At 45.4% G+C, this 68,706-nt stretch overlaps 9 protein-coding genes and 1 pseudogene across 10 annotated transcripts in view; 7 read left to right on the plus strand and 3 right to left on the minus strand.

Moving 5' to 3' along the window:
- Positions 1–4,752: 4,752 nt before the first annotated feature.
- LOC133897660 (uncharacterized protein At1g76070-like) lies at positions 4,753–5,744 on the minus strand. The gene has a single exon (XM_062338457.1). It carries the CDS (start codon positions 5,625–5,627, stop codon positions 4,878–4,880), a length of 750 nt encoding a protein of 249 aa, XP_062194441.1. The 5' UTR covers positions 5,628–5,744; the 3' UTR covers positions 4,753–4,877.
- Positions 5,745–6,316: 572 nt separating this feature from the next.
- On the plus strand, positions 6,317–8,177 carry LOC133896609 (pentatricopeptide repeat-containing protein At1g20300, mitochondrial-like). Its single transcript, XM_062337208.1, has one exon. It carries the CDS (start codon positions 6,379–6,381, stop codon positions 7,978–7,980), a length of 1,602 nt encoding a protein of 533 aa, XP_062193192.1. The 5' UTR covers positions 6,317–6,378; the 3' UTR covers positions 7,981–8,177.
- A 1,761-nt stretch (positions 8,178–9,938) lies between these two features.
- On the plus strand, positions 9,939–13,550 carry LOC133897369 (serine/threonine protein phosphatase 2A 57 kDa regulatory subunit B' alpha isoform-like). The gene is made up of 2 exons (XM_062338082.1): positions 9,939–11,624; positions 12,525–13,550. Exons 1-2 carry the CDS (start codon positions 10,251–10,253, stop codon positions 12,843–12,845), a joined length of 1,695 nt encoding a protein of 564 aa, XP_062194066.1. The 5' UTR covers positions 9,939–10,250; the 3' UTR covers positions 12,846–13,550.
- A 4,798-nt stretch (positions 13,551–18,348) lies between these two features.
- Positions 18,349–19,843, plus strand: LOC133897370 (NEP1-interacting protein-like 1). Of its 2 annotated transcripts, XM_062338085.1 has the most exons (5): positions 18,349–18,791; positions 18,880–19,058; positions 19,183–19,266; positions 19,356–19,529; positions 19,610–19,843. In XM_062338085.1, the coding sequence occupies exons 1-5, from the start codon at positions 18,644–18,646 to the stop codon at positions 19,730–19,732; spliced, it is 708 nt and encodes a 235-aa protein (XP_062194069.1). In that variant the 5' UTR covers positions 18,349–18,643; the 3' UTR covers positions 19,733–19,843. The 2 variants fall into 2 exon arrangements, with proteins under 2 accessions (XP_062194069.1, XP_062194068.1); XM_062338084.1 differs by having other exon boundaries at positions 18,349–19,058.
- A 77-nt stretch (positions 19,844–19,920) lies between these two features.
- LOC133897368 (protein ALTERED PHOSPHATE STARVATION RESPONSE 1-like) lies at positions 19,921–23,642 on the minus strand (annotated as a pseudogene).
- An 11,170-nt stretch (positions 23,643–34,812) lies between these two features.
- Positions 34,813–38,318, plus strand: LOC133897121 (aspartyl protease family protein 1-like). The gene is made up of 10 exons (XM_062337692.1): positions 34,813–35,164; positions 35,316–35,448; positions 35,860–36,095; positions 36,166–36,390; positions 36,467–36,602; positions 36,691–36,764; positions 36,855–36,957; positions 37,046–37,103; positions 37,620–37,691; positions 37,788–38,318. The coding sequence occupies exons 1-10, from the start codon at positions 34,896–34,898 to the stop codon at positions 37,985–37,987; spliced, it is 1,506 nt and encodes a 501-aa protein (XP_062193676.1). The 5' UTR covers positions 34,813–34,895; the 3' UTR covers positions 37,988–38,318.
- A 363-nt stretch (positions 38,319–38,681) lies between these two features.
- LOC133897122 (uncharacterized) lies at positions 38,682–43,424 on the plus strand. Its single transcript, XM_062337694.1, has 9 exons — positions 38,682–39,115; positions 39,277–39,421; positions 41,869–41,949; positions 42,029–42,117; positions 42,201–42,275; positions 42,461–42,522; positions 42,610–42,693; positions 42,779–42,973; positions 43,051–43,424. The coding sequence occupies exons 2-9, from the start codon at positions 39,299–39,301 to the stop codon at positions 43,149–43,151; spliced, it is 810 nt and encodes a 269-aa protein (XP_062193678.1). The 5' UTR covers positions 38,682–39,115; positions 39,277–39,298; the 3' UTR covers positions 43,152–43,424.
- Positions 43,425–49,548: 6,124 nt separating this feature from the next.
- LOC133897163 (probable 26S proteasome non-ATPase regulatory subunit 3) lies at positions 49,549–52,737 on the plus strand. The gene is made up of 8 exons (XM_062337777.1): positions 49,549–49,748; positions 49,865–50,055; positions 50,632–50,769; positions 50,835–50,971; positions 51,112–51,166; positions 51,257–51,367; positions 51,565–51,804; positions 51,889–52,737. Exons 1-8 carry the CDS (start codon positions 49,652–49,654, stop codon positions 52,399–52,401), a joined length of 1,482 nt encoding a protein of 493 aa, XP_062193761.1. The 5' UTR covers positions 49,549–49,651; the 3' UTR covers positions 52,402–52,737.
- A 401-nt stretch (positions 52,738–53,138) lies between these two features.
- On the minus strand, positions 53,139–55,474 carry LOC133897164 (uncharacterized). Its single transcript, XM_062337778.1, has 5 exons — positions 55,132–55,474; positions 54,239–54,357; positions 53,813–53,870; positions 53,625–53,702; positions 53,139–53,533 (listed from the first exon to the last, which is right to left on the minus strand). Exons 1-5 carry the CDS (start codon positions 55,268–55,270, stop codon positions 53,340–53,342), a joined length of 588 nt encoding a protein of 195 aa, XP_062193762.1. The 5' UTR covers positions 55,271–55,474; the 3' UTR covers positions 53,139–53,339.
- Positions 55,475–62,303: 6,829 nt separating this feature from the next.
- Positions 62,304–68,706, plus strand: part of LOC133897951 (uncharacterized) — a 6,827-nt gene continuing 424 nt past the window's right edge. Inside the window, exons 1-3 of the mRNA XM_062338787.1 lie at positions 62,304–62,515; position 64,168; positions 68,495–68,706. The exon at positions 68,495–68,706 is cut by the window's right edge and continues 424 nt beyond it. Coding sequence (XP_062194771.1) covers positions 62,456–62,515; position 64,168; positions 68,495–68,706 — 273 coding nt within the window. The 5' untranslated portion in view covers positions 62,304–62,455. The remainder of the gene's footprint in view (positions 62,516–64,167; positions 64,169–68,494) is intronic.

Here is a 68,706-nt window from a genome sequence, read left to right on the forward strand (position 1 = left end):
AAAGATCAAGCTAGGTGTTCTTACTCAAGTCAACGTGTGATTACAAACTTTCCGTGGCACTCCACAATCCTTGGGTGCTCTACGGACAACACATTGTAGTCTAGGAGCACGAAGCTCCAAAAGAAAAGGATCACAAATGAAAGCTTGACAATGAACTCAATGCTCAAAGATTGGATCTTGGTTCACCAACTCAAATTTCTCTTCCAAACCCTAACTCTCAAATCTTGCAACAATTTAAGCACTAGAGAGGTTTAGAGGGCCTCTTAAATGCTTTGGGAGGCTTTGTTAAGAAGTAGCTCAGCAACAACAACAAGCATTCAATGCAAAGAGGTGAGGGAGTATTTATAGCTATCCCTCAAAAACTAGCCGTTACTGTTCTGGTTGACTTAACCCAGAGTATCCGGTGTACACCGGAGACTCTGGGTGGCATTTCAAAACGGAGCACAGAACAGTGTCAGAACTAGTCGTTACAGTTCTGTTGAACTAACCCGGAGTATCTGGTGTACACTGTAGACTTCAGATGGCACTTAAACACCACACAGAACAGACCCGGAGACTTGCTGGAGTCTCTGACCTCTCTAGATACCGGGGTATCCGGTGAACCCTGGAGACTTCGACATTTTTAAAAATATTTCAAACCGAGACTCTCTGGCGGAGTCTCACTCGGAGACTCCGGCCAAAAACATCAGGTACTAGAGTATCCGGTGAATACCGAAGACTCCGGACAGTTTAAAAATAAATCGAAACTGAGACTCTCTGGCGGAGTCTCACTCGGAGACTCTGGTCAGAAACACTAGGTACCGGAGTATCCGGTGTATACCAGATACTCCGGACTCAGAACACTTTAGCCTATTTCCCGGTGTCCATGGGTGTGTTTCTCAACTTTTGGTTCTAAGAGGTCACTTTGAGCACTGAGACACCATCAAAACTATCAATTGCATCTCTCTTGATAGTGCGGCTTTCCGAAACTCAATTTCAAAAATAAAATAAAATAAAATTATATTGAGTACTACAAACCGCCTCTCTTTTCTTTTTAAGGGACGTCAACGTCATATAACTTCACCAATGGAACTAAAAGCTGTTCATAGCTTCAATAAACTCATTAGTTCCTTAATCGTTTTATTATCAATTAGCCAAAAACCACTTATGGGGCTTAGGTGCACTTTTATATATGCGTTTGAACGGTACATGGGCATTCTCAAGGGCTATGTACGGAATTATGCTCACTCAGAGGGTTACATGATCGAGGGCTACATTACCGAGGAAGTTGTTGAGTATTGCATCGATTACATAAAATATGCTAAACCAATTGATGTAAGAATATGCTTTAATTTAGGATAAGCTTTAATTTGTATCGAGGTCATGTTATGTAACTTAGTTTCTAATGTGATTTCCATGTTATGTAATTAATTGCAATTGTGATTATTGATTTTCAAAAGTGACAAAAAATGACAATGATTGATCTGTCAAAAACATTTTATTTAAAATAATTTTCACAGGCGGTTGTCTTAGCAAACCACGTGTATAAATGAAGTTCTATATAATGTGCGACCTTTTGAAACCCTAGCCCATTAGACATTCCAAGACCGCATCGTCAGGCTACCCAAAACCGCCGCTGAGCCTTGACGCCGCTATCCCCCCGATGTCGCCATTCTCATCCCCGAGGAGGAGGGGCCACCCGCGCCGCCGCCACCCCCGATGAGGAACTACTCGTGCTGCCACCACCCTCGAGGAGGAGCCACCTATGCCATCATCCCCGTCACGCCGCCCCGGAGTCCAAGGAGGAGGTTGTAGTGGTGCTCTAGGGCGTGTCCTCCACCGCGTTCTCTACATACTCATCTAGGTATGCCTCCTCCTCTTCTCCAATGGTGGTCATGCCACGGTGCTAGGATTTGGGTTTATGGCTATGTTCTTGACTTATTTGAAGCTTAAGGATGATGATTCTAACTTAAGAGCTTATGGCTTGGCTATGTGGCCGCTTAATTGGTCATGGTGGTTTCGTTGATGGCTGTGTGGTGATGAATTAGCCATGCTTATTTCTAAATCGTGGGATATGCAAAATGATCTATGTTGTGTGGTAGGAGTAGGCTACTTCCCTAAGCTTAGTTGGACATAGGTTGCTAGTAAAAAGTATTGTGCAATTGTTTAGTTAAAGCTCACTAAACTTGCGTGATGAAGTGTTTGTGCTTCTCTACTCAAAACCGGGAACAACTGGTGGTTTGTGGTGCGCTAGTGGATGGCTATGCAATTCAGCTGGTAGCATAAGTATGGTTAAGGCTTACGCTTCCAATTAACTAGTTAATTGGCATGCTAGGATTTGGGTTTATGGCTCTCATAAATTAAGTACACATTGTTTATAAAAATGGTTGTCTAGTTGTAGCAATCAATTGTCTTTAGTATAGAGAATGAGATCACACAATATCTAAAGTGTTAGTGTTGTGCTTGTGCTATCTTATCCTTAACGTGTCCAGAACAATTTTACACACACTAAAAAATATGTTATGCATATTTTGTGACGTTGATATGCGTAGAAGATATTCCTTTATTGAGTTTTATTAATCTGTTAAGAACAGATGTTGTTCTGCTCTGTTTGAGATTCTATTATATATTGAGTTTATGCTTATGATACTGATGAGAACAGATTTATATGCTTTGTCTTAGTTTGTTTTCTCTTACTGAATGGATATGAACAGAATACTCCACTTAAGCTATGCCTTTGCTAGAGATGGTATGAAACTAATACGAACAAAGTATACTTAATCTTGGATATTTGGGTTTCTCTATGATGTTTAGCTAAGATTTAGAGCAAGATTTTTTATTGCTTGTGTGTGTTTTACCCCATATTTTGATTTAAGAGAGTTGAATTTTGGCAGCACTTTCCCCTTTTCCCAGAGATGCAATGCTTATTGGCATTTGCTGTTCACTTTACCAAGTGGACTTGTGACTTAAGTAATAATTTTGATGGCTTAAAATCTTTTTAAGAAAAGGGTCATATAATATTAGAGTTTCTCAATATTATTCAAGAGAATAATTGAAAAGAGTAATTGACATGACATTGAGGCTAATACCAGATTGCTGTCGTCTGAGCTAATATCTTCAAACGGAAAGTTTAAAACACATACCTTAATTCCTTTTCTTTCCTCTAAAATAATATTGTTCATTTTAATTTGATCTTTATTGTATCTTGCTTCACAATGACATATTAGAACGAGAAATTTCATTGATAAATCATAAATCGTTTATGAATTGATAATTACTTATTAGCATTCGAATATGGTCTACAAGTGGTACGTAATGAAAGATAGGATACACTTTTCGATAATAACACACCTCTCATATTTGTATCTCACTGCATATGATGTAGATTCTTATTGAACTAACGGATGGGTTACGTTTTTTTAAAAGTGTTACAAGCAAAGTTTCGACACCGTTCTTTGTGGATACTATATTTGCCAGTTTCTTTGGGTAAACGGGAGGTACACAATGAACCTCGAGGACATAAGTTATTATTACGCTCGCACATTCTTATTTGGTTTTGTTTTCGTTGTCAATAGTGTTTTAGCTCTTTTAGTTATGTTTTTATTTTAGGCACGGATGATCAAATGTACCCACACCTCCCTCAAAGACGAAGATATTCAAAACGTCCAACGTGATATGTGCTGGTTTATCATGCATGAAGTCATTCACAAGAGTGATATGTTCTTTGACCTTGGAGGTGAATTGGCTAGCCGTATGAGGCTTTGTGAGTGGGAAATGAAAGAATACTTGTGTTGAATATTTGGTTTGTGATGTAAATTAACTTGGGATGTAAAAATATTATACTTGTAAATATTATTGTATTTATGTTATATTGGACTTTGTGTTGATTCAAATGCTGTTGAAATCTGAAGAGAATAAATTATATGTTCTTTATTATTTTTTGAATGAAATACATATCACATACGGGTTCTTATGTTGTTCGCCTATGGAGCTATTTTCACAGGTGATTCATATAAGGAACCGTCTGTAGAAATAGGTTTCCGTATACGGTTACTTAAGATAACCGCATATGGAAAGCTATTTTCACAGGCGGCACCTCCTTCGTCGCCTCCTCTCCCTCCGTCGCGGCGTCCCGCTCCTTGAGGCAGTCGCTTTCTTCCACCACCTCGTCCCCTCCCTTCCCGCCGACTCCCTCCCCGATCTCTATGCCACTATGATAGACATGCTCTCGAAGCACAACCATTTCCCGCTCGCACGCCATCTGCTCATCCTGTTCACTTAAGGAACCGTACGTGGAAATAGATTTTCAGAGACGGTCTATTTTGCGCATGTGAAAATTATTTATTTTTATAGTTATTTGATCACGGACGGTTACTCTAAACGCATGTGAAAACTAGCTCCGAACCATCTCCGAAAATAGTTTGTATAGTAGTGATAATGGGTGATCAACATCTATTGAAAGTTAAACTAGGTTAGCTTTTCTAAAAAATGTTAAATTACCAGACCCCTAATTAGGCCTCGATTCCAGCTAGAATTGAACGGTTTCATGTAAATTTGCACAAAATTCTTGTGAAATTTCTGCATACCGAACATACCGTCAATGTCAGGAATCCTCTCCCATGAATTTCGGAGAGCCGACCTCCAAGCGAGTTATGGATGCCATACATGAAAGATCAAAATTGGATCATATGTGAAATGGAAAGGAAATTGCCAACCCAAACAGATTGTTTTTTTCTTCTTCTCTACTTCATTCTGAAAGACGAGCACCGCATTTACAAAATCAACTGAACTTGTATGATCATCACAAAGGCGTGTACAAGGGGTGTACAAACTAAAGAATATAGGCATTGGCGCACAGAGATGAACATGCATGCAGGATCGCATGCAGCTTTGCTTATCTAGGGAAGTTGAAGCGGAGTGGGAGGAGCCATGGGGCGCCGCCTCCACAGGTTCGCCTCCTTCCTCGGCTCCGACGCCACTACGCCCCCGCCGAGCACCAGCGGTGCCCAGTGCGCCACGAACCCGTCCTCCTCCTCCTCCTCCTCATCGTCCTGATCACGACCACTCCTGATGTCCGCCTCCCGCCAGTCGAAGTCCTGAAACGCCGCGCGCCCGCTCGTGAACCGCTTCATCTGACCGAGCCCCGCCGGCGCCGGGGCGGCCGCCACGCCGTTACTCCCCTTCCCGTGACTGGAACGTACATCTCTCGACTTGGACCGCGACCTGCTGCGCTGGAAGAACACGCGCTTCACGAGCGAGCCCATCGGCCTGCATCGCCCCTCCGTCGTCGTCGTCGGCCTCGGAGGCAGCGGGCAGGCACCGCCGTTCTTGCCGCACGGGTTGACCTTCTTCTTGGTCTTCGAGTTGCTCCTCTTGATCTTCCCGATGCAGGACACCTTGGGCGACGACGGCTCGGGCGTACGGTAGCCCGACTGCTTCCTCTTACTGCCGGCGCCGCCGCGCGCCTCCGGCGGGACGATGGAGACGATGGGCCCCGAGAAGGCGTTGCGGTGGTTGAAGGAGGACCTGCCGTTGCCACGGGACGGGAAGGAGGAGGAGGACGCGACGGTGGAACTGAGGAAGGAGGCCAGCCCGCCGCCGGTGAAGCTCCTGGACCTCCCGTGCTTCTTCTGCTTCTGCTTCTCCATGGATCAACACGCACGTGCTCGTGCTCTAGCGAGCTTCCCGCCTGATGAACTTGGACTCGATCGCCTTTCGCGTGTCAATCAATCTCAGCTTGATCCAGGCAGGGGCGGCCCAGTCTGAAAATTGAGGGGGAGCATAATAGCAATTGGACTTTTACAACTTTATATCTTTTGTGTGCTATCGACACTGACATTTCCTCTTTCACACGAACCAATGTGTTCTCATGATACGATCATCCACATCAGCTTTCTCCGTACGTGTCACACCAAGCTGCAATTTCTATTTTTTAAATACCAATACAATCAGTAAATACACACGCACATACTCACACCACCACACTCACAGTGTCTATTTAGAGATACGAAGTTTGAAAATTGACAAAATCATCATAGATATCTCGCTATTGAGAGATAGCTCACCTACCATTAAAAGAAAATTTTATTATAAAAAAATTCCATCTTAAAAAGACAAAAAAAAAGCAAATCTGGTATTTGATCCTTAATGAGTAAAATTACCATCATTTTCACTGACCATCGAAGGCAAAGCTTGGTTTCGGCCCCGCCCCGATCCAACCCTGTGTGACTGAGCCCAATAGTTCACGGGCTGAGATTAGAAAGCCCGATACCTCTTCATGGCATTAATGGGCCTCAATAGCTCCAAGGCCTCAAAGCCACCAAACCAAGACCCAAACCCCAAAAACCCTACTCCCACCTCTCCGGCAACCGCAACCCAGCTCATCCCGCCTGCCACGCCATGGCTCTCCTCCTCAAGCCCAGGCACCACCACTCCGCCACCGGACGCTTCCTCTTCCTGCGCCGCCTGGGCGACGGCGCACCGACCCCACCGACCCCGACGGACACCTCGCATCCGCCCCTGACCCCTGCCGAGACCAAGCTCCTGGACGCCCTACACGCGGCGCTCCTCGACCACCGCCGCGCGCACCCGGCCGCCCAGCTCCCGGCCTCCCCGCCGTTCGACCCGCTCCCGTCCCTCTCCGCGGCTATCTCCGGCCTGCTCCCTTCCCCGCCTTCCCCCCACCTCCCGCTCCACCTCCTCCGCCGCCTACTCGCCCTCCGCCGCGGCGTCCCGCTCCTTGAGGCCGTCGCTTTTTTCCACCACCTCGTCCCCTCCCTTCCCGCCGACGCCCTCCCCAATCTCTACGCCACTATGATAGACCTGCTCGCCAAGCACAACCATTTCCCGCTCGCGCGCCACCTGCTCGACGAAATGCGGGAGCAAGCCGTCCCCATCTCATTGCAGCTCCTCCTCGCCCTGATCCGCCGGTACGTCCGGGCGGAGATGTCATCGGAGGCTGCCGAGCTGTTCCGCCGCATGGAGGAGTATGGCGCCGGGGCTCCGGAGCCCGCCACACTGACTTTCCTCCTCAGCGCTCTCTCCAAGAAGCGCCTTGCCAATGAGGCGCAGGCGCTGTTCGATAGCTACAAGTCTGTCTTTGCACCGGATGTTGTGCTCTACACAAACGTGGTTCACGCGTGGTGCCGTGCAGGGCAGCTCGATGAGGCCGAGCGTGTGTTCGCCGAGATGCAACAATCAGGGATCACGCCGAATGTGTATACCTACACAGCTGTGATTGATGCAATGTATCGTGCAGGGCAGGTTCCCCGTGCGCAGGAGCTCCTGTGCCAGATGATTGATTCTGGGAGCCCACCAAATACGGCAACGTTCAATGCCATCATGCGGGCGCATGTCAAGGCCGGCCGTTCTGAGCAGGTGCTGCAGGTGCACAACCAGATGCGGCAGCTTGGGTGCGAACCAGACATTATCACATACAATTTCTTGATTGAAACTCACTGTGGGAAGGGGCAGGGCAACCTTGATGCAGCATTGAAAGTGCTTGCAAAAATGACTGCAAAAGGGTGTGTTCCTGACTGTCACACGTTCAATCCCATCTTCAAGCTTGTACTTGTGCTCGGCAATGTAAATGCTGCACGGAAGTTGTATGAACAGATGAGGGAGCTGCAATGTAAGCCGAATGTCGTGACATATAATTTGCTTCTAAAGCTGTTCAATAAGGAGAAGTCAATGGACATGGTTCTGAGGATGAAGAAGGACATGGATGTGGAAGGAGTGGAGCCCAACATGCATACCTATGCAGCTCTGATTGAGGCATTCTGTGGGAGGGGGAACTGGAGGCGTGCCCACACAACACTGAAGGAAATGGTTGAGGAGAAGTCCTTCAAACCCTCAAAGCAGGTTTATGATATGGTATTGGCCCTTTTGAGGAAGGCTGGACAGCTCAAGAAGCATGAAGAGCTTGTTGAACTGATGGCTGACCGGGGTTTCATTAGCCGCCCAGCAAATGATGTGTTGTGGAACACACTATCTGCTTGCTGATCTTCATGTGCTAGATTTTTCTTGGAGTGTAATCTCATATAAAAGGTAACCTTTTTTATGTGTTGTACCCTAATAATGCTTCCTGAGTAAAATTGATTGGGTGAGAGGTAATTGGGGTCAAAATTTCAGAAGTAAATTTGAGTTTTTGGGCACTAACTTTGTTGTTCCGCTAATTGGTTACAGTCTTTATGAAACTATGGGTAGCTTGATAGGGTGTTCGCCTTTGTGATTGTCCATCAGTGGTACAAACTCGGGCAAGAAAATCTCATATAGTCAAATCTTAGATCCTTTCAGTTCCTATAATTACATTAGGTTTGCAGTTTTGATACTAGAAAAATTCCAAAAATGATCTTGGCTTCAATCACTCAATCCTGCCTATTTGGCTCTATTATTTTTTCTGCAATTAGGTTGTAAAGTTGTACTGCACTAATTTGGTGGAAGCAGTACAACGTACCACCCAAACTGTTTGAGCTTTATGGGACATTTTAGGTTAGGATGTTGCATTCTTGTAGTAGTTAGTATTTTGCGGATTCATTGTTGGCATTCATTTAAATTGTGGTGGTGATCGTCCTTGCTTCACATGATTTGGACTGCCCCAAAATGAATGCCTGATTTAATAGCATGGGAACGTCACATATATGCCCCTTATGACTGTGAGTAGTCGGGTGACTGCATTCCCTCTTCCATCAGTCTTCAGTTTTAAAAATTGGCATGTTTTCTGGATTCATGTGTCTTTACCGAACTACGAGCTGAGTGTGTTTGCCTGCATAACCAGTTGCTTATTACTATTGAATTCTTTATTATCTTGTCTACCTTGCAAAATTAACTAGGTGCAAGTATGCAACATGTTTTATGCCCTTTTTCCCAGTAGTCATTTGCATCTAGAATACATGCTGGTTGCTGGTCTACAAAACGTCGGGTGATAGAATCAAACATTGTTATGACACTGTCAGTCATGAGCTGATCAAGTAAATCTCTGTTTTCTGTCCGCTTGAAACAAGATTATCGTAGACATTTAAGTTTCTGTTGTTCTTGAACCTTTAACGTAGTGCCACTTCAATTTTCAAAGGATCAACTTTGAACGTCTGGTCTGCTGAGTTTTCATGATCTTTTAAATACTTTTTCTGAGATGTATTGTCGCTGCTCTAGTTTCCTGACATTAATAACTGAGCTTTGTACTCGCTTTTGCATATCCTAGTGTTCGAGTATCTTTAAATAGCAAATAATTCGCACATATATATCCTGTTTTGTTAAACTGTCCAGCAACAATGAACGAACACATAATCATGTGATCTAAACAAGGACAAACTCAGTAGGCACCGCACCGGCACTTTTTGCCGCTTAAGATGTGTTGTTAATGTTGCAACCTAACTTTCCGAAACTGCGCGCTTAGCTCCATCTAATATGTTCAGTCACCAGCTTTAATATTTCCAGTCTAAATAACGATGTGATTTTGTGTTGTCTGTTGCCTTACCTAATGGTCGATGTTGCCCTTTGTTCGGCCGGTGCATACATTGTACACCCTTCCATCTAATTCGCCTATCCATTGATTCCATTCCTAGCCTAAAGCTTTGCTAGGTTGCGAGCAGCACATGGCAGCAGGGCATCTTTTGCTTGTAAGCTTCCCCGGGCAACTGTGAGGCATGAGCCGCAACCGGACACCTGGAGATGTTTGCACGGAGTGTCCTGGAGAAACTTGACCGGAATCTTGTATCGGCTGCATGTGAACCTCTGTTTTTTTTCCAGCTTGTTCTCAGATCCCATTGCCTGATTGTGGAGTCATGCAACCATCATCTCTTATGTTTGCCACCATGCCTATCGCCTTTTGTTTGCTCACCACTTTGTTTGATTATGGCTTGCTATGCTAGGTGTCGTAATGACAGGATCAGCGACAGCATAGGCTCGTCCTTCTCTTTCTCATCGATTGCTTGCTTCTTGTTCAACTCATCTTCAAACGGGGTTTGCTGGATAGACCCTAGTAACACACGGTCAGCGCTGGATAACAATCAAATAGACCCTAGTTCACTTTACTACCTCTGAACCGAGAGGAGTAGAGAGGACCACAGCTAAATCCAATGCTCTGGACTGCATTACGAATTCTGAATCTCTGGTCACTCACCCTCACGTTGGTTGGGCCTGAGAAATCTCTGCGTCCCGACGACCCAAATCCGGACGAGTCCAAGCGCTAGGCTCCAGCCATAGCCATGCGCATTGTTTGTGTCTCCCGCCGAAGGTGACGAGACGACGAGCCAAGCTTAGCTGCGCAGCACATGCAAGAGCAACCCCCCTTGTGCGGCCGGCGACTGGGACCAAAGCCGAAGCCGCAAGCGCGGCGTCCCCTCCAACGCGCGGCGTTTACAAGCGCCTCGCTCGCCAGCCGCAGCGAAACCATCGCCCCGTTTGGCGTCTTCTCCATCCCTGCGTTTCTCTTAAGTTTCACCCGCCCGCGCGCCCGCTTGAGTGAGGTGCTCTCTCGTGACCTCTCTCTCTCTCTCTCTCTCTCTCTCTCTCTCTGCCAAGGCTGTGGGGGCGAGAGCAGCAAGGCCGCGTTGGGAGGAGAGGAGGAAGAAGAAGAGGCTATGGGCGCTGCTATGGCAGAGGTGGTGCCCAATGCGCCGTCGGCCAAACGGAGGTCAACCACGCTGAGGTTCCTGTTCGAGTCGGAGAAGCCGGATGGCTTGCTGCCCGGCACGGCAAAGCTGCCGCCTCCGTCCCCGGAGCCCGAGGCCGACAGCCTCATCGACAAGATCGCCTCGTGCAACCGCCTCTTCACGTTCGTCGACGCGGGCGAGTGCGAGGAGAAGCGGAACGCGAAGCGGGACCGACTGGGGGAGGTGCTCGCCGCCGTCCGGTCGAGCGGGAAGCAGCCGCTGGACCACCGGGTGTTGGTGGCGCTGGTGAAGATGGTCGGCGCCAACCTATTCCGGACAATGCCGCCGTCGGCCTACCCGCTGCTGCCCCCAGACGGCGTGGACGAGGAGGTGCCAGTGATGTTGCTGGCCCCGTCGTGGCCGCACCTCCAGGTGGTCTACGACATCATCCTCGCCGTGGTCACCGGCGCCGACGCCAAGACGCTCCGCAACCACATCGACCGCGCCTTCCTCTCCGGCCTCCTCGCGCTGTTCGGCTCCGAGGACCCCCGGGAGCGCGACCGGCTCAAGACTGTGTACCACCAGCTCTACTCCAAGCTCACCTGCGAGCGCGCCTTCATGCGGCGGTCCATGAGCGCCGCGTTCCTGCGGTTCGTCTACGAGACGTCCCCCTCGGAGCGCCACTACGGCGTCGACGAGCTGCTGGAGATCTGCGGTAGCATCATCAACGGCTTCGCCGTGCCGCTCAAGGAGGAGCACCGGGCGTTCCTGATGCGCGTGCTGCTGCCGTTGCACCGGACCAGGTGGGTGCACACCTACCATCGCCAGCTCGCCTACTGCGTGCTCCAGTTCGTGCAGAAGGAACCGGAGCTCGCCGACGCGGTGGTCAGGGGGATCCTGCGCCACTGGCCCGTGACCAACTGCCAGAAGGAGGTGTTGCTCATCGACGAGCTCCAGGAGATCCTCGAGGTCCTCGAGCCGAAGCAGTTCGAGAAGCTCGCCGTGCCCATCTGCTCGCGGATCGCGCGCTGCGTCAGTAGCTGCAGCTCTCAGGTTTGTGCTATCTTCACCACGACTTAATTAATTTTCTCTGTGCTTTCATAATTTGCCTTCAGTCCTACCACTTATATAGCTGTTTAAATAAAAAAACAAATCTTTAAGATTTATTTAATTCAGTTTTAGAACTCTGAATTTCTGCAGCAGATTAACAAGCCTTTTTATTCAAACGAGTTCAGTTCTAGAAATGTGGTTGCCGAACATAGCGTTAGGCGCGCCACTTTCCTTAATTTTGGTGGAGATTCATATTCAGTGATCCACCTCTGCCCCATCCCATGCATGGTTGGGTACATGTGGTAATGGGAGAGAAAGTGTCTTGCCACTGAAAGAATAGCGGCTGATCGATAAAGTAACTTTATAAAGTGACCTCACTTTACTTTGTCGACCTCACGTACGCCGTTCTGTAATTCGATTTCAAAGGACACATTTTTCACATTTCACTTCACCTCCCAGCTCCAGGGCATTCCTTTTTTTTAAATGTGGCTCCTACAGAAAAACACTGAATTGTCAATGTCAGTTATGTCCGTTCTGTGGATATTGGAGAGATTGTGCTGGCGTGTTTTTGTTCCTTCGCTTGTGTTGTGGAGAAGTGCTCTGCTCTGAACTGCATCTGAATATACCAAAGCATCCAAACTGATTTCAGTAAAGCAGCTTTAGAAAGTGGTGATGATATCACTCTATCCATCGCACGTTTCGTGTCGTGTAATCCAGTCTTAGAAAGTTCCTCTTTCTTTTTCGTTTAAAAAAAGAAGACGAAAGTTCATCTTTCTTTTTCTTTCGTAGTTGTCATCGTAATGATAGTCCTAGATGAATTAAAACCTCAGTAATTTTGCTACTACGTCATCTGCATTAGGTGAATTTTGCTTCAACTCACGCTGACAAGTCCGTCATTTTCAGGTGGCCGAGAGGGCGTTGTACGTGTGGGACAACGAGCGGTTCCTGCAGCTGGCGTCGGGGTCGCCGGGTGTGATGGAGAAGATCCTGCCGCCGTTCGTGGCAAGCGTGGAGAGCAACCTGGAGCTGCACTGGAGCAAGTGCGTGCAGCAGGTGACGGCCAGTGTCAAGTCCCTCCTCGAACAGGTAGCGCCGGACCTGTACGCGCGGTGCGTCGACGACCTCGCCGCGAGGCGGTCCGAGGCCGAGGTGGCGGCCGCCGTGCGGGACGCGCGGTGGCGGAAGCTCGAGCTGGCCGCCGCCGCCGCCGCCGCGAAGAAGTAGCTAGCCCGCCCGCACGGCGGCGGAAGCTCGAGCTGGCTGTCGCCGCCGCGAAGTATGTAGCTCGTACGTGTTGTGCAAGCGAAGTTTGTACTCCGTGAACGAGAAGAAAGTTGCATGGCTACCGTGGTGCCAGGAGTGAACTTTGCATGCTTCCGTAAGGCCATGCACAGCGCGGTGATCCATACGACTTACACTCACGATGTCTCCTCTTGCCAGCCCGGTGCGCGGCGCCATGGAAAGCGGCCGCCGGCTTGTGGCATGTGACGCCCGGCGAACCAGACAGCGGAGTTCCGTGAACCGTAGCGGCGGGGCAGGCGTTTTGGACGTGACCGTGTCACATGGCGCGGGTATCTACTACGCAGGCGGCAGTTTGGACCCCAGGTTTTGGCCCTTCGGCCGGCCGCGCGATCGATGTTTCTCGGCTCCTCTCTCCACGGCGATGCGAATCCGGCAGCCCAGCGGCTGTCAGGCGAGTCGCTTGTCGTCACCTACCTCTGACATGTTCAGGTGGATGGGTTTTTACCCACAAGACGTGGACTGTCACTGTATGTCATCTGAAATGGCACAGGCCGCCTCGCGCGGGCGCCTACTTACTGCCGGTAAAAAGAGATAAACGAGATGGAAAACTGAGCGTTTACTATGTACGTACAAGTATCTCAAGTGATTCACTGATTTCTGTTCCCAAATTGCCACACACACACAGAAGGAGACTGGCAAGATTTGGATCTGAATTCTGACGAGGTTTGGAATGCTGAAATTTGTACGTAAGTACTCAGTTAATTTTTTTTCACATTATACAAGTAATTTTTTTAGTATAAATTTTTGTGAGAGTTAGATGCATGGTAGCATCCTCCACACCATATTTTTTTAGAAATTTTTATGACTATTTATATAGTGTTTTGAATTTTGAGAACAATATAATATTGTATTTTTATTTTGAGTAAAATGTACTGGTGGTCCATGAACTTGTCTTGTGTGTCATATAGGTTCACGATCTATTTTTTTTGCAGTTATGGGTCATCAAACTGTATAAGTGATGCACTACAGGTCCATACCTCTTCGCAGGGCTCTGAAAGCTGACGCGGAAATGCCAACATGGCATCCACGTCATTTTACTCAATTTTAACATCAGAAAAAATTCAAAAAATCAGGAAAGTCAGGAAAAAAAATCAGAAAAATAATAATCAGAAAATAGGAAAAATCATAAAATAGAAAAAATCAGAAAAATAGGGGAAAATTTTAAAAAATATAAAATTAGAGGAAAATTAGATTTTTTAAAAAAAAGATCAAAAATACTAGAAAAAAAATGCAGACATCAGTATGTGGAATATTAAATATACAATATTAAATAATGTATATATACATGCCAGAAAGATAAAATATTTAAAGAGTATGTAAAACATGTTGCATGTGGTCTAGCGACATATTACGCTATACTGTCAGTTAGCAATCAGGACGTCCTATTCTATAACACATTTAACTTTTAGGAAGGAATTAGAATAGGAAAGAAGGAACGAGTGAGTCTAGACGTGTTCAAACATCGGGTCGGATTGGGCTTCTAGCCGAGCTTTGAAAAGCCTGATAGAAAAATCACAAGCCCAAGCTTGGCCCGAAAGGAACTACGGTCTTGTTTTTGAAGCCCGAGCCCAGCCTTGCACTAGTCGGGTCGGGTATGCAAGCCAAGGCTGCCCATGATCAGGTTTAAGTGAGTCTATTGCTAACTGATAGTATAGCGTAAAAATCTTATTGCTATTTTAATTCCTTCATAAAATTAAAATGTGTTATAGAATAGGATGTCATGATTGCTAACTGGCAGCATAGCGTAATATGTCTCTAGACCATATGTAACATGTCCCACATACTTTTTAAATTTTTATTCTTTCCGGTATGTATATCTGCATTATTTAATATTGCACATACTGATATCTGCATTATTTTTTTACTGATTTTTTGTATTTTTTAAAAACCTATTTTTCCTGATTTTTTTTAATTTTTCTCAGATTTTTTCTGATATTTTTCTATTTTTCTAGGTTTTCTGATCCCCCCCCCCCCCCCTATTTTTCTATTTTTTTTATGATTTTCCTTTTTTTGAAATTTGCTGATTATTTTCTATTTTAAAATTAGGTAAAATGATGTGGATGCCACATTGGCATGACCACGTCAGCTTCCAGAGCACTACTAAGGGGTATGGACCTGCAATGCAGCACTTATAAAGTTTGGCAACTTAAAATGTAAAAACGTTGATCGTGGACCTATATGACACAACGAGAGAAGTTCATAGACCGCCCGTGTATTTTACTCTTTGATTTTTTTTAACCTATCACCGTATTTATGCTATTTTTCGACAAACGTATGTTCATACTATTATTCAAACGAGCATCTAGAATTGCTAAATTTTGAAAATTTAAAATAAAAAAATCTCGTGGACAATGGGCGGAGCCATGGCCCGTGCCGAGGGCGCTGCAACATGAACCCAGCCCAGTTAATTCCACTAAAGTTTAGCCTAATGTCAAACTGGCCCAGCACCTGTCCATTGGCTGAGCACCTGCCCATGGGCCTTCCTAGCTCCGCCCCTGGTCATCTGGACGTGCCAGCCACCGGGCCGGACATGCGCCGGGCCACAAGGAGGCGCCACCGGTTCACCACCCGCCGGACGAAAATCTAGCAGGCGGCGCCGCCCGTTACCGGTAAGGATGTATCAATCGTACGAATTATTTTCTCTGTCTGTACGCTCTGCAGATCGCAAAGACAAAGCCGGCCGTTTCGTCAGCCGGCCACGGACGTCTTCTAAACGAGACGACGATTTCGTTTCGCTACCGCTCACCAGTAGACCAGGGAGATTGAACGTATGAGCGCACAAGTTTTTCGCGGTCGGCACCGGAATAATCAATCGAACATTAGTTCTCGGTAATATATCCGTAAATTGATTGGGTAATTTCGAATGCATGAATTAATCACGAAATGAGATATACACGATATATGTAAGTTTGGGTCAATTGCTGAGCATCTCCTCTGCTAGGATCATGATGCTTGCTTCTCGTCTTTCTCTTAGCCTTTCCGACTCATATAAGGGTGATATAACGATTCTTATATAATCGTAGTCGATAGTAAATTATCTTTCTTGACATCTAAATAGATAGATCTGTTTTGTATACTGATCGTTTCAAGTTGAGTAATCAATCTAGACATTTTTAATATGTACTTATTTAATTCTAGATGTGTTATATAATACTGATTCGGTTTCGTGATATTTAAAACTGTCTAATATATATTATACATACCCTATACATACACACACGATATACTCTAAAATATTCAACATAATCAACCCGGCACTTTGCAGAGAGGAGTTGCCGATTCCCTTTCAGGTGAAGTGAAGCTTGGTCGAAGGACGAGACGCAACAAGGACGAGCCGTCGTGTAGCCCAACTACCTGCCGGCCCTTTCCCATCAACAAGGACGAGCCATTCCATCGAGTACAGCACTGAATATTTGTAGAGTAGTACAACAGCCAACGTGCTCTAATTAGTAGTAACTCCTAACCAGACGCCAACTAACAACGCACCCAAACTAACTCCTGACGAGATGTTGCCGAGCGATCAGCGAGATCGTACGAGTATGGTGACCGGTCCTGAATTCTCGCTAGCAGGCGCATCTCTTCTCGTGGATGAACATGTTCTACTGCACACCAGGCCCCGTGATCTGCACGTGTGTAGTTGGTAGCTAGGATTTCATCCCCATTTCATGAACGCAAAGAAGTGTCATCCGAATATCGAACGAGTATTTACCTCAAAAAAAAGAAAGAAGAAGATCGAACAAGTACATGTTCTCTCCAAAGATTACCTTTAAAATTTGAATTTGAGTTGGAGTCAAATTTGAATTGAGCAAAATTTCCTGAAAAAGAAAAAAAAAAGAGGGAAGGAATTGTCTTGACCGAATGGGCCGCTTCTAGGCCCAAAAGCCGAGCAGCCGACCCGGCCGGCTGCCTGCCCTAAAGGGGTGCCCAGCTGTGGTGCTGGTGGCGGCCGCCACAGAGGCGTGTTGAGGGGCTCCGCCCTTCTCGGCTTCTCCGTTCGTCGCCCAGCGATTTCGACGCGCCGTTGAGGCGTGGTGGGGTGGCGGCCGTGCTTCTTCCTCTCTCTAAAAAGGCAGGTGGTCTCACCTGTTCTTCACCTGAGATTTTTTCTTCTGCGAGCTTTTTCCCTCTTGCTCTGATCTACAGCTCTCTCTCCGTTTTCTTCTTGCGCGAGGCTGTGCCGGCTTTCTCCGGTGGGGCGTAAACCGACACGGTTGAGCTCTCCTCTGGTGAGTTCCCGTCGGCTCTGAGTCGCCGGCCTCGTATGGGATTTTGGCGCCGCACCTTCTGCCTGTTTGGTGCTCGGCTGATTCGGTGACTGGCTGCGCGTGTGCGTGAGGAGATCAGTGGTGTGGTGGATTGATATTTTCTGGGCTGTGCCTTCGAGTACGCCATTGCTTGCAGTGTTCGGATTATCCACCTTGGCCCGGTGATTGGACTCCTGCTGTTGTGGTTTCTCTGCTTCTCGCGAGTTGGTTGTGGTGTGCCTCGCAGCCGACTTAGTGGCATTGTATCTCCGAAAGCAATTCCCAGTTGACCTCGGCATAGAGGGGGAATCTCAGTTTTCTGGGTCAGCACATTCGCGTGCCTTGCCATCTTCATCCTCCTGGACAGTAAGCTCGTTCCAATCCCATCTTTACATTCTAGCGTGCAATTTTGATTCTTATCTAAATACTCTGTATATGCATGCTAGAATTGGCAATATTCTGCTCTGTGATGAATGCGAGCTAAATGCGTTTAGTGTATCATTTGAGCTCTTAAGCTGGGCCGTAGTTGCCGGTTATTGATCTAGCTGAAATTCTGTTATTATTCTGTGTGTCCACTGTGGTGTGCATTTGTCACCCTTTGTTCAGTGGTTCTGTGTTGGAAAGAGAACTCTGGAAAGCTTTGGTGCTGTCTGGTTCTGTTGGCTTGGGCGCCCTTTGTATGTTACCCTTGATCTGGTGTCATTTTGTGGTATTCTGCTCTGATCAGTTGTAGTCGGCTGTATTTGATATTGTCTGATCTTGATGGTTTGGGCGCCCTGGTGTGTTCTGTGTTCGGCTGTCATTCTCTGTTAGCCGACTAGTACTGTGCTTTCCAGAGGAGTTCTCTTGATCATAGGCTTGTGTAGCTTGGCCTAGCTTTAGAGGAGATTTGATACACTAATCGGTAACATCTTAGTATGTGATGATGATGGCCGTTAAGTCGGCAACTCGCTCTGAGAGCCATGACGTTGTTTTAATATATGTTCATGAGTTATATTGCCTCACTGACAGTCTTGATTCATTTGTATTCATGAGTAGCTTATGTGCTTTCATATATGCTTTTGAAATGCTCATGTATACTTATATGAAATATATTGTCAGTTATGTTTTTATATATTCTTGTACATTCAGAATCAATTCATTCGGAAAGTTGCTAAAACGTAATTTGAAACAACAAGATATGTATGAGATTTTGCACCAGTCGTCAGGTCGGGGCTCCATGATCCTTCTCCACGAATTTTGTCAAGATTACGGCATGGTCGTGTCACCGGAAAATGGCGGTCTCCCCTCCCCTGATCGGAGTTTGTTTCTCCGGCCCCGGTCCCGGTGCAATTGTTGGTGTACGGCTGACCTGGCGGAAAGCGCCTGGTCGCCTACCCTACATCCCACCTCCGTTATAAAGCCCTCGTCGACGGATCCATTCCCTGACGAGCTCCTAACTCACAAAGCCCGGCCGAGCTCGCGCGCAGGGCAGGCATGGACACGACGCTGGCCGACTACTCCCGGCTCCGTCATACCCCAGCCGTCTCGGCGGAACACCACGCAGCCCGCGGCGTCTGCTCCTTCGCCACTCGGGCCACCGAAAGCCTCGTCCGCGGCCTCGTCGCATGCGTCTTCGCGACAGGTTAGCCAGTCGCCTCGCCAAAGTTTACGCAGGTTTCCGGCGTGGGCCGCCTTCGATTGGTTGATCATCGAGCGGTCGATCTTGGCAGTGGGCACGCTTCTCGGCGCGATCACCGGCGGCCTGATCGGGCTGGCGTCGGAGACCGGCGTGGTGCGAGGCACGTGGGTGGGCGGCATCACGGGCGTGCTGGTGTCCATGGAGGTGGTCGACTCCTCCCTCGCGATATGGCGCTCCGACGAGCCGGCCATCTGGAGCGTCGTCTACGTGGTCGGTGCTTGCACGTTCGGTGTCCAATTCAAAGACGAACTCGCCGGCGGCCAACCATGTTCGTTCGCGTGCCGTGTCTGACTGACCGACCCACGTTTGCCATGTTTGGTTTCTTGGTTTTCAGCTCGGCGTGATCTGGAGCCTGCTGACCGGCCGCCTCGTGCGCGAGAACGTGGACCCCGCCGTGCTCAGCGCCGTCGAGACCCAGGTACGTACGTCACGTGTGCTCGGTGCTCAATCTCAGTCGCATACCACGCGACTAGTAATGTGCTTCTGTGTCTCGGTCGGCTCATGCAGATGAGCGCAGTGGAATCACTGGCCCGGCAAGGTGACGGCGCCGACATCTTCGAGACGGGCGGCACCAGCGGCATGACGAGGGCGGCCATCGACGTGCTCCCAGCTGCGAAGTTCACCGAGCGCGGCAACGTGGACGCCAGCGGCGAGCTCATCGCGTGCTCGGTTTGCCTCCAGGTATCTACTACCACCAGCTGCCAGAATGCGGCCACTCCAGGTATCCGTGCAATGTTGTGCCATGACGATTTTTCCCGCAGGAGTTTGAAGCCGGCGAGAGCGCGAGGACCCTGCCGGTGTGCCGCCACACGTTCCACCTGCCGTGCATCGACGGCTGGCTGCTCCGGGATGCCTCCTGCCCCTTGTGCCGCCGCGCGGTCTAGACCATTTTTGTGAAACACAGCAACGTCACCCTTCACCCTTCTGCAGCTCGTCAGATGGTCAGATTGACATCTTGTGTAACCTTAATTTTTCGTCACCGGTTAATATATGCAGTACCTATCCAGTGTTCCCATTTCTCGTGCACATTTTGTACTGAATAATATATGTAGTAGCTGTCCAGTGCACCCAATTGTTCTGCACATTGTCATGGTCAGATACCTGATAGGGTAAACGGTACCACAAGGAAACGGCAACACTAGCAATACAGCGGATCCTCACTGATATCTAGCTAAACGAATAATTACAAGCAGGAGTTGCCCACAAGACTGACCTACCGGCAACAACCAACCAACATGGTACTCTCTACAAACTAAAATCAGACAGAGATTCTAGGGGCCCAAAAACTGGGGCATAGCTGGGTCCTAAAATGGTGCACACTGTCATTCATGTAGCATCCACCGCTATGTGCGAATATGGCCCCTCAACACATGGCCGTTTTTGGTAGCCTTCTCTGAATCCTTGGCACTGGCTTCTGTGAGAAAGTCTTCGTAGAGTTTGACTGAATCCTTCGAGAACTCGGTCAGTGATTCGAATTTACTGGCGAGGCCGATATTGAACCCGTTGAGAGTGACGTTGTGTGTATCCTGCATGCAAGTGTGATGCTTCGCCTTCTCTACCTCAACTCTCCTCCTCAGGGGATTGAGCAGCTCTTTCTTCTCCGACAAGTGCTCCATGCGCTGCTTGAAATCTAGCTCGGGTTTATGCTCAGGAAGCTTGGTCTCAATGACCTCGTTCTCTGCTCTCTTGTAAGCAGCTAGCTTTTTGTCCATCTCTTTTGCCAGGCTGTCCACCTTTCTTTTCTGTTGTTGCCCTTCGCCTTGCTTCAGCCATAGCACTCTCACTTCTGATAAAATTTCTCATGGCAAAAGACACCCGCTTGTTTGGAAACTTCAACAGTGTGGCGTACCAGTCATGGCAAATCACAACTAAAGTTGGTGCACCGGCCCTATCAGACGCAATCGATGAGATCCCTCGAGAGTACCGAATGGTATCCGTCAAAATAAACTTTAACAACCAGCCATCAAGAGCTTCAATATATGCTTTCTGAGCGTTGACATAGCTTACAATTCCTTAGTTCAACCTCCAACTTGAGAGTTGCATGACGCTGGGCATCGTTACAGAATTTACCATAGGCAGGACAGGTGAACGAGTTCACCTCAAACATTATCTGTCTCTGTGTTTCATGTGAGTCGACCATTATTTTCCAAGATTGTGTAAAGCTGCAAAGGAGCAGCCAATGCATCAGTATCAATTGAAACGAAACTACTGAACCAATCCTATACATGAATGAAAGGTCAGCTTACCCCTGCAATAGCTCAACAAGTTGCGGTTGCAGTTCGTCATCCCGTAATTTTTATATTCTGTCGGATATTGATTCTGCTGCTCGTAGAGAAACCCAGATTCTTGTATACAAGTCTCTAACAGTTGTCCTAGTTTTTTTCAGCAGAATGCAGCTCTGAACCTTTGGCATCTTGGTTCCTCAACTGAACACATTTCTTCTCATAGGTTTGTCGGATTTGATCTATAACCTGCACAGGATTGAACAAAATCATTTCAACATAGATGTACAAAAAAATAATACCTGACAACAGATTAGCTTGTTAGACCATGTAGGATGACTCTGCAGTGGCGAGACAAGAAATAAAGTAATTCACAGACATAAGAAACAATACAGATTGGCCAAGACATACTGGGAAATATAGCATGTCGCTTTCAATTCCAGAAATATTAGATTGCTATGGTTTTATATAAGGACACATCACACAACCATAGATGGTACTATGCCTAGACTCCAGAGCTAGCAAAGCAGGTTAACCTTAGATTTTTTTGCTAAAAACACTTGATGACAAGGTGGTACCAACCATACTAGAACATTCAGTAGCTGAACCTGTCAAAGGAGTTGTAGCTAGTTACTTCCAACAATATACACTCTTTTCTTTTGTTTCACTTTCATAGAATAGCACTATTCTAACATTTATGCAACAAAATCAAATATAGAATGACTCCAACATATGCAAGCATCAAAACCTCGTCCAGATTCAAGAACAATGAACAAAACCCACCTTAACTTCTTCATAAAGTTTCTTCTCCCAAGCATACAGTCTCCCTAAAGTCTGTGAGTGACTTCCTGACTTCATCCCACCATAGTCTCCAAATATTTCGCTCTTAGTTTCACTCTTGTCTGTCCATGACAAACTATTCGAGCTTGCTCCCAGCTCGCTCCTGTAGGATGAGGATACAGATGATGGAGACCGATGCCATGTGATGGCATGGATTATTTTTGATGAATTTTCTGCACCAGGATAGAAATTGTAGAGCTAATGTGATGAATCGAAGGCATACAAAGTATCCTAGCAACTGATAACTACTGCTAATCTGTGAATTGCTGGGTACCAAACAAAACCAAGAGTTTTTTATATTGTTCTAACTTGACTCAACAGTGAAGATTCATGATGCTCGTCATCAAGCTGGAGACTTTAGCCTTTTGCAGCCAAAAGGATCACTTTTGCAATTGAGCACAACGAATAGTAGCATCAAAAGAGCTATGCAAAATGGCCCATGAAATGACTGCAAAGTAAAAAAGATGATAACATATTGACAGTGGGCAGCTATTACATCAGCCAGGAATATTTAAAGGCACTTTTTAAAGACATATGCTCTGTCTAATCTCCAGAGGCACAGGCGGTTGTAAGATAAGAACAGTAATCTCCATTCCCTACCATCCCGACTCCTGAGTATAAAAGGGATCACTCCCAAACTTATCACAGAAGGGCTTTCTTGGATAAAAGATCTGTCCAAACCACTTAAAACTCGCAGCTTTACATCCAAATCTTGCGATTTCAAGAAACAGCAAAAGGGAGTTGACCACTGCGGCACTACATTTGTAGCTCAGATCAAGCAAGTTGCAACGAGAGAGAGATCGCGGGAAGAAAGCAATGGAGCGCTGTAAAGGCTGAACCTTTCAGATCGGGGATGCGCGTGGCAGCCTCCAGCATGCCGGACACCTCTTTGCTGGCCTCGGCGGCGCGCGCGAAGAGCTCCTCCACCTCCTTCAGCGCAGCGAGCAACTCGCGTCCAGGCTGCGACACGGCCACCTCCAGCCCGCCATTATTCCTCGTCATCTCGCCCGCATCTTTAGCTTCTTCTTGCTTGGCTACTCCAAGAGAAGCCTCGGTCTTTGGGACCTCGGCAGCCACCGCTTTTGCCCCCTCGTCCTCTTCGTCCCCGCCTCCTCCAGCTCGGGGATGCCCTCCCGCTCCCTCACCGCGCGCATCTCCTCGTCGCTGATGGCCGCGGCCACCTCCTCCTCCTCCGTTCCGTAGAACGGGTTAAAGTTGTCCCACCCGCCGACCGCCGACGCCGCAGGAGGCGGCGGCGGCGTCACCGGGGGCGCGTAGTAGTACGGGCACCGCATCTCCGGCGCCGCTGTCCCCATCTTCCGCGGCGGTAGCTGATCTCACCGGCGCCTCCTGCAGCGGCGGTGGCGTCGCGGGAGAGGGGAGCGCCTGCGCCGGCTTGGGGGAACCCGGGGGCGAGTTGCTCGGGATCGGGAGCGTTATGAGGATCGGCGCCGGCGCGGTGTGGCGCGCGACGAAGACGTCGAGCGCGTCTGCGACGGAGCCGAGCGCCGCCGTGTAGGCCGCGTGCGCGCCGGCCAGCGCGAACCGGCGTTCGGCCGCCGCCTTGATGAGGCGCTTCCGGTCGCGGCACACCGCCACGGGGTCCCCTCCGTCGGCGCCGCCGCCACCGCCGGCGAGGCGGGAGACGGCGCAGTTCCCCATCGGAGGCTACCCTACCCTTGGCAAGGTTTAGAGTGGAGTAGGGGAGTGAGGACAGGGAGAAGAAGAGCAGTCAAAGTCAAAGCAGCGGGGTGTGTGAGGGACCCGGATTCTCTGCATTAATACATCGTTAATGCAGAAAATCACTGTTTATACAGTAAAAATGAGTCTGGTGCTACAGTGGTATACACTAGCTAATTATGTATACTGTACCAACAGTAATCTGGCGGATGCATCAGATTCGTATGCTATAGTGTATCTACAGTACCTAGCTACAGTACCAGAAGGACTGTGCTGGGAACCAGATTACTGTTGATACAGTATACATGATTAACTAATGCATACCACTGTAGCACCAGTCTCATTTTACTGTATAAACAGTGATTCTCTAAATTAATGATGTATTAATGCAGAGAATCTGGTCCGTGCTAGTGGTGGTGGTGGAGAGCAGTGAAATTTCGTTTGTTGTGTGGGCTACTGGGATCACGGGGATGGAGGAAGGAGGAGGCCATAAATTCTGGTGACGGTGGCAGGGGAATCTTTGGATGATTTGTTTACGTGGGTCTGAAGATTTGGGTTTTGTGGGGTTGGGAGGAGTGATGAGTCATTTTAGTGGTAGGAAATTGCTAGGGTAACAAGGAGGAATGCTGTTCAGGAAATGTTACAGCTGTAGAACAATGGGTTTTCTCAGTTTGCTATGAACAACTCACTTCACGTACAAAAGAAGATGCAGTATCGAGCGCCATAGTGAGCGGACAACAGCCTGTTTATAAAGGATAACTATATATTTGAAAAGAAAAAAAAGAGTAATGTAAAGTAGAAAATAGGTAGTTACTGAAGATAAAAAATAAAAAAAATGTAATAGTAGTGTTATGAAATACTGTAATGATATTATAAAAATAAATTTTTAAAGTATCTACTAGAGATGACCTCTATTTGCTCCGAACAAATCACTTCACGTATAAAAAGATGCAGTACTGAAGTGTCGATTCTAAAGTCGGCTAATTTTGCTGAATTAGAGAAAAAATAGATCGAACGCTCCTTAAGCCCGACTCCAGTGAAGACGAGCTAATCTTTTTTATTTTCTAAATAGAGACATATTTAATTTGCCAGTGCTATAATCATCATTAGATGTCATAAATAAATCGACTCCAACTATAGATGGACCGAATAGAAAATCTCAAACTCAGGTATCGAACTGGACCGGGAGGATCCAACCCAGTGACCCTCCCACTGAGTTATCTCTCAGTTTCTAAGACCAGCTAATCTTATCTTAGACAATAAAATGGAAAACATTTGATGTGCCAAACTTTCTGTTCCTTGCTGTCGCGGTTTGTGAGGCACGATTTGATCACCATAAAAGTGTGGCAAGCCAAACGTTTAGCAGAAAACTTTGGCATGGCGGAGTGGGAGCTTGGCAAAACGTTTACCCTCTACCTCTGAAACTATTCTCCACGTGACACTGAAAAAACGACTTCACCTGTCTTTTCTTAATAGAAACACCTGAGTACATTCAGAACCGTGGCTTTTCTGATTCGTGCATGCAACGATGATGATGCGAAGCAGTCTAATTTTCTGCATGCAGGACTGCACAGCAGGTCAAATAGTAGCACCAAGCACATGCTATTGTTCCTGCACTTCCTCTTACCCCATCCGACAAGAAACAATTTCTGATATTTGGACGCCACGAACGAATTACCCGACCACCCGATCCCATTTTCGCACAGAGGCGAAGTACAGAACCGACGCCGATGGCCACTGCTCCGCCTTGAGTCCATCAGTCGATAGGCCACAAAAAGCATGCGATGTTTGATGGTTTGAGGGAGGCAGGTACCACGGCGCGCGGATCATTGCATCTCATCTGCATGGAGGCTGCCTGCCATCCCCATCATCGCGCTCGCGCCTGCCCATTTCATCCTCGCGATGCGCTGTGCGCGTCACGGGCCGGGGAGCAGTCGGGCAGAAGAAGCGAGCGAGGCAGCAATTTTCTCCCCAATTATTGTGTTCTTCGCGGGGCCTGGGCCTGGGCCTGCTGCCCTCCTCATGGGAGTTTCTTTTTTTGAGTAAAATATCGTAATCGCCTTGTTAATTGCAGCGCAGGAGGTACAAGTGGACATCACATGCTACTGGTGACGCCATTGTCTAATCCGGCGTGCCAAAGTTACTAGGCATATTCTTTATTTGCCATAAATTTTTTTATCTATCATCAGTTTTATTTTCATGGTACGATACTTGGGGGCTGAGACGTCAGGATTTTATTTTTCACTGACAAGTGGCACGGAGAACCGGTAGAACTGGTTGGTGTTTCGGAGTTGAGATCATACACCAGCCAGATCTGTCGCGTCGTGCACAGGTCGGTGTGCCGCTTCCGAATAGCCGATGCATACCGTCCGTGTCATTGTCGCCTTGGTCCAAGAAAGAAGCCCAATAAGCTGGCGACTTGCAGGATCGAGAGCAGCGAGCGAGACCATGGCGAGGCCTGCGCGCGCACCGCTGCTCCGGCGGCTGCTCCTCCTGGCCGCCCTCGCCGCCTCCTGCTCCTACTACCTCCTCGTCCTCCAGGCGCAGGCCTCCGTCCCGCCGCCGCCTGGAAGGACGCCGTCCTGGTAGAGGCCTTCCTCGACCCGCTATGCCCCGACAGCCGCGACGCCTGGCAGCCGCTCAAGCTCGCCGTCGAGCGATACGCCCCGCGGGTCTCCCTCATCGTCCACCCCTTCCCACTCCCGTAAGCAGAGGCGGACCCAACCTAAAATTATAGGTAGGGCGGAGTCGCCTGCTCCGCCATAAATCAACGCTGTTAGGGTGAAATGCACGGTGCAGAGAGATTAACGTGAAGGTCTTGCCGCCGGAAAGATAGGGCGGCCGCCCTACCTCGCCCTATTGGTCGGTCCGCCCCTGCCCGTAAGCACGAATGGAATGGTTACAGTAATCAGTCTTCCAGGGTCTATCCGGATAATTTTTTGTCATAAATGTGGAATTTTTAGTGTTGATTGAAGGAAAAATGCTACAGATTCATTATCATTATATCAAGGTAGGATGTCACTGAGAGTAGGTGTTGATCTCACGAAGTTGCCACTTTAGGGTAAAAAAAGATGTCAAGCCAATTCCTCCCTCATTGCCATCCAAATATTTAAGAAGTGGATCTTTTGATGAATGTGTTTTTGCTGACAAAGAAATCGCACACGCGTGTGGTTTGCTTGGATATGTTCCTGTTTGGTTGGGTGTGATTTGTTCTGTTCTACTGTATTTGAAGATGCACTGTTTCATTTGCAGGCAACAATGCATAACAGAGTATTTTAATAGGCACGACAAAGGAACTGTTAAAATTCTAGTTTACGTGAGGGCATTCCCAGCACCCACTAACAGTGAATTAAATAATACAGAAAAAAGATCATTAATCAAACTTGATGTTAGCTAAAACAAAACATTTCCATTGCAAAATTAAATGATTGCATCCACTGTATAACAAGATGAGAAAACAAGTTAAAATGTGTCTTGATTTACATGTTATGAATCATTGACAACAATAGATTTGAAATAATTTTGGTTGGCACGAGCTGGTGTGTGTGATCTTATTTATGACTAACCAAAATTTGAAATAGAGTTAACTGTTTCAGAGTCTAGGAAATTATACCTCACCGAAATATTCGGTGTGTAGTTTTTTACTACATCGGATAGTTCGGTGTTACGGTGAAGTGAGCATCAGAGCATTATCAGTGCTGAAGCAGAAATAGAAATAAACACCAGATGATCCGGTGATGGACTTTGAGAGCACTGGAGTAATTTCTACATAGACGATATTTTTGGCGCCAAATTTAATTATGTACACCGGATAGTTCGATGCTGAGATTATGAATATCGAAGAATGCACCAGACCTTTGTTGCAGAGAGGTTGCAGAAGGGTGGTTCGGTGGATTGGCACATATCGAATTATCTGGTAATAGACATGAGATTACCAGAAGCTTTCACCGGAACTTTTCTTACAGAAAGCAAAATTTTCCTAGAATAGATAGTGCTACACTCACCGGATGGTCCGGTGTTCAGGAGCAGAACACATCAGAACATCTGGTGTTCACATTTCCTGCAAGATGTGCTCTGAGTTAAAGTTTTTGATTTTGTGCTAACCTGAAGATGTTTTGGAGTGCGGAGAAATGTGTTTGCTTGTTTCAGGATGTGCATCTGACAGATGGAACTTAGTGGTCGACGACGAGTGCTCGGGGCTAAGCGGGTACTTGGTGCTAGACGATCAAGAAGGGTCGGACGGAGTTAAGAGTGATTCTAGCTATACACATGAAGTTTTAGCAAAGTATGAAACGAATGATGAAAACGGCGTGTTGACAAAGTCAAGCGAAGGGGATGCCGGTGCAAGTGACAAGGTGGTCTGAGGGATCGAGAGCGGGAGAGACTTGTCTCTTCTCTCTCTTTTCTCTCACTTTCACTCGGTGGGGAGAAATGAAACGGTGGGTGGATGGATATGTGCTGGTCAAGGGTTTAAGTGGCGGTTCAGTTCGACTGCCAGGGGGGTTCCCTCCCGACTTCTTTCTAAAAGGTTTGGGGCTTTTGGGATTTGGGTACGATTAGGGTTTTGAAAATGATTAGGGAGACCAACCATATGTGGTGGAAACGCGTATACGCTAAAAAACATACATGTTTGACATGTTTTAAATACTTAAAACATGATTTTAAAACACTATAATGCTTATGAATGCTCCGCGACCAAATTAATATTTTTGGGCCGTGACAGGTTGCCTCAAGCCACCGTACGAAGGCTGCTTTGCACCAAAGCGGTCACCACTATGCAGAACCGACCATCGTCACACTATGTAAGCCATTACGACATCGCACCTCTACTTGCCTCTGTGTCCCACAATGGCCGCCTTGCTTTTTTCGTGGTCGCATCTGGCAATAGCCTCGCCAAGTCGCCGCCTACCACTCTACAATACAGAGGCCATGCCCGCCATCCACCGTATGCACGCCCTCATCCCTATCACTTTCTGCCACCGTCGGTGCCTGCACCCTTGTCTTGGCCGCTGCCTCCGTGTGGATTCATCCTCCTGGTTGCTGCGCTGAATTGATCGCTGCCATGCAAAGGTCGACAATGGGGAACCCATTTCCATTAATTTGGATAACGGAATAAGTGTCTTACAAACCAGAATATAAAAAATACAGGATTAGAGAAGAAGCAAAAAAGGGAGTAGAAGTTCATAACAACCGACATATGAAAAAATGAACTTAAAAGTCTAGCCAACATCAGAGCATGACCAAGCTAAACCATAGTTTCAGGGAGAGGGGTCGCAAAGATCATCCAAAAGGTTATCAACAAAGAGTCTTTGTAAGGTCGAAAAGACGCAATCGTGAGTACGAAGACATCAGCTTTTGATAGCCAATACGACTGAATCAACCTTCGTGGTATTCTTCCGGATGCTGTTGGTCATCATCATCCTCTTAAGGTGGGTTGAGGAGCAACCACAGCTGACCATCAGTGTGGGGATGAGCCTGATGCCTGGCCAACATTTGATTCACTGTCTCCAGCAGCCCCTGTGTGCCACACAGAAGATCCTCCTTTCTCATTTCATTAAGCAAATATGTCTGTGTTTTTAGAAAAGAACAAGTATGGAAGATAATGTCAGTTGGGTCTTTTGAAAGTTTTTTTAATCAAAATAAGCCTTATTGAGGCCTTTCCAAATAAACCAACAAATAACAGCTAAGCCAAGAGTGGCAAAATGCTTCTTGTTGGGGGTAAAAATTCCTGACAGTGATTCCAGGGTGTATTGGATGACGGGTGTATGACCTTTGTTCGGGGAGTGTCTACCGAATTTGTTTGTGTATTTGCAACTCAAGAACACTGAGAATTATCCAGGTTCAGGCCCCCTTAGGGTAATAGCTCTACATCCTAAGTATTCTTTTCTTATGGTCTAAGTTGGTTACAGATGATATTCTTACTCAGCCTTCTTCTCCTTAGAGTCCCCTCTTACAAGCCTGGTACTCTTCCCTTTATATATCAGAGGGAGAGGGAATTTACACGTGAGTCAAGATATAGATCCAGGCCTAACTAGAGCTTCCCACATATGCCCATCATTACTAAGAGCAGGCGTATCCCATTTGCTCTGTGGCGCTACAGAGCCTGTTCCATCGCTCCACCACCTGCGTCATCTCTATCGCCTGGACTGCCCTGTCCCGTCCCACACGCCGCCTGCGCACCTGCAAAAAACCTCCTGACATGCCTGTCAGACCCTCCCATAACATTTAATGCTATGGGACGAGACATGGCAGCTCTGCGCCGACCACGCCTTGGTCGACCAGAAAGAGGACCTGGGTAGGGAAAATACTCGAGCGAAAAAATATTTATTGTGATTAGACTGTTTACACACATATGTGCCCCGTGACCAGAGGAGACTGGTCATGGGGTTTGCTCCTGTGACCTGGTGACTGGTCATGGAGCTTGGTCGGAGAGCCTGTTGCGTGGTTACTGGCTGGTCACGCGCGGTGGCCTTAGTTCCAAACAAACGTGGCATACAGCACATGCTGATATCTTACCGGCGTGGATCCACCTGCGAGGGGATCCCACTATTCTTTACACCGATACTTCCCAGATACAAAGCTCTTATCAATCCAATTGTAATATTGCTGTAGAGAATTGAGAATAGTATTGGCACCAATGAAAGTAGCAATGACCCCCAAGCAACCTTAGCAACAGGACAGAGGAAGAAAAGAAGTCGACATGTCTCATTCTGTGTGCAAATGTAGCAAGAGGGATCTCCACTCCATCTTCTCTTAATCAAGTTATCTTTTGTAAGAATAGAATTATGCTCCATTAACCACAAGAAGATTTTAATCTTCGAGAGAATTTTAGATTTCCAGATGTGTTTGTATGGCTTATAAGGAACATCTCTCACAAGCCAATTATACATAGACTTCACACTGAAAATATCTTTTCTGTCAAAAGACCAAGAAACCACATCATTAGGCCCCCTAACTGAACATCTACAAGCCAACTCTGGTTTAGGTGCCATTGCACTTGAAGATCACCATTAAGCCATCTCCTAAAAGATTCCAGTGCATGGTATAACACTCACAAAACAATAATATCTTTTTTTATTACACACTGAGTATAATGTGGGGAACATCATAGAAAGTGGGCTAGAAGAAATCCAAACATCTTCCCAGAATATGGCAATCTTTCCATTACAAGCAAAATATTTCTACCCTGTAGATAAAAGCATATGTTTTTAAGTAGGTCGGTCCAACAGGGGAATCATTGAACTTATGGTTGACAGTGGCAACTGAGGTATTATGTAAATATTTTTTTGCGCGCAATAGATTGCCACGTGCCCTCACCACCATTTACATATTAGAGCAATATTCAATTTACTTAGGTCCTTCATGCCCAAACCCTTTTTTTCTGCGGCAAGCATATCTTATCCCACTTGATTAGATGATATTTCTTTTTGGTACCACCACCTTGCCATAAAAATTTTCTTTTAGCAAGTTTAATTTTTTCAAGAACAATTTTAGGAAGCAAGAACATTGACATTTGATATATTAGGACATTGGAAAGGCTTACGTTAATAAGGATAAGCTTACCACTAGAAGAAATAAGATTTTCTTTCCAAATATCCATTTTTTAAAGTATTTTCTCCTCCATCTTAACCCAATCTATAAGATGCAGCCTATTAGGGCTCATAGTAACACCAAGATATTTAATAGGAAAAGATCCAATCTAATAGTGAAAAAATGTCTGCATATTTTACAGCAAGATCATGATTTCCTCCTAGATGATAATCTCACTCTTTTGAAAATTAATTTTGAGCATCTCATACATATATAAGAGTACTAGGAAGATATTTGATTTTTAAAAATCATATTGGAGGCACAAAATTGTATCATCAACATATTGTAAGACAACAACTCGTCCATAAAAAAAGATGTGATATCATACCAGTCACTTGGCCCTTCACTTTTTTGCAGATTTGATCATCATAGCAAAGCAATCAGCCACTAAGTTGAAAAAGAAATAGGAAAGATGATCTCACTATCTAACCCTTTATGACTAGCAAAATAAGCCCCCATGAGATTACTCAGCTTGACATTTAAGTGCCATCACATACAACTTTTTGAATCCACATCTGCCATCTAGGGCTAAAACCTATCATATCAAGACATTAGAAAAGGAATTTACAACAAACTTTATCATAAGTCTTTTCAAAGTTAAGCTTCAAAATCATACCAATTTGTTTTTTCCCCTCTTAGTTTCATGCATGATTTCATACAGGGATATAACCCCATCGATAATGTTTCTGTTCTTAATAAATGCATTTTACAAGAATTAATAAGCTTATCTATAAAAAGTTTCAGCCTATTATTCAAGGGGAGATGCTAGCGTCCGGACGTCCGATCCATCGGACGCTCCAATAGTCCGTTGCAATATCTAAAATAACATCTGCAACATCTGAAGTCAACATTTGCAACATTGAAAAAATGCACCAAAATAGCTTGTTGTATGCATCCAATTTCGAGAGAAAAATTTCCACTGCAACATCCCGTCATGTTGCACGCAACATTTCATGCAAAATCTATGTGGTGTAGAATTGGATGCAACATACGGAAATAACTATGGCAACAAATTTTCATAACGTCTGAAACATTAGATTTGCACATCTGAAACATCGGAGATACGAAAATATAGGAATTAACGCAAATGAATATTTTTTTCGGGTTCGGATCTATACGCAAGAGATTCCAGAATACAACATATGAAAATAACTATTTTAACAAATTTTTATAACGTCTGAAATATTAAATTTGAACATCTGAAACATTAGAGATGCGAGGACACATATGTTGATTGAGCAAGCCGTCCGATAGGTCGGATGCCTGAGTTACAACATTATCGTTATTCAAGACTTGAGTGATCCACTTGTAAGAACAATCCAGTAAGCAAATATGTCGAAATTGTTGTATTTTTTTAGCATCAGTCACTTGGGGAAGGAGAGTGATAACTCTATAGTTGAGCCTTTTTAACATCTAAAAATCTCAGTAGGAAAGCTATTAGGGTCAGCTCCCTTGTTAGGTTCCATTTGAAAGAGGGCTCTCTTTATTTCTTCCTCAGTGAAAGATTTTTCTAGTAGCTCATTATCATAACTATTAAGTTTTTCTGAATCAGACCATAAAACAGGGGTTCAAAGATAGCATATTGCCAACAGATACACCAAAAAGATATTTGTAGTAATTTGTGGCATGCTTCAACAAGGCTTCATCTCCATAGATCTCAGTGTTATCATGCACCAAATAGAAGACTGTATTTTTTTCTTCCTCCATTTGCAACTTTATGGGAAATTTTGGTAACACGTGTTGCAAGCCATCGTTGTTGATATGGTTTACGTGTCGTGTGGGCGTTGTGCACCTGCAGGCCTGCATGTATCGCCGGTGTGTGGTCACCAATTTGGTATGGTTCTCGGATCAAACCCCCTCATCTCCACTCTCTTATTTTATCCATGGTACCAATGATTATGTGACCCTATCAGGTTCATCTCGGGCAGCAGCTCACTACTATGGTTCATGCATGCACCATATCTGATTGAAGATAATATTTTTTGTCATGGAATCAGTCAGCAGATCTACCGTTTCATGTTAAGAGAGGAGCAGAAAAGTTTTTTTTTTTAGTTTATAATGTGGCCGTCCGGCTTGGATGGATGTATAGATGGCTCGAATAGGTATCGTTTGCTCCCAAACAACGCCTAAAAAAAGAAAAAACACGTAACTTTGAAAGAAAGATTGTACTTCTTCTCTTATTTACATCTCCCAAAACGATATCAGCCAGCTCGCTCGGTTGTCTTAACAAATTTTGAAATATGCGGCGATTGCGTGCGTTCCTTCCGGATGTTCCACGTGGTGTATATCAATATGCCATTTACTACCTCACGATGTCTTTTTTTTTTCATCGTAGTTGCCGCTTTTTTTGCCACCATTTTGCTAGGTTGGTGAAATCTTAAGGTGCCATATACTGTTATGGGTCGATGCCAAAAGCAGATAGCACTTTTGAGGCGAAAAGGGCAGGAGGATGACGGCCAGGCCTTGTGCTGCTTCCAGCAGAAACGTCGCCTTTGGCAGGGTTGCCGTCGTCTCGTAAACGACGGCAAAACACAAAGACAGCACCAATGTCTGTGCATGGTCCACCCTAACCTTTTGAAAATCTGTGAACAATCGCATAGACCTTGTTGGCTAAGCTAAAGCCCTTCCAGAATAAAATTGCCTGAGTTGCTACCGGTTCCAGTTCTGAAGAAATCAGTCACACGGTGTTTGATTTCTTTCCGAGAACGTACGGTGTCTGATTATAAAAGAAGTTGCGGTTCTTTGCCGGATCGAAGTCCGGCGAACTTGATTGGGCCAGCACGCGTGGTGACGAACCTTGATGGTGGTCGGCTTGGAACTGGAATGGAAGTCTTCAACTTTTGTTTGGAGAAAAGAAGAACCGGAGGAGAAGTCTGATTAAACTAGAGGGAAAGGCAGCCGCCTTCCTAGTCTAACTCAGGCTTGCAGCCGTGTTGGAAGTAACTCGAAGAAACGAGGAAATCGTCTGCACCCGCAGCTTCCAAGCGTTCCGTTCCTCACGTCAAACGCAGACGGCGGACGATTCTTTTGGAGGAACAGAAGCGTTGCCCAACTAAACAGAGCAGCAGATACTTTTTCTTCAGATGGAACAGCAACGATTTGGATATCGTAGCAACAGATCGACTCCTGTTCCGCTGTTTCTCTTCGCGGGATCATAGCTAGAATCGCTATTCCCAGCATTTCCTCGTTGGGCCCCTCGGATACTTAGAATTTTGAAAATAAACTCGTTTATTGTTTTTATCACAGGAAAAAAAAAAGCTGTGTGGACGTTTGTTTGGGACGATTCTCGGTGCTACGTAGGTAGCTATTGGAGCTGTATATTTGTTTTAGCTTGCAGTCTGAGTTTTGTTTTATCGGTGAAAACTGTTGAAATTTCGTTACTAGAAAAAAATCACAGGAAAAAAGCGAGCCGGACGGACCGAGGCGCCGCGACCACACCGCGGCAGGCAGTAGTCCAATGCGAAACTTTCAGCGCTCTGACGCGTGACGTCTGACGTCCCCCGTCGCGCTCTGCCTCTCTGCCCGCTGGCCCCGCAGCCCACGCCGCCACCACACCAGCCACTCGCAGACGGTAGGTACACACCCTGCTCCTTCCATTCCCCGGCTCCGAATCCCGGTTAAATAGCTGCCCGCAGCCGAAACCCAAGCCCAAGCCTTTCCTAGTTTCGAGCTGCAAAGTTGCAATCTTTTTTCGCTTTTAGTACTTTCCTTTGCCATGCTGTGCATGGCGGCGTTGGTGCGGGCGCTGCTTGTGGCCGCCGTGGCTGCGGCGGCGGCGGAGGCGCTGAGCCTGGACGTCCACCATCGGTACTCGGCGGCGGTGCAGGGATGGATGGGGCACCGCGCTCCGGCGACCGGGACGGCAGAGTACTACGCGGCGCTGGCCGGGCACGACCTCCGGCGGCGGTCACTCGCCACCGAGGCCGGCGGGGAGGTGGCCTTCGCCGACGGCAACGACACCTACTGGCTCAACGAATTCGGATTGTGAGTTTGGCTTGCTATTACCATCTTCTTCTTGATGACTTAAACTTCGATTCAGGGAGAGGAATGAAATCATCAGTATTGGGTTGCTGTTTGGCTGTTCTCTCTTTTGCTTTTGGGCTAAAGCCGGCGGTGGTTGGTGTTGGTTGTGCAGCTTGCATTACGCGGAGGTGGCGCTGGGGACGCCGAACGTGACGTTCCTGGTGGCGCTCGACACCGGCAGCACCCTCTTCTGGGTGCCCTGCGACTGCATCAAGTGCGCCCCCCTCGTCTCCCCCGACTACAGGGTACTGCTTCTCCTTCTCCTTCCTCTTGGCTTCTACTGTCTATTATGATTACACTTGAGTTGGCTAGTTGCTCTACAAAGATGAAGCGAAGTTGATGGTAGATTTTCTTCATAGATTACTGCTTGATCATGGAAGCATGGCATGTGCTATCTGATTATTAGAAACTTCCCAGAAGCATGACAGCCTGAGCTGGGACCTTGTCGGGCTTAAAAAACAGCAAAGTCTTTGGTCCTAGATATGTGTAGTCTTGTTTTCAAAGAAAAAAAAGTTATTCTTTTAATTTCAGAAAGTTGTAGCATCATGATGATTTTTTATTGTACCGTTACTAAATTATACACGTCCTATGTATGTGCCTTGTGTTCTTGCTATTCTGCAACTCATTGCGTTTGTGTGTATGATAAATTTAAACAGAATTTGAAGTTCAACGTGTACAGCCCTCAGAAGTCGAGTACTAGCCGAAAGGTCCCGTGCAGTAGCAATTTGTGTGATCTCCAGAATGCCTGCCCATCTGCAAGTAACAGCTGCCCCTACAGTATCGAATACTTATCTCATAACACGTCATCCTCCGGGGTACTTGTTGAGGATGTAGTGTACCTGATAACCGAATCTGGACAGCCGAAAATTGTTACAGCCCCCATAACATTCGGGTACGTACATTGTGATATACTGCATGCTTATGCCGATTTCTGTGTGCTGAATCTTGTGTGAATGGTTCAGTTGTGGGCAGATTCAGACAGGTTCATTTCTAGGCAATGGTGCGCCCAATGGTTTGCTTGGTCTTGGTATGGACAGTACATCACTTCCTAGTCTTCTAGCAAGTGAAGGAATCGCGGCCAATTCATTCTCCATGTGCTTTGGAGAAGATGGTCATGGTACACTCAACTTTGGGGACATGGGAAGCTCAGACCAGCAGGAAACTCCATTAAGTATCTATAAACAAAAGTATGTTCCTACTGCACATGTTTCAGAAACGAGAAACAGTTCATCAACCTCATGTTGCTGTACCTTCTTTCTGCAGCCCATATTACAACATAAGCATCACTGGTGTTACTGTGGGAAGTAAATCATTTAACACCATGTTTAGTGCTATTGTTGACTCCGGCACCTCTTTCACGACTTTGGCTGATCCAATGTACACTGAAATCACTAGCAGTGTAAGTATCATATCTATGTTAGCAGTGATTACTCAGTACTCCAACTTTCACGATGGTTCTGTTCTTACATACGTTCATTCTCAATCAGTTCAATTCACAAGTCCAAGATAAGCCAAGCCAACTGAACTCTTCCCTGCCATTCGAATATTGCTACTCCGTAAGGTAACTTCATCTAGTAACAGGCCCTGATGGTTACATGTTCAGATAATGATGTCCATCTATATCTGATGGATATGTTGCTGCATTTTCCAGTGCCAAGGGATCTGTCAATCCTCCAAACATAAGTCTGGCAGCAAAAGGTGGAAGCATATTTCCAGTTAATGATCCAATAATTACGTTAACGGACACTGCATCTGTAAGATAGAACTGATACTATGCTCTATTGGTTTTTCATCATTGTAAGTGAGTCTGTTAATTACACCTCCTGCTCCTTTTTGTTACAGAATCCAATTGGCTATTGCTTGGCTATTATGAAGAGCGAGGGTGTTAACTTAATAGGGGGTAAGCTCCTCTACATTTAAATTTGAAGATGTTTGATCCTATTAAGTAGTGCTATGAAAATTCTGCAAGCATGCTGCTTCCTTTTAAAAAACTCGACCACAGGGCGTAGACATCCCCAGGCTTTGTCTTATGATAGAGGAGTACCAAACCCTTTAGGGAGGTACTCACGTGATCTGCGAGCACCCAGGTTCGAGCCCGGGTGAGCGTACTCTGAGCTATTGCTTGGTTCCGGATTCTTTGTATTACTGTTAATGCTGGAATTGCTTCGCTTGATTACATATGAATTTGTTAGTTATTTATGCCAAAACCTCATATATTTCAACACTTTTAGATGCTGCCTTTTGTTTATACTGTTATTGCTTAAGAAACATGCCAGCTACATCCATGATGTTCTTTTTGCCCCTACCTCACATTATGAAGTAATATACTATTTGTCTCAATACACTTGTCCTTGGATGATTGTAATGATGATAACCTACCTCAACGTTCTTATCCTAGCTGTCCATTTTGGTGCAGAGAATTTTATGTCTGGGCTGAAGGTTGTATTTGATCGAGAGAGGATGGTCTTGGGTTGGAAAATTTTTGATTGTAAGCACCTTCACATCCATCTAGACCATTCTTCGGATCCAATTTACTAAAGCTCGAAACTTGAATGATGCCCTTACATATTGTGGTTGATACCAGGTTACAGCGCGGACAGTTCAAGCAACCTTCCAGTAAACCCAAATCCTTCTGCTGTTCCTCCAAAGCCTGCATTAGGACCGAACAGTTACAACCCTGAAGCTGTCAATGTATTGCAACCTTCTGCAAGTTTTTCACTGCAGCAGTATTTCAACAGAAACGTGGTCATGGCAGCTGCTCTGCTATTTCTCGCGATCCTTTGATCAGCTCAATTCTACACATGACAGTCTTTTTCTTAAAAAACCCACTTATGTGATAGATTTAGTTGAAGCTCCATTACCTTATATTGATTTACGTATAGCGGTATAGGACCACATTCTTTTTGGCTTGCGTCCATAGTTGCAGTAGGATTTACAGGGTAGAACACGGGATGAGCCATAGCCTCATAGGCCATTTTTGTTTGATTTTTACATGTTAGTATATCTTGAAATAATGCGCTCCACCCAGGGTTTGTGTCGAGGTGGATGCACATATATAGATAACTTCTGGATGTATTGATTTTATAGAATAAGTGAATGGTGATACTGGCGTATACTTCATGTAGGTTCTTTATGATATTCTTGTCCATTCATTCCTTTGCTGCAGATTTATGTGAGGCAAACACTGAATTCTTCAGCATTCTGTCATACGTTTTGAGATTTCTCCATTCCTTTTTTTTGAATTTCGTTTGGGTTTAAACTCGTTTACCGAAAACCTTATTACTCACTAGTAAACTGTATACATGTTACACACATGGAATCAATCGAAATTCGAAAAAATATGAAAGACAAATAATAGAATATTGAATGAATTTTAGAATGTATGAAAAACAAATACGGTATGAAATGCAAGTAATGGAAGACTAAATGTATTTTTGGAAGTAGAAAAAGCGTTCGATTTTGTACGGTAACCGTATAATCAACTTATGTGGATGGTGAAGATCTTTCAAATCTACTACAACTAGTACAATATATAGGAGTATAAATAAGTCGAAAAAAAATCTGAAGCAAAATTATTGGATCGAGTATTAACCAGTGACGCCCCATTGGGCTCAGACTGAAGGTGATCAATGAGGCCCACACAGCCCATATATCCTCATGCCAAACAAATCCCAGCCGTATATTCCGACACCATTCCGCTAAATCTGTCCGTCCAAACAGCATCCTCCGTGCCGCAACGTCCAGGGGGCAGTTCCGTAACTGCACCCGCCAAAACCCTAGGCGCGCGCGAGGCAGCCAACCCGGTCGCTCCCCTTCCCGGCCCGAACGGAGGCGGCCGTATAAAACCCTCCTCCTCCCACCCATCCCAGCTGTCACCGCACGGCCCCTCGCATCGACGCAACCGCCGCTCAGGTAAGCACCGGCAACCGCCCCGCTCCGCTTGTCGCAACCGCGCGCCCCGCTGCTGCCGCTCCATAGATATCCACCTCCCTCGCGCTCGCGCAGTAGCACCGCGCGCCGCTCTCGCGTCTCGGATCTGAGTGGGCTCGCATTGTGTTGTGTTGCGCGTGCAGCTCGAAGGGAAGCGGGAGAAGGATGGACCGGTACCAGAGGGTGGAGAAGCCGAGGGAGGATGCGCCCATCAAGGAGAACGAGATCCGCATCACCACGCAGGGGAGGATGCGCAACTACATCACCTACGCCACCGCCTTGCTCCAGGTGCCACCGCCATCCGCCCGTTCGCTCCTCCGTCGTGGAGTGGAGTGGAGTTGGGTTTCAATGCCGTTGCGCATTTTGAATTCTCGTTTAAGCGCCATAAAGTTTTGTACGAGTAGTAGCACGTTGTGCGTGGTCAGCGATGACTGGGCGTTTAGGGGAGTGATTAAAAAGCGAGCTGAATGATTGGCCCGTACGAGCTGTTGTGACATGCACTAAAGCATGCCATTTTTTTAAAAAAAATGGAAACTTGAGTTGTGAAAAGGGGAATGCAGCAATGTCTTAATGCTTTGTTTGGTAGGACATGGTACTGGAAGATCACCTGATTGCCAACTTTAGAGTTGTTGTGTAAGGATTTTAAGAAACACACGCTTTGTTGTTTCATGTCCTGGTTATGGCTTTCAAGCCCATTCATTATGCTGCAATGGCCGATTGGTTTGTCGGGTAGTTGTCTGATTTACCTCCGTGTTGTTGCTGTCCACTTTTGCAGCATTATTCGCAAGGGCTAGAGCATTTGATGTTTCTGCGAGAACCCAAAGCATGATAGGCTAAATATGATTGGATTTAGTCTAGATATTGGATGAAAAATAGGATGACAAAGAAAAGCATTACGATGTCTGTAATGTGATGCACTAAAGCTTCAAATATTTATAGTAGTCCAAGCCCCAAACTACTTGATGAAAAGTATTAAAATTTGAGCAACTGCCCAAGCAATTATTTGCCTAGGAGGCGGTACATTGTTTTAAAATACCCTGTACACAAATAAAGGAAACATACGATTATAGGGCAGTGGGGTCCTAAAGGAGATACGAGTGGCGCAAATGACCTAATGGCAAAACATGGATGTGATGGTATGTGTCGGTGAATTCGGAACCAGGGGTCCCCGAATCCCGAGGCCAGTCTAGCAATCCGTCACGCGGCACCCTCCCGCGGGGTTCGCCTCCGCGAAGTACGAAAAGACTAAGTCCCGGGAGAGGGCGCTCGGGGGCCACGATCAGTGGTCCCCAAGTACCCGGGTTCCCTGATGATCTGCGAAGAACAAGTGACCGGGAAGAGAGTGCTCGGGATCATGAACAGTGGCCCCTGAGCCCCTAAGTCCTCCGACGACCAGGAAAGCCGAGTACCGGGAAGAGAGTGCTCGAGGAGGTGAACAGTGACTCTCGAGCACCCGAGTACCCCGAGGACCAAGGAAGGTAGTTCCGGGAGAGAGTGCTCGGGGCTGCGAGCTGCGGCTCCTGAGCACTCGGTTCCCCGAGGACCCACACAGTCAAGTCCGGGAGAGAGTGCTCTGGGTCATGAACAGTGATCCCCGAGCACTCGGTTCCCCGAGTACCAAAAGAGGGCGTTTCCGGGAGAGAGTGCCTGGGGAGGTGAACAGTGACCCCCGAGCACTCGGTTCCCCAACGGTCCAAGAAGCGCTCCACAGGGGTCCAGCGATGAGGTGCTAGCCAGTGAAAGGTCCGATGCCGCATTTAAGGGTGTGCGTGGTCTGTCACCTCCAACTGCTCCCGCCATGCTCGGTGTCAGTCCCTGCCATATTCTGGCAGAAGGGCGTGGGGACATTTAATGCACGGGTCCCATACCGCGCCATCCGGCACGCCTCGGGATAGCTTCGCGAGGCCCGAGGCGTTCCGTCTGCCGCACTGCTGTGGCAGGCGAACAAGACAGAACGTGCACGTCGGGCCACTCTGCGGCTGCTCGGTGGGCCCTCTCCACGGTGCCCGTTGCCTTCGCCATGATGACAGCCGAAGACCGGGCGGGGGGCGCGTTTTCAACCCCCCGTCACCTCGCGCAGAGGCTATGATGACGCCCTTTCCATTTATGGCGTCTTGGAACTCGTGCCCTCCCTTTCAGGGTACGCTGCCGCCGGCGGGTATTTAAAGTAGTCGGCAGGCACGGACAAAAGATACAGAAGTTAGAGCAATCCAAGTTAAAGCCAACTGAAGGACTCAGAACAGAGGGCGCTCGAACTCTCAGACTCGCTTAGAGATTGAAGAGCCCGAAGCTAGGATAGACAGACATTCTTGTAACCAGCACATTCCTGAGAGACATTCTCAGTGCATTTATAGCATCCACACAGGAGTAGGATATTACGCTCCGTGCGGCCCGAACCTGTCTAAAAATCCCTCCAGTGCATTTACTGCGTTCTGCATTAGATCATTCCATCCCACCTGCCATCGCATTTACATCCATTTATTTCTCCAGCAAACATATTCAGAATCATCCCCCGGCCGAATCTCTAAAAAGGGATCCTCAGGATCCTTGCGACAGGGGTTAACCCTCCGACAATATGGTACTATGGAAACCATCAACTACATGAAGATTAAGGACGAAAACAGTATGACATGTACCAAACTGCCACAACTAAAGTGGGAGAGTGATGGACAGTGACTACACGAACAGCTACTTAAGAGTGGCAATTTAACACTTCATATTTTTTGTTTTTCAAGGGCATGGAAAGTGATGAAGTAATATTCAAGGCCATGGGAAGGGCTATCAACAAAACCGTCATGATTGCGGAATTGATCAAGGTACTTCTGATGGGCCCAGTGCTTGCAAATATTACTTATGACTTTGATTCTAATTAGTTTTTACTTTATCATTATGTAGAGGAGGATTGTTGGCCTCCATCAAAATACTATCACTGGATCCACTGATATTACCGATATGTGGGAGCCGTTGGAGGAGGGCCTACTTCCGTGAGTGACTTGTTTTATTTTATTTAGGATAAAGTATATCTGCACATGGATTCACGATACTATCTGATCTTCTCTCTCTGCAGGCTTGAGACAACAAGGCATGTCTCTATGATCACTATAACTCTTTCAAAGAAGGAGCTGGACAAGTCCGCTGTTGGGTATGCATATTGTTCTTTTGTTGTTAACTGTTTAACTGTACTTGATGATTTATTTTTTGCCAGTGACTAAAAATCCATCATTTTCTACGGTTGTATAGAATGTGAACAGCTTGTACATCAACTCATAAATTAGCATTCTGTGATGTATGCTGGCTTATCATTGGTTGAATTAATTATTTGGGCAGATATCAATCTCCTTTGCCTGCTGACGAGGTGAAGCCTTTGGTTGAATATGATAACGACAAAGGTATTGTGCAAGATCCTCTTCCATTATTTATTCTTAATATTTTAATGATTCTATATGCGCTCATAATTCATTTAACTGGAATTGTAGACGTGCACTCACCTGCTGGCCGAGGGAGGGGCCGTGGTGGTCGAGGTCGTGGGTGGGGCAGGGGAAGGGGAAGAGGTGGACGTGGTGAGGCTGATAGCTGCTGAGTAAATCGTCAATTCATCACAAAACATATTGGATGTGCAATTGTTCCTTACATAATAATTTTCAGGAAATGGGTACAATGATTATGCTGATGGCGGTTGGGAGGATGACCATGCACCTGCATATATGGGCAACGGGTATACCCATGGAAGAGGCCGTGGGTTCAGGGGCCGTGGCAGGAGAGGTGGCTACGGTGGCCAGCCTGATTACCAACAGGACGGAGGCTATTATGCTGAGGAACCTGTTCCTGCACCAACCCGAGGTGGGCAGCCTGCCTCTCAATTAATAGTTTGTATGCATTATAATACACTTGTTAAGCCGATGTAATTGGAAAACCAGGACGTGGTCGAGGGCGTGGCCGTGGGAGAGGCCCAGCCAGAGGCAGAGGACCCGGTGGCAATGCAAACGGCGTGATGCATGCTGCTGCGGCCGGTGCATAAGCTGTTTGATGTTAGTTGGATGCCTGCTCCAATTATGAAGATGTATCATCTGTGTTTTTTATCAGTTAACATTATACTTTGTATAAGCTTGACATTCTGTCGGAATGCAGCCGGTTTTTGATATTTGGCTAGGTTTGTAGGGTAGTGTCTTATAATGCTTCCTTCTTTCCAGTAGATGTCGTAAACTAATTGTAGTGTTGTGTTCGTAAAGGTTTAGAGCAGGGCATTCTTTCAATTTTTTAATATAAAACGAAGTCTTGTTCCCTGTTGCAATGTGGTGTCACATGGACTCATGGTGGTCCTGTCACATTCAGCCGTTCAGCTTGCGTTCATCAGTATATGTTCACTCTAATATCGTAATCCATCTCACGAAATCATTTGCTGGCAACATTTTAACCATGGCGGGAGACGTGAGATGCGTCCTTTTGTCGCTTGAATCAAACTCGGAGATGTCAGATGTAGATTCTTGGCTAAGGTGTGAAAAAACGCCTCGGTTGGAAAATTGAAGGGGATGGCTAGATTTCAATGTACTGAAGCGTTAGGCTTTCATCAGATATTGTCGGCGGAATGGGTTCTGGGTGCGCCTGATCTAAAATCTTAGAGCGCGGGGATGCGAGGGCGACGGGAGTTGCAGGGTCGAGGAGAATGGCGGCGGTCAGTTCAGTTGGAGATCCGGAAGAACACGAACGGTGAAGTGGATGCTGAAGACGAGTAAGGCCTGCAACAAATCCGGCGAGATGACGAAGATAGCAGTGTGGTAGGGGCCAAGGAACAGAGGAGGAAACACAGGAGGTCTCCAGGGCCCGCAAAGGAATACATGCGCTTGCAGGGGCAGGAGTGTGGCGCCGATGCAGTTGTGCTACGGTACGGGTCGCCATCTCGTGAAGGTGTGCTAAACTCCATTGATAGGGAGGAGTGTTGTTGCCGGCATGGATTTCAATTTGGTTTTACAATTTTTTTTCTTCACCGGTGAAAAATCGGAAATTCGTAAAGTTTCGCTGTAGTTTTGGCTACTTTTTGTCTTCTGCTACGTGGGTTTTACGTATCAATGAAAGAAAATTTTAAAATTAGATATTTCATTTTCCTCTAAAATTTCCAAAATTTTATTGAAATCACTGAATTTTTGGTAAAATTTTAATCCCTGTTACCCGTGCATGGTCATAATCATTACCTTTGCACACGAGAAGAGAGACACTGAGACGCCAATCGATGACATTATGTGTCCACGCTTAAGAAATGGACACCAGCCGTTGTGCCAGAACAATTATGGTGGATCTAATGGACAAACAAATAGTGGTGCAAAGGTGGGAGGTGAGGGACAGCCGACTCCTATTGATCAGTACATCTTAATACATCGAAAATATTTACACCAATAAATTCCTAAATAATAATATTGTCTATAAATATATTAAGAGAATTTTTATCTTCGTTACAAAGTGTCTACAATTACTCACCATAACACACACGAATACACACCACGCCTATTGAAGACTGAAAATGCGAAGCTTAAAGATGTCGGACACCTGAGGTTTGATCTCTAGTGGTTAGAGAGTACAACTATTTTCACTAACCACCCAAATAAAATCTTGGTGCTCATGTATCGAGAAAAATTACGTTTTTTAGTTATATGTCATTATAAATATTATGATTTTGAAATATGCCACTACAACTTCGGTATTTGGAAAATTTTCATTACAAATCTAACAAAAATGGATATGTGCCATTACCTTAGTATTCAACCATATTTTGTAATGGTATGGATCCAATTTTAAGAGATTCATAATGGCATTAATCTAATTTCAAGAGATTTGTAATAGCATCGATCAAATTTCAATAGATTTATAATGACATATGTTAGAACCATTCTTTGTGAATAGTACTAAAGGGTTCATTTCGGGCAAAAAGATAAGAGTGGAGGTGATATGAATCAACCCTTACCTTTGACATCTTAGGTCTTTTATATAGGTGAGGTAGGAGAGGTAAATTTTCCTCTTCAGCTTTTGGTGAGGTATAAATATTACAAATAGACCATTGGACCTTTACATAGGTTGCTTTGATACATGGACTGCTTTGTAAGCCTGAGCATTTCACTTAATAGTAGTACTTCAACTGTAAGCTGTAATGGGACAGTGGGGTGAACAGCTACAACTAGAAAAAGGCCCCGGCTTAGTGTCGCTATGTACGTCTCGCTAAAAGTCCATCTCAAAAATTCAGTGGAAAAAAAGGTTTGGAGAAAAGAGCATGTACATTGCACAAGTTATCTTTTACATGATTACTAGAACTAGATACACTCTTATAACTAAAGTCTGAGGCTATTAGTGCTCGGCAAAAGTAATTCTTGCTTCATAGCTAAAGTTCAAGGCACTTCTTCACCCGGCAAGGGGTCTTCGGTGAAGGTAGAGGTTGAAGGCTATTGCTGAGGCCCGCTAAAGTTAATATGTCTTCGTGTTTCCACTCACGTGCGATGACCAAACTCTTGGGACCCAGGACTGGATCTTAACCTAGGTGCCCTCTGTAGCCCCTCTTGGACGGTGCTCGTGAGTGAATGATGCCATGTAGTCGCTGTAGTCAGAGTTGTCATGACCGAAGCCCCTCTGATCGACATAGCCAAAGTCAACATAAGTGAAGTTGTCACAATCGAAGCCCCTCTGGTCAACCTCGAAGTAGACGAAGGTGTAGTCGTCACGGGCGAAACCCATCTGGTTGACGTAGTCGGAGTCAACAGAGGCACAATCATCATAGCCGAAGCCCCTCTTCACTGACGTAGTCGGAGTCGATGGAAGCGGAGTCGTCACGATCGAAGCCCCTCTGGCCGACGTAGTCGGAGTCGATAGAGATGGAGTCGTTATGGCCAAAGTTGAAGGCGAGGATGACTCTTTGAGTCGATGCTGAAGTCGAAGGCGACGAAGACTGACTAGAGCTTTGTCGACATAGCCGATGCTGAAGGCGAGGACGATTCTCTTTGAGTTGACACCAAAGTCGAAGGCGAGAAGACTCTGACTAGAGCTTTTTTGACGTAGCTGATGCCGAAGGAGAGGATGACTCTCTTTGAGTCGACACCGAAGTCGAAGTTGAAGACGACAAAGACTCTAACTAGAGCTTTATCGATGTAGCCGATGCCAAAGGCGAGGATGACTCTCTTTAAGCCAATGTCAACGTCGATAGCAAAAGCGATGACGACCCTATCCGAGTCGATGCCGAAGGAGTTGCCATTGTCAACGAAGGGTGGTCGGTAATGTATCGTGTATAAAGGGACCTTCGGCTCCATAGAGCGCTAATGGCTGTGTTTTCAAGACTTACAATCTGAGGTTCGAGTGGAGCGTTGCCTTTACCTCAACCTTAGTGGCACCTCAGTCCTCTTTAGTGGGCCTTTGTCTGTCTTTTAAGTCGATTGGTGTACTGCCTTTACCTAAGGACCAGTGACACTTCGACTTGCTATCATGCAGGACAATAGATGTTTTGCATCCTTTTGGAACCGAAAAACACATCATAACCGATATATGCTTCGGCGTGTGCATATAAAAAATAAATACTTAAATGCATTTATATAATGCATGTGTGCATAAAGGAAAAGGCTTCGACACATACATATGAAGAATAATCAATTAATGTATTCATGTAATACAATACATGGAAAGTGTTAGTATTTGATACTTTAACTGGTTCTTTTTGCAGAGTTGCATTGCCTAGGGCGAGGATGAGCAACACCTAGACTTTTTCATGCGAAGGTGCATTGCCTATGTAAGTTTGAGCAACACTTCGATTTTTTTTCTTCTTTTGAAGACCTGTTTTAACTTCGGTGCAGGGCAAACACTCTTAGCCCCCGTCTTCTGTAATCCAAAGAGTGAATTGCCTTCGATTCGGGAACAGGCACTCTTGACTGGCCTTTGATGTGGGGATAGACACTCTTACCTCCGTCTTCTGTGCATGTGAAATATGTGCACACATAATGCAATCGAAGAGAAAATTCTTTAGCATAAGAATATTGCAGTAGCGAAAGATAAAACCTTCGGTACATGAGGGATAAACCCCATCCCGCGAAGATAATAAATACCTGCAAATGAGCAATAAGAGCTTTTCTCATACGAAGGTTAAAACCTATGTACGAGGAATAGATATTCCCTCTCATGGAGGGTAAGATATATGCATATGAAAATAAACAAATGCTCCAATGCATTTATGTAATAAATAGATAGAAAGTAATGCTTCAACATTCCTGTAAAGAATATGTGCTTCGACACAAATGTAACATGAGCATGCAAAAAATAAACGCTTCGACGTGCAAGTGAAGGATAAAAAGTTTGATGCATATGTAATGCAGTGCGATAAAGTAATCACTCCAGCTTATGGATGTGATGTGCGTGTAAAAGTAATGCTTCCACATATGAGCGAAGGGTAAACACGATGCGCGCATGAAGCTAAATACTTCGACTCTCATTCATTGTTCATCCATTCGTGCATATAAAAATAAATCTATTCATGCGAAGGGTAGATATCATGTATATGAAAAAAAAAAAACAAATGCTTGATGCATATGTCATGCGAGCGCATGAAAAAAAAATACTCGAACAATAAATACTTCTACGCGTGATTACTTTGCATGCAAAGAGCCAACGCTTCTATATTTGATGCGATGTTCGCATGCGAAAAATAAATGTAATGCGAAAAACAAACATGCATATACGAAAAATTAATATGTACGTGTGAAAATTAAGCACTTTGATATGTTTATACTATACATATGTATGAGATACGAAATGCTCCAGAGTGTTAATGCAATCATGCAATAAGCATGGCTAATAAATAATACTCAGCTGTTTTCGTGTGCAAAAGTCGAAAGCAAGCCGGCTAACTCTATGCGAAGTGCTTGACTCAGCAGGTAACGTATGGGAGCTGATGGCATCAGCGTCCGAACTTCCGAAGCTGGCCGGAGTGACCGTCCGCCCGTGCGATGGCCTCGATGCACAAAGCTGCCTCACGAAGCCTTGCCTTGGCATGCGAATGGCTAGGCGCATCAACGTCCAGCCTGCGAAGCCCGCTCGCGTGAGCGAATGCCCAAGTGCGCGAAGCTGTCCGATCGAAGGTAGCCTCCGAAGGCTACGTTCCAAGGTTGCTCAGCGCCGAAGGTCTCTCCGTTCATCAGGCAAAGGTAGCCTACTGGCGTGCGAGGACGAAGCCTATCCGAAGGCCCCACGGGGATGAGGACGAGGATGAAACCAGTCCCCGTGCGTGAGGACGAAGCCCATCTGTCCGAAGGCCTGCACGCTACTCCAAAGGCTTCGTGCGATGATGCGATACATGTAAGGCAAAATTTATACGGAAAAAAAAAAGCAGCGGTAGTATGTATTTATCTGTTGCAGATTGTCTTATACGAAGGGTGCCTATGATATAAATGATTCTTCTTGTATGAAGGGTTGTTTTCTTATACGAAGGGTGTCTCTAGTATGAATGATTCTTCTGGTAGGAAATGTGAGAAATTAAGTGGATAAATGTCTTAGTTTACATATGATGAGATATTGATAATAGTTAATGTGTTTTGAATTTGGTTAGCATGTGTTGGTGGATGCTTATTTTTATTCTTATCTAACTCGAGTTGACGGTATTTGGTATTGACGAATTTTCTCTATACGTAGAAAAATTATACATACTAGAAGTTCCGATGTTAACATCGGATGTTCCAATGTTTTCTTGTACGAAAGGGGCCTTTTGTATGAATGGTTCTTCTCGTAGGAAGGGTTGTTTTCTTGTGTAAAGGGTGACCAAGTCTGATGAAGTTCTAACAAAGGGTTGCTTCCTGACAAAAGTGTGATGAAGGGTTATTCGTCAACAAAGGTATGATGAAGTCCTTTTCCCTAAGGAAGTCTTGGCAAAGGGTTGCTCCTCAATAAAAGTGTGGCAAAGGGTTATCTTTGGATAAAGGTCCAACGAAGGATTGTTCGATGAAGTACTAACGAAGAATTGTTTGTCAACGAAGGTCTGAAGAAGGATTGTTTTTGATGAAGACCTTGCCTAGTACAAAGGTCCTGCATGTGCGAATACCTTGCTGGTACGAAGGCCCACAAGCACGAATCGGAATCTGCTTGATCCAAAGATCTCCTCACTCTTTAGAACCGAATCCCCACAGACAACATCAATTGTTGAACCATTATTCGTGAACAATACTAAAGGATTTATTTTGAGCAAAGAGATAAGAGTGGAGATGGTATAAATCAGTCTCTACCTTTAACCTCTTAGGTACAAATATTACATGGGCTGTTTTGATATATGGATTTCTTTATAAGTCTAGAGTTTTCTCTGATAATATACTTCTAAATATTGAAAGTATAGTGATATTATATTTTAAAACCATGATATTTACAACGGTACAAATTAAAAAACCAAAAGAAATATAGGAAGCCTTCGGCCTGCACTAGCCCGTAGTCCCTCCCGTTCACCCCCACGGCCCCACCCCGCCGCTCTCCCCCCGCACAGCACTCGTCGTCCTCGTCGCCGACGCCACGATGCCGGAAGACGTCGAGATGAACGACTCCCAGCCCCAGCCCGCCGCCGCCACCGCCTCCTCCGACGCTCCCGCGCCCGCGCCATCCACCCTCCACCGTTAGTATTTCCCCCTCTCCTCCTGACGCAGTATCCCTCCAAAACCCTAGTCTTTTCTCTTCGTTGTCGCGCGAGACCACAGCAACTCACGCTTGTGCGCGCCCCGTCGCGTGCAGATCTGAAGGAGATCGCGTCGGTGGTCGAGGCCGGGTCGCTGAGCAAGGAGGTCCGCCGGATCTCACGCGCCGTCCGCCTGACCATCGCCGTCCGCCGCCGCCTCGCTGCCCACGATGTCGCCGCCTTCCTCGCCTTCGCGCTGCCCTCGTCCTCCGACGCCTTTGCCCGCCTCTCCGCCCTCGTGCCCAAGGTACTTTTACTCTGCGGTTGGAATTAAGTGCTATGCTTAACACCACCTGCTAGTTAGAACATACTCATGTAATTGGATAAATTCGCGATGGGGCTTGTATCTTGGATCTGTAAGACTTGAAAATCAAAGGATTCGGCCATTCCGTGTTTGTTATTTGTGGCTTGGCTCCGTAGCTGTTCTATGGTGATGCAGTGGGCATAATAGATGCTTAAGATTTATTCCTGTTTTATCCATTGTTATAGCAAATTGGCCGATTTGTGGCCCATTTGTTGCTGTGCACGCGAGATCGCCATGCTTGTTAGAAGGATAGATGAACTCATTATCTAGACCTGTTTTCTGAATCAAGTTTCACTTTATCTATAATGCAGTATGGGCATAGAATAACTGCTTATCGTGCTAAACTGTAGATGACTTCCACTATTGAAGCTCATGTCAAAACTTTAGGTTTCTTTCTTCCGCTGCCTGCTTGATAGTTCAAACTTTTTATGTTTGTTCTGTACAAACTGAAACTTTGAATGTGGTTACTTTTCCTCTTTCAGAAGTTCTGATATTTATATGGTGTTAACTCTTTTTTAGGAAGATGGAAGTGAAATGGATGTTGAAACAGCTGCTTCAGCAGCTCAATTTTCAATCAAGCATGGTCTCCCAGAGATTGAAATTTATTGTTACTTGCTTGTGCTTATTTTCCTCATTGATCATAAGAAATACGATGAGGTGCGTCTGGGATTTTCCTCTACTTCGTTATTCACTGGGAAACATACTAATTTGAATTCCCCCAGGCAAAAACATGTGCCTCCGCAAGCATTACTCGTCTGAAGAATCTCAACAGGAGAACAGTTGATGTCTTAGCTTCTAGGTTGTACTTGTATTACTCATATGTCCATGAGCTTACCAATACCCTTGCTGAAATTCGTGGGTGAGTTAATTTGAACTTCAGCGATTCCCATTTCCCAACATGCGATGGTCAAACAAACTTCCTTTGATAGTCTCTTAGAAGTTCTTCTGTACCCAGTTCTGGTTTACCTATCAATTTCTCATGCATTTGATTCTTTACAGAACTCTCCTGATGTTGCACAGAATGGCAACTTTACACCGTGATGAGCTTGGTCAGGTTGTTCCAATACCCTAATCTTCAATTGTTAGTAGTCTTACTTTTAAATACCGTCAAATTTGTAGAAGCTGACTTCTGTTTCAAATGCAGGAAACTCTTCTCAATCTGCTTCTTCGCAATTACCTGCACTACAACTTGTACGATCAGGCAGAAAAACTAAGGTCAAAGGCACAACGTTTTGAAGCACATTCCAATCAACAGGTAGTTTGTGAGCCAATTCATTTCTTGTCCTGTCTTCTACTAATTTATTGTGCATTGGATGTGATAAGCAATATGACATGGTAATTTACGCTGAGGTTGTTTATTTATTTGATGATGACCGAAGTATAACGATCTGTCCTCTGATTATGTGTAGATATTTGTAAAAAAGTGCTACCCTCTAACTTTTGATGATGCAGTTCTGCCGATATTTGTTCTACTTGGGCAAAATTAGGACAATTCAGTTGGAGTACACTGATGCTAAGGAAAGCCTCTTGCAAGCTGCCCGAAAGGCACCCACTACAGCTCGAGGTTTTCGTATTCAGTGCAACAAATGGGCAATAATTGTGAGGCTATTGTTAGGGGAGATACCAGAGAGAACTGTTTTCATGCAGAAAGGAATGAAGGCGGCTTTGACACCATATTTTGAGCTCACCAATGTAATCTCTCTCTCTCTCTCTCTCTCTCTCTCTCTCTGCTGCCAAATGCTGCAGTTCTGATTGTTTTTCATGTATGCTCTCTAGGCTGTTCGAGTTGGGGACCTGGAGTTATTCAGAGCTGTTGCAGACAAATTTTCGAGCACTTTCAGTGCAGACAGGACTCACAATTTGATAGTGAGACTGCGTCACAATGTCATCCGGACTGGATTGCGTAACATCAGCATCTCATACTCAAGGATTTCCCTTGCTGATATTGCCAAGAAGCTGAGGTTGGACTCTGAGAACCCTGTTGCTGACGCGGAAAGCATTGTAGCCAAGGCCATCAGGGATGGGGCAATTGATGCCACCATAGATCACGCCAATGGTTGGATGGTGTCTAAGGAGACTGGTGATGTCTATTCAACAAATGAGCCACAGATAGCTTTCAACTCCAGGATAGCATTTTGCCTGAACATGCACAACGAGGCAGTCAAGGCACTGCGGTTTCCTCCGAATTCTCACAAGGAAAAGGAGAGCGCTGAGAAGAGGCGCGAGAAGCTCCAGCAGGAGGAAGAACTAGCGAAGCACATCGCTGAGGAAGACGATGATGACTTCTAGACTGGTGGAGCCTTGTGATCCTTTCAGCGGCTACTTCAATTTTTCATGTGAAGAGAAATCGACCATTTCAGTTGATTAAAGTGCCACAAGAACTCTGGTTCCCAGTTCCTACTTGCAGGGATGTTTCAAATTTAAAATCGTTCAGTGTGATTTATGTTAACATTTTTTTATCACTACCAATGGCTTAGGTAGCGCATTAACGGCGTGAGGTCCTCTGAAGCGCTGGACTGCACCCTTTGTCCCCTTTCGGGCCCTGGAAATTAGCAGTTTATTTCTGTACAATGACAAGTTCAGTGCATTCTTTCATGCATTTATAAGTTCAGAACTTCAGATACACTGCTATACCTTGCTTTTCTCTTGTTCGTAGTCATCCCGATCGCTATCGATCCCTTGCTGCGAATGCGTTTTTGCATTATTTGTGGATGTGTTTTGCTCGCTTCGTGGCAAAATCATGTTGAGTTCATTTTTAAGGCCAGTCTGAGGCTGTAAGCTGAGCAGATAGAAACCGTGCCGTGGTGCACGAACGCAGACGAGTATGGAATTGATCAGGAGATCATTTAGATCTCTTCTCCATAAGCTTTGCTTTTGACATCTAAATGACGTTGCAGTGTCATCCAACGGGGATGTAGCTCAGATGGTTGAGCGCTCGCTTAGCATGCGAGAGGTACGGGGATTGATACCCCGCATCTCCAGATTTCTTTTTTTGTCCCCTACCCCTTTCTGTTTTGCAAACATCCTTTTTCCAATAAGGAACTTGATCTGATTTTTCAGCAATATTCACATAATCACAAGTCTAGCAGAATTGCGTCAAAAGAATACAAACATCCTGAAACAAATGCATCGTATCGAGACAATAGGCAGGAATTACATCTTCAAAGAGAAAAACAGACCATTTGCCTCGAAAGCATTACATGCGCAAAATCAGCTCAATGTGCATGTCAGAGCGGGAGCAGTAGAACAGGACACGGGATGAATTCAGCCAGCAAATTCCCATCAACATGCTTCGAGTGGATTGCCTCCATGCTTAGGACAACCAGGTCTAACTCCAACTCATCAGCGACTTCTCCGATGATAACCGTAGGTTTTTTCCCTTCCCCAAGACGCTCCATCAGTCCAAACTCCGAAAATCCACCTGCACAGAAGCAGGTATGACAGTAGCTCAGCACTGCAGTATGAAAAAGCACAAAAAGTCGATGCAGATGACTCAAATGGCACCATACAACCTTCTGAGAGATGCCATCTAATGCTTGACAGCTGAGTATCGTGCTCTGGGACCGACTCCTTTGGTTTATCATCAATAACTGAAATTAACAACAGATTTAGAATACTATACAGTGGTTTAATGCTATGAGGAAGCAAAAATGTGAAATACCCGAAGCACATAAAGCAATGTTTCAAACAAAGAACGTACCAACCACAGTAATGTTTGCTCCATATTTCTTTGCTAGGGAAGTGGTTGTTGCTGCAGCCTGATATGTCATACAACCGTCACAGGTAAAGCCACTATTTGCCAGTGATGGTGCAGTAAGGTGCGTACAAAGGAAGTTAACAACATAAATGGTACTCCCTAAAGGAAAAAGGATCGAGCAGCCAACATATCTTTCTTACTAAGACTGCCTTTCTATACAAGGGCCAGAATCAAACTGCCCTGGCAATTGGCTGATAGAAGTGTCCCGTGCTAAAAGGATGCAAATCAGAAACACTAGCAAATAACTTGCTGCAATGCCTATGATAAAGAGCTGCGATTATCTATCTAGCACATATGTTTTACATACTCCTTAAGAAATTAGCTAAAGACAAATAACGAAATTGAAGTATTTTGAAGATAAAGATGGACCTGTCTTGTGCCTTCAGAAAGGTAAGGGTTGCGATCAGTGACTGGAAGCAGAACATGTTTAACCTGCGAGAGAGCATCAACAGCCAAAGCACTTCGAGATTCATTCGCTTCAGCCCTCACTGATTATCCAAAAATAAATGTTAGTGCCTTTTGCATGAGGAATGATTCACATTAACTGGTAAAACATAAACGTTGTATGGCAAGTTGCCTTTCCTCTTGTGTTGTTGTGTTTCCTTTTTTTAGCTTGCTGTAATAAGACCTCTAAGCTTGTCGGTTTCGTTAATCAAAATCGGGGTTCCTCCCTGTTTCTAAAAAAAATGGTAAAATATAAACATAAAGGATACTCTTTTACAAGCTAAGTCGCAAATGAAAAGGGTTCGATTTTCAGGTTCTCTAAACTCCCACCAAGCTATCCTATTTTGCAATTTGGCCGCACTCCTTCCTGCAAGACCCAACTCAAGGTATCCACTTCCAATTCTTGATTTAGGTTGTGTTTCCTGAACACGCTATTTGGCTGTTGGAAACTAGAGAAGCATGATTCTGCAACTAGCATAAAAATAAAAGCATTTGATTGAACTTGGACGAAACAAAAACGCAGAAAAATACAACTTTTCGCAGTTACACGTGACCCTGAATTTTTTCTTGAGAGAAATGCAATTCTACAACTGGGGTCCGTACTAGAGCCACTTCTATTCCGACAAATGAACACAGGATAATCCCCAAGGACTCTCCGTTCCAGCATTTCTACAAACATCTTGCAAGAACAACGTGGCCCAGGAGATTCTTCCTACACTCGAGCGATTCCACAAGCAGGCCTCGGGCACCAAGTAGAGGCGAAAAGAAAGGGCACAGCTTAAGTTAACAGACTGGAGTACGGAAGAGTGGAGGATTACCTCCGTGCCGTGATCCCCGGCGGCGCACGGCGGCGAGAGAGACGCCCTTCTTGGCCGGCGAGAAGGCGGCGAACTCGGGCGCGGGACCCGCGCAGACGCGCGAGGGCGGCGCAGGAAGGAGCGAGCTGGCGAAGGCCATGGTGGATGGATCAGATTGAATTTCCTGCAGGACGCTCGGGACGGCGGCTGTGGCGCGGCGCGCCGGGCGAGGAGAGGGTGTCGGCTTCTGGAACAGCGTTGAATGGGAGAGGAGAGACCGAGAGAGTCCGTCGAAACGACGGCGACGGGCGGAGGGACAGGTCGAGGTGGTGGCGGTACACCGGGGTGCTGAACGGTGGCCCACTGGAAGGGTGTGGATGGATAAGTCTTCATGCTGCTCTTTTTTTTTTCTCCTTGTGTACTTTCTTTCTGTTATAATATAGGCTCACTTAATTGCTATTCAACCTAAATTTTCACTCAAGGGTCATTAGTGATAGTAAATTTAATTTTCTGTGTACTGTACATTTACATTCTTTTTTATTACTGCTTGATAAATATTATAATACTTAGCATGTGCTTACCAATTTCTTTTGTCTCTTTCTAGTTGCTTTAACTATGGTTTTGTCCGTGTATTTGCTTGATGCTCTTTTCTTGTTCGAGGTTTGAAAGTGTTTAGAGGGGGTGGATAGTTTTTTTGAAAATTAAAATTAAAACAGCGGATTAAATCTGTCGGATACTCCGGTCTGGTCCGGAGTATCCGATCTAGTCCAGAGTCTCCGGTCTATACAGTAATTCTAGAACAACTATGAATTAAAACAAATAGCAAGAATCTAAGGTTGAAGCTAGGTCTACTGGATATCACAGAGCTAGAATAACATTTAACACTAGCAAGATGATCACTAGAGTAATTTGTATGATGAATCACAAATTTCACACAATAAAACAAATTGCACGAATACGAACACAAGAGATTATCCCGGAGTTCGGCCACCTCACAAAGAAGTGCCTACGTCTCCGTTGAGGAGCTCACAAAGAGCTGGATCTTTTCAAACCCTATCCTCTTCTACCAACCACCAAGATCAAGCTAGAAATTCTTACTCAATTCGAAGATGTTTACAAACTTCCCGTGGCACTCCACAAGTTTGGGTGCTCTACGGGCGACGCCTTGCCGTCTAGAAACACAAAGCTTCAAGAGAAATGATCGCAGTGAATGCTCGATGAAGAACTCAATACTCAAGTGGCTTAAACCCTCTCCAAACACAAACTCTCTAAATTTTTGCAAACTTTGCACTAGAGGTGGTTGGAATGTCTTTGAATGCTCTTAAAGTGCTTAAGAGGTCTAAAGTTCACCAGCAACAGCAAGCTCTAAATGCCATAGGGTGTGAAAGCATTTATAGCCCTCTCTCAAAAACTAGCCGTTACTATTTTGTCAGAACTGACCGAAGTATCCGGTGAACACCGGAGTATCCGGCCCTAAATCCAAAAACGGCGTCAGAACGGTCACAGAACGTGTCAGAACTAGCCGTTATAGTTCTGTTAAATTACCGGAGTCTCCGGTCCTGACAGGGCTTCCAAAAACATTAAGTCCGGAGACTAACCGGAACCTCCGGCCTCTCCAAGTATTGGAGTATCCGGTGAACACCGGAGACTCCGGTCCTTTTTATCAAAAAGATTAAAAGCTAACCGAGACTCTCTGCCGGAGTCTCCGAGAGACTCCGGTTAAAACTAAATCTCTTACCGGAGTATCCGGTGAACACCGGAGACTCCGGTCTTTTTCAATTAAAATAAAGCCCTAACAGAGACTCTCTGGCGGAGACTCCCTCGGAGACTCCGGTCTGTTAACCCATAAATTACCGGAGTATCCGGTGAACACCGGAGTATCCGGACTCAGTGAATTTTTGCAGAACTAACTCGGTGTTCGTGGGTGATTTTGTCTCTCAACTAGTTGGTTCTAAGGGATAGTTTGAGCATTGAGACACTAGCCAAGCAATCAAATGCAATTCTCTTAATAGAGCGGCTATTCTAGACTCAATTTCAAAAGTAAAAGAATTTAAATCCTATTGAGTACTCTTCGTTGATTCTCCATTTGTTTCGACGGGCGTCAAACGTCACTTATCTGTTCAACTAATGCTTAAACCTGTTCATAACTTAGATAAGCATATTAGTTCCTTAATCATTTTGTCATCAATAAACCAAAACCCACTTAGGGGGCCTAGATACACTTTCAAGGTTTGGATGATATTTGTATGTTTTCTATTTCTACTACATTTTTATCACTTTAAGTATTATTAAAGCGTGAAGGAACAGAATTCATACACTGAGCATGTGTCTGCTATTAAGAAAGCAATCTTAAAGAAACACGTCAATGCATCCTGTTGTAGTCGAGTTGAAACTTGTAACACCTGTGTTTTAGAATCTAGATGTTTACCAAAATTCACTCTGTTTCTAATCTTTTTATAAATTAATGTGAAACTAAAACCAATATATATGTATTTGTATATATATACATATATTTCAAATTAAAATCAAATCTCAATATTCAAACCAAATCCCCATCGAAATCCTAAATCTTTTTCCTTAATCTCAAATCCTTCTTGGACCAAATCCCCATATAGCATCTAGTCCGGCATAGTATTTCTATCTCTCTCTCCCTCTCCTTTCATTTCATAAATTAAAACATCAAAATTAAAACATAATATACTTATACATGCTTTATACAAGCTTCAACTCAAATACTTGTGATATTTATGACCCATCTTGCTATGCCATACTTTGAGTACTTGCTTACCATGTTTCATGATAGCCCTAGCTTACTTCTATCATTAGTTATAATAATGTTAGATGACGCCTTAAGAACTAAGTATTGTTTGGGTGGTTAATGGAAGTGGTTTACCCCTTGTCCATCATGGATCAAATTTCAAGTTTGCTCCTTGCGTGTCTTACTAAGACAGATTTTTCTTTTTGCAAGACACCTATGGTGACTTCATCAATATCTAAGTTCTGCATCTCTAGTCTTTAGTTGATGCTGTATGAGTACAAGTGTGTGGTGGTATGAGTGTGTGCGTGTGTTTACGAGTTATATTGGTATTTCTAAAAAAATGTTAGATGATGCCTCGCCAACTAATATACTTATGATGATTACTTCTCTCTTTGAAAATGATTACACATGATCGATATTTGTTATCTTTCATGAATTTGTATATGTATGGAATGAGGTCTGGAGTTTCAGGGAAAAGGAGGGATGACGGGATGAAAATTATGAAAACCTATTTTCACGAGGTGAGTAAGGTAGCTCTCAGGAGAGGGTGCCTTTTGGGAGCAAGTCTGCCTTTGTGGTATTCACTACTATTGAATATGTTTGTCCTGGCTAGATAAAGATGGAATCATTGTGTCGTCATGTTAAACTACCCTGTGCAACCACACGTCCTAGATTATGATAAATGGCTTGAATCTTATCTTTCTGACCTAACCTGAGAACCACTGAAAGGCTGAGAGCAACAGGAGATCATGAGAAGATTCAAGTGACCTATGTAGTGCTTGAGGTTCGGCTGGAGACTACATGAGATGAAATGAAAGTCAGGAGTCCCTGGGGCGTTCCGTAGGTGAGAATTTTATGAAGAAGGTTAGGTGTTGAGAGTCGTTGTGTCCACTCCACTACTTGCAACGGTTGAAGGGTAAGCATATTATGTGGGTAAAATTGTACACCTTTATAGAGTGTTATTCTATTCAAATAGTTATATTCACAATCATAGACATGCAAAGTTTAGTCACACTTTGGTTAGATTTGGAGGATGAGTATTCCTTGATGGGTGAGTGTGTAGACGTGTGCCATGTTTTGGTGAAAGCCGGTCATGAGCCATAGCATGGTTGGTACTGTATATGCACCAACCTAAAAGATGAGAACTACGGAGAATGGATTAGCTTATTCTAGGGCCAAAACCCTTATTAATTACATGTTTTTAATCGGATATCACACTTAATCATCTGCATCAAAGCCCGCTTACGCTCAAGGTTATGAACTATAGCTTTAATTCTTGTTAATCCCTTAAGCATATATTAAACTCTTAAGTAGTATTATAACTTATTTAGTACCCTCCTTACCCACTCTTACTTATTTTTCAGATGAGGAGCCTGAAGTTCGTCCTTGCTGAAGCTGTAGATGATTAGTAACAGGCTAAAGCTACGCTGCAATCCAAGTTGCATGCGAATTTGGGCTGTTATCTCAGTATTGCCAAACATTTGTATGTTATGAATCATATGTTATTAAGAACTTTGTATTGCCAGACCTTTATGATATAATCTTAATTGAAATATGTCTGTGGCGTTATTATGTTATAAATCTATTTATATCAGTTACTGATCTTGTTATTTAGACATTTGTATTGCCAGACCTTTATGCTGTAATAATAATTGAAGTATGGCTGCTATGCTTTTCTGTTATAAATTTATGTATATCAACTACTAATTTAAAGACTCATACGTGAAGGATAAGGGAACTAAAAAAATCAGGGTACTAGAGAACTCAAGTGTCGTCTAATCTAGAGGTGCACCGCCTTTTCCCAATAAAATATCAAAATGTTTATTTCGCATAAATCTTTCTCCACGTCGGAGACGCTCCTCTCACTTTTCTCATGGCTAGAGGTTCTCTAACATGATTTGTGACAGAACATCACGCTTCATGTCTCCAATCTCTAACTGGTTTTCTTTTACTTGCACCAACGGAAATATTACTGCTCTTATATGCTAATGTTTGGCATACTTAGCTATATGGACGGATTTATCTCGTGTTTGATATGAAAAGGCCGATCAATTGGGATAGAAAATCTCCATCGATGCACGGGCTTATAGATAGATCCCTATGGGACCAGTTAAAAAAATATAACATGATTGCAATGCTTGCTCCCGTGAATCGTTTTTAAAAATTGTAATTTTTCAAGATATGTAGAGGAATCTCGTCCCCCGTGTAGGACCTAGGCGAATCCAAACTTGCTCCACGGGGTGGTCCCGTGACTCATATAATTGCATGATAATAAAATAAAACTATTGAACATGCTAACTTCAAATATAAATTCAAAGTATGGATATATGGACGTGCTATCGGAGCACTTTGAATGAATATGTTAAGAGTGATATCGTAGTTTGATTTTAAATATGATTTGAAAAAAAAGAAGTTATTCGCTAATTTTTCTCATAATTCTTTTATTTATTTTCATTTATAAAACATGTCATATATTCGTACCCGGTAATGAGATAAAGAGGATGGAGGATGAGTGTAGATGATAAAAGTTGATAAATTATTCGATTTTAGAGGTTTTTATTAGATATGAGGAGAGTATGGAAAAGAGATAACACAAAAATAACTCTTGTTTTATATAGTAGAGATAAAATAAAGAGAAAAGTATATTTTTGATCCCTTAACTATTGAGTTAGTTTAAAAATCATCTCTCATCTCAAAAACCAAAAATCTTAAGTCCTTCAACTTCTAAATCCGTTCGCTATCCATCCCTCAGACCGTTTTATAGTGGTTTTACATATGTGACATATCTGAATTAGATCTAATGTGGACAAGCACGCTAATTCAAGTGTGCCATATCGGATAAAGAGGCCCATGTGGCTACCACGTCAGCGCCTCTGGCCTGGCTCTCTATGCCTCCTCAATAGCAAGCAGCAGCATGGGCGTGCGGACTCGCGTTATAGTAAGGACGGCGTGTGCTCGAGGGTGGCAACCTGTAAGAGAGGCGGTGCTGCCATAGGGTGACAACATGGTGAATCTTCCACACAGCAAGGATTCAACGTGGCGGAGCCTCCGGCCAATCTTCACTCTTCCATGGCAGGCGACGACTCATCGTAGGGATGACGGGCGGCATCTATGCCTAGCTGATCTTCCATGGGCAGTGGCTAGCATCTCTTGGGCACGCACGATGAATGAGCTCGGCGAGCGGCGACCACATGACTTGGCCGACAGGGACAACTAGGAGGTGAGGCTTGAGCTTACCATCGGCGAGGCTCAGAGAACATGACCGGGGGCGAAATTGCATAGTGATGAAACACAGTAGGGCTTTGGCTTCGCGTCTCCTCTCGATCGATCTCCCCAGCAGCAAAGCTATGTAGAACACCTTATGGGTGTGCTGGCCCGCTCTCCTTTGCTTCGTCCTGCTGGTGTGTCGTGTTGCTGTTCTCCTCAGCTCGATCAAATCTCAGTGAGCTACTTTGCCACGAGCTCTGCCTCGACCTTCTTCTTCTCCCCGCTCCAATTTGGACATTTAGCTGTCGCGTCGTCACCCACCAGAGCTCATCCACTCCGAGGCCCGACGACCGTCACTGGCCCAACCAGGGCGAGGTTCGACACACCTCGATGAGGGGATTCACTCCTCGTATTGAGACGATGCTCGTGCACCTTTTGGTTCGACCGAAAATGCACTGTAACGTCGCCACCTCATAGCCCCTTCTCCCTCCCCTTCGGCCACCGTGGGTAGCTCCACCTGAGCCACTCGACCGCCGGCAAGCCTTAGAAATTAACTTCTCGCATCGAGGCGATGCTCATACGCTCGCCGTTTTGGACCGAGATCCGCTGGAGCACCATCTCAACTGTTGGACCGATCCCTTGCCGCCGCACACGATCGCTCAACCTAAGCACGTGCGCACGATTGCTCAACCTCCGCGTGTTGCAGAGGAGTAGGAGGGCTAGGAGGTAGGCGGCGAGGTCATCGGTGGGTATACCGGTGTTGCTCATGAAGCAGTGTGTCGACGAGCGTGGTGCGCACGGAGGAGGCCGGATCACGCACCCGCTGCAGCGCGGCCAACATGAGTCATGGGACGAGAGGGGCCACGACATCACGACGGCCACGAGTGCAAGGAGGCGGAAGGTGAAATGGAGAAGAAAAAGAGGCTGATAGGTGGGCCATAATATGGGAAAAGCTAAGTCAGTATGATCAGATCATGTAAGATGCAAGTCAACAACACCACGTATGTAAAATCACTTTGAAATAGGTCAATTGACCGGTTATTGACAATTTTAAATGTTGAGGAATAAAATATTTCTAATATTAAAGTTGAAGGACAAAAAATAAACTAACTAGATAGTTGAGAGACAAAAAGTAGATTTTTACCTAAAAAGAATTACTACACATAAACTAAGTTGGGAAATGTATTCCTTGAATAGAAGCGTAATTATGTGACGTGGATCGCTTGCCTGGCTTTGCAAGAAAGAAAAGACTCGGATCCATCCAGCGCCTTCGCTTCGGCGGTGACCCATCCGATCCGACCCAAAAAATCGAAACCCTAGCCCTCACAGCGCCGCCGTAAATCTTAAACCCCCGGCTCGCCGTCGTCGGCGGCGGCGGCCATGGCGTTCACCGGCAGGATCAAGCAGCTCATGAAGAAGTACGGCAAGGTGGCCGTCGGAGTTGTCACAACCCGGCTGCCTTAGAAGAATCAACGACCAAGATGTTCTGCTCCATCTTCGCGGGCGAATGGACGGTCTACATCATGTCTTGGAGGCCGTCGGCGCTACCGTTTACCTTTACATTTTAAGACTTTGTTTTACTGTTACCCTGGCGGGTAAACGCTCAATGGAGCTGTAATCCGTTCAGAGTATTAAACCTGGGAGGTGTGGTCCAGTGGAGGCATCCATTTTTGTTGAGACTTGTAACAGAACTCGTTAGTTTTCGTAATGGAATAGCCCAGCTCTAGCGCTGTTCTTGCCCTGTTCCTCGAGTTCTTCCACCTTTCCCCATTTTCTCACCATTTTTGCCCAATTCGATCTCTGTTTGATTTGATTTGTGACAAATTGGTGTCAGAGCTTATCGAATCTCGGCCTATTAGCGATGGATTCGGCTTCCGATGATGGTTGCCCGGCCCTTGTCCGAGCGTAAAATCCCGAGAATCGGTGCTGAATCGGAGTCGCGGAGTTGACGGAGGGGGATTGGACCACGATTTGGGTTTCTCAGTTCGTCTGGGAGTAAAATCCCTCGATCGTGTTCCTCCAACCCAGGCGGCGGTAGACAGCCGGCGCAAATCTTCACGGGGAGGACAAGTCCGAACCGATTTGCCCGGAGAAGAAGAAGATGACTCGCACTGCAGCTAAAGCAGCGGCAGCATCGTCGGCAGCGACGAATGCTCACTCTAGCATTCTGAATACTGATGATGCAGACGGTTCTAGCTTGGGGTTTGCGGAGACCATTCAGGAAGAGATGGTGGATCTGAGATCTCGGGTTGGAGGCGTGGAGATGCAACTATCTCAGGTACTCGATCAGTTGGGCTCCATGCAAGCTATTCTGATGAAACTACCCCAAGCCCATGGCATGCCTGCTGTACCAACTCTTACCAAGCCAACAGATCAGGAATTGGATAAAGCACACGGTGGAGAATTGGGGGAGAGGTCTGATAAACTCCAAAGGGAAGGTACAACTGAACTATTTGGTGCTCATGCCTCATCCAGTCTCAATTCTGCATATGGAGTAGTTTTTACTGATGTTCCAGTCAGGTCTGCTCACCCTGCTCATGTAGCTGATGGTATACACACTCACCCAGATCATGTTTTTGACAAATCCCAACCCATGAATGCCCACCCTATTGTCCATAGATTCCCTCCTACAACAACATATGTCCCTCCTCATGCTAGAATTACTGACCTCGGTCGCCAAACCACACATTATGGTCAGGATAAATGGTCATCCAAAAATGCTGAACCCTCTTTCAGTTTATCAATTTCTAGACCAAAGCTAGAGTTCCCATCTTTCCAGGGGGATAATCCTAGTGGCTGGACACGCCAATGCGAAAAATATTTTGACCTAGCCTCAGTGCCTCAGGACATGTGGGTCTCCATGGCAACCTTGCATTGCACAGGGAGGGCTGAGAATTGGTGGACTGGCCTGCGAATTTCATCAAAACAAATCAGGTGGTTGCAATTTTGCCAAATGGTCTGTAACAGATTCTCAGAACACAGCATGTATGATGTGGTTGAAATGTTCCACTCCCTTATCCAAGATACTTCTGTCTCCAATTATATTGATAAATTTGAAGAATTGATGGCATCTATGCAAAGGCAGCACCCAGGGTTGCAGGAAGAATATTATGTTAGATGTTTTGTCAGAGGACTAAAAGAACAAATCAAACACTATTTGAAGCCTCACAAACCATATACTCTGGATGAAGCTTATTGGATTGCCAAGGATCTGGAGAAAGCAGTCCTGAGCAAGAAGCAAAATGCTTATGTCCCTTCTGCACACAAGAGTCCATATGCCTCTACAAATGCCCCTCACAAACATGCACAGCTGGTCAACCAAGCTCCTAAACTGGACACTGTTCCAAGGCCAGACAAGTTAGCTCCTATTGCAGTTAAGCCAAAAGAGCCCGGAACCTGCTGGAAGTGTGCAGCTCCTTGGACCCCTAGACACAAGCAGAAATGTAAATTCTATCAAAATGCTGCCCATGCAATTACTCTGGAACCTGAAGAAATACAATGTCAGGACGATGATGATGAGTCCCATAGAGAGGCAGTAGATTGCAATCATCAAACTGAACAATCCCTCATGCACATCTCTCAGCAAGCTCTTAAAGGTACTACCAACACTACCACTTTCCATCTACCTGTCATTTTGGGAGGAAAGAGAGGTATGGCATTAGTAGATAGTGGTAGCACTCATAGCTTCATCGATGTAACATTTGCATCTAAAGCTGGTTGCTCAATACAACATACTGTCTTGAAGTCAGTTAAAGTAGCTGGGGGTGGTGAATTGCACACTGGAGGTTATGTTCAGTCTTGTGTCTATCAGATTTACAAGGAAAGGTTTGACAACCCTTTCCAACTCCTGGAATTGAAGAGCTATGACTTGATACTTGGGTGTGATTGGTTATTCCTTCACAGCCCTGTTGCCATCGATCTGAAGCTCAGGACATTGACTATTCGCAAAGAGGGTCTTCAAACAATCACATTCAGTGACTGTACTTCTCCACAACTGTGTTTGATCATGGATCCCCCCAAATTTGACAAATTGGTTTGCAAGGGTGCCCAAGGCTATCTTCTCCACTTAAAGATTACTTCCAATTCAGAACTACAGGAATCCAATTATGATGCTGATATAGAAGCAATCCTGACTAAATTTGAGGCTGTCTTTGTTGAACCTTCTGGTTTACCTCCTTCCAGGAACTGCACCCACTCTATACCATTGAAGCCAGGCAGCATCCCTCCTAATCTGAGGCAATATAGGATTCCACACTACCAGAAGAATGAAGTGGAGAAATTGGTGAAGCAACTGTTGGAACACGGGCTGATACAGCCAAGTGAAAGTCCCTTCTCCTCTCCTTCCATTTTGGCAAGAAAAAAAGATGGCAGTTGGCGATTTTGTGTGGATTACAGGGAGTTAAATGATCTTACCATCAAAAATAAGTTTCCCATTCCAATTGTTGATGATTTGTTTGATGAGTTATGTGGAGCCACTTATTTTTCAAAATTAGATTTGAGATCAGGCTTCCATCAGATTTTAATGCATGACTCTGACATTCCTAAAACAGCTTTCACCACTCACTTTGGCCACTTTGAATTTCTTGTCATGCCTTTTGGCTTAACAAATGCACCTGCTACCTTCCAGTCCATGATGAACAAGGTTTTTGCTGCCTATTTAAGGAAGTTTGTTCTCATATTTTTCGATGACATACTTGTTTATAGCAAAACCTTGGAAGAACATAAGCTCCATCTGACAATGGTCTTGCAAACACTATTGGAAAATAGTCTTTATGCCAAAAGAAGCAAGTGTTCATTTGCTGTGCAGAAAATTGAGTACTTGGGCCACATCATCAGCAGCAATGGACTCTCTACAGACCCTGCAAAAATTGAAGCAGTGAAGGTTTGGCCAATTCCAAAGTCAATAACCCAGCTGAGAAGTTTTTTGGGACTAGTTGGGTATTACAGAAGATTTGTTAAGGGATTTGGCCTGATTTGCAGACCATTACATGATATGCTTAAGAAAAACTCTTTCTGTTGGGGACCAGCCCAAACAGAAGCATTTGAAGAACTCAAAACGAGACTAATCACAGCACCTGTCCTCACTCTTCCAAATTTCAACCTTCCATTTATTTTGGAAACAGATGCTTGTGCAACAGGTATTGGTGCTGTTCTCATGCAGCAAGGACAGCCTATTGCCTACTTTAGCAAATCAATTAGCAAGAGAGCCCAGTCACAGTCCATCTATGATAAAGAGGCTTTGGCAATTCTTGAGTCTGTCAAAAAATGGAAGCACTACCTGCTGGGATCTCAGTTGATCATCAGAACAGATCAGCAAAGTCTGAAGTACCTTGCTGAACAGAGGTTGACAGAAGGGATCCAACATAAGCTCCTCTTAAGGCTATTACAACTTGATTACAAAATTGAGTATAAAAAGGGTAGTGAAAACAAGGCTGCTGATGCATTATCAAGAAGAGATGTGGAGTGTCAAGCAATCTCTGTGGTGCAACCCAATTGGATTTCTGAGGTCTTAAAAAGTTATGCTCATGATGCTGCCTGTCAGCAGCTTATTGCCCAGCTTGCTATATCTCCTGATTCCAACCCAAATTATTCCCTACACTCTGAAGTCCTCAGATACAAGGGGAGAATTCACCTAGGACAAGACACTGCTGTGCAAAAGAATATCATTTCAGCTCTCCACTCATCAGCATTGGGAGGACACTCTGGTATAGCTGCAACCTATCAAAGAATCAAAAGAGTTTTCCACTGGAATGGCTTGAAGAAATCTGTAGAAAACTTTGTGTCAGCTTGTCCAACTTGCCAGCGAGCTAAAGGTGAGCAGTGCCACTACCCTGGACTTCTTGAACCTTTACCAATCCCTGATATGGCATGGAGTCACATCTCCATGGACTTTATAGAGGGTTTGCCCAAATCCAATGGGAAGGATATAATCTTTGTAATTGTGGATAGACTCACTAAATATGCTCACTTCATTCCACTTTCCCACCCACTTACTGCTCAGACAGTAGCTCATGCTTTCATGGACAACATCTACAAACTTCATGGTTTGCCCACTGCCATAATTTCTGACAGAGACAGATTATTCACCAGTGATTTTTGGCAAGCATTATTCAAGCAATTGAAGGTTTCACTGAGGTTCAGTTCAGCATACCACCCTCAGAGTGATGGGCAAACTGAACGAGTAAATCAGTGTCTTGAGAATTATTTGCGATGTATGTCTTTTTCTGAACCAAAGAGATGGAGTTCCTGGTTACCTCTTGCTGAATGGTGGTATAACAGTAATTATCACACATCTCTCAAATGCACTCCATTTCAGGCACTTTATGGCCAACCACCTCCTTTGATCAGTGAAGTCATGATTCCTGGTCCTGAGTGCCCTGCTAGAGACTATTTGGCTCACAAAAGCAGTATGATCTCTCAGTTAAAGGATCACTTGATTAAGGCTCAAGCAAGAATGAAGAAATATGCAGATATGAAGAGGTCTGAACGAACCTTCCAGGAAGGAGATTTTGTCTACCTCAAGCTTCAGCCTTACAGAATGGCTGCCTTTGGGCTGAGAAATTCATTCAAATTGACAACAAAATACTATGGGCCATTTCTCATTCTCAAAAAAATTGGACCAGTAGCATATAAACTGCAGTTACCACAAGATGCTCTGATTCACCCTGTCTTCCATGTGAGCCAACTCAAAAAACACATTGGACCAAATGCTATTCCTGCTAAGAATCTTCCCCTGGTGGATGACAATGGCCGGCTCAAAACATCTCCTGTCAAGGTACTGGATACCAGGTGTTTGCCGAGGAATGATGAGTTAGTGACACAGTGGCTCATACAGTGGGAGAACTCTCCTCAAGCAGATGCTACATGGGAAGATAAGGGATTTATCCGCACTACATTCCCTAGTTTCTATGAGCAAACTATCACTGAGTGGTGGCCAGACAGTCCCGCTGAAGCTACTGAACCACCGTCGCGGGCTCTGACGGCTGTGCACTACCAGGACACTTGAGGTCAAGTGCCTGCTTATGGAGGGGGAATTGTCACAACCCGGCTGCCTTAGAAGAATCAACGACCAAGATGTTCTGCTCCATCTTCGCGGGCGAATGGACGGTCTACATCATGTCTTGGAGGCCGTCGGCGCTACCGTTTACCTTTACATTTTAAGACTTTGTTTTACTGTTACCCTGGCGGGTAAACGCTCAATGGAGCTGTAATCCGTTCAGAGTATTAAACCTGGGAGGTGTGGTCCAGTGGAGGCATCCATTTTTGTTGAGACTTGTAACAGAACTCGTTAGTTTTCGTAATGGAATAGCCCAGCTCTAGCGCTGTTCTTGCCCTGTTCCTCGAGTTCTTCCACCTTTCCCCATTTTCTCACCATTTTTGCCCAATTCGATCTCTGTTTGATTTGATTTGTGACAGGAGTCCACATCTCCGTCTCCTGCGCCTCCTTCGCCGGTCTCTACGTCGCCATCAGCAACAACGTCGACGTCGACGCCCTCTTCCGCAGGGTCGGCATCTCCCCTGGCGTCGGGGTTGAGGCCCCGCCCGACTCCGCCCCCGCCCCCGCCGCCCACGACGAGGCCCGGCGCGACGCCGCCCTGCCGCCCAGACCCCACGAGGTCCCGCACGAAGCG

Source organism: Phragmites australis, chromosome 17 (genome assembly GCF_958298935.1).
Source record: "Phragmites australis chromosome 17, lpPhrAust1.1, whole genome shotgun sequence".
NCBI classification, from domain to species: Eukaryota; Viridiplantae; Streptophyta; class Magnoliopsida; order Poales; family Poaceae; genus Phragmites; species Phragmites australis.

Coding starts and splice junctions, on each gene's coding strand:
- LOC133897660 (XM_062338457.1), bottom strand. CDS start 5,627: ATGGAGAAGCAGAAGCAGAAGAAGCACGGGAGGTCCAGGAGCTTCACC.
- LOC133896609 (XM_062337208.1), top strand. CDS start 6,379: ATGGCTCTCCTCCTCAAGCCCAGGCACCACCACTCCGCCACCGGACGC.
- LOC133897369 (XM_062338082.1), top strand. CDS start 10,251: ATGCAAGAGCAACCCCCCTTGTGCGGCCGGCGACTGGGACCAAAGCCG. Junction 11,625..12,524: donor TCAGTAGCTGCAGCTCTCAG/GTTTGTGCTATC, acceptor CGTCATTTTCAG/GTGGCCGAGAGGGCGTTGTA.
- LOC133897370 (XM_062338084.1), top strand. CDS start 18,387: ATGATCCTTCTCCACGAATTTTGTCAAGATTACGGCATGGTCGTGTCA. Junction 19,267..19,355: donor TCAGCGCCGTCGAGACCCAG/GTACGTACGTCA, acceptor CGGCTCATGCAG/ATGAGCGCAGTGGAATCACT. Junction 19,530..19,609: donor CGTGCTCGGTTTGCCTCCAG/GTATCTACTACC, acceptor TTTTTCCCGCAG/GAGTTTGAAGCCGGCGAGAG.
- LOC133897121 (XM_062337692.1), top strand. CDS start 34,896: ATGCTGTGCATGGCGGCGTTGGTGCGGGCGCTGCTTGTGGCCGCCGTG. Junction 35,449..35,859: donor TCGTCTCCCCCGACTACAGG/GTACTGCTTCTC, acceptor AAATTTAAACAG/AATTTGAAGTTCAACGTGTA. Junction 37,692..37,787: donor GGGTTGGAAAATTTTTGATT/GTAAGCACCTTC, acceptor GGTTGATACCAG/GTTACAGCGCGGACAGTTCA.
- LOC133897122 (XM_062337694.1), top strand. CDS start 39,299: ATGGACCGGTACCAGAGGGTGGAGAAGCCGAGGGAGGATGCGCCCATC. Junction 42,523..42,609: donor TGAATATGATAACGACAAAG/GTATTGTGCAAG, acceptor CTGGAATTGTAG/ACGTGCACTCACCTGCTGGC. Junction 42,694..42,778: donor AAGGGGAAGAGGTGGACGTG/GTGAGGCTGATA, acceptor AATAATTTTCAG/GAAATGGGTACAATGATTAT.
- LOC133897163 (XM_062337777.1), top strand. CDS start 49,652: ATGCCGGAAGACGTCGAGATGAACGACTCCCAGCCCCAGCCCGCCGCC. Junction 50,972..51,111: donor ACCCTTGCTGAAATTCGTGG/GTGAGTTAATTT, acceptor GATTCTTTACAG/AACTCTCCTGATGTTGCACA. Junction 51,805..51,888: donor CATATTTTGAGCTCACCAAT/GTAATCTCTCTC, acceptor TATGCTCTCTAG/GCTGTTCGAGTTGGGGACCT.
- LOC133897164 (XM_062337778.1), bottom strand. CDS start 55,270: ATGGCCTTCGCCAGCTCGCTCCTTCCTGCGCCGCCCTCGCGCGTCTGC. Junction 53,703..53,812: donor AGCAAACATTACTGTGGTTG/GTACGTTCTTTG, acceptor TGTTAATTTCAG/TTATTGATGATAAACCAAAG. Junction 53,534..53,624: donor TAGATGGCATCTCTCAGAAG/GTTGTATGGTGC, acceptor GCTTCTGTGCAG/GTGGATTTTCGGAGTTTGGA.